The following is a 72,089-nucleotide window of genomic DNA, read 5'->3' as shown; positions in this document are numbered from 1 at the left end:
AAAAGTCTATAGACTTTCTATAGACAGTCTACACAAAGGGAATTTTATTGAACAAAAGCACATGTAACAACAGCAAAAGACTGATGTATCGAGTTTACATCATCACATGGTATGGTCTCGTTACATAATATTAATCATACAATTTTTGACGCAATGGTAACGTGGGTGAAGATGGGATTACATATTCAATACATACAACATGAGGATGATTTCCTTCCTTTTTTTTAGAATGGAACAATGTTTGTTTCCAGTTTGCCTTTCCTCTCAAAAATAAAACGGGTGTGCCATTTTCGCAGAAATCTGTCTTCTTTGTTTGTATTCATTTGAGCGTTTACTCTTTCCACACGTGTATTCTTGCTTTTCTTACTGTTGGAAATGTCGCTCTTACAGGTCGTCGTGATGCTTCGGCGAGACTTCTTCGATTCCATAGATACATCATTACAATAATTTTTATTAACCGTTGTATCCGTGTATGTCTTGTGTATTTATGGGATATGTCTACATTTAAAAGTTTCTTAGCTAGTTTCCACGTAGCTTGTGCTGCGTGACATTTGAACAGTGCATGTTCCAATGTTTCTCTTTCATTGCAGTTGGGGCACTTATCATGTGGGACTATGCCCCAGGCTGCCAGTCTTTGTCGTGTTGGTAAAATGTTCCAATTCCTGCGCCACTCAAATTCTTTAACTTCTGTTGAAGCTTTCATTTTCGCTATGTGTGCCCATGTTTCTTTCTTTGTTTGTTCGTTTTCTTCTGTTGTTAGTTCACGAATGGCGAATTCTTCGCTGAATGTTTTAACTGGTGTTTTCATGAGATCTAGTTGTGGTATTTCTTGTATTATTGTTCTTTTAACTCCCGTGACTGCTCGATAAAATGGTAATGGTTGCTCTGCGGTCGGCCCGTGGTGTGTGTCTGGAAAGAAGGTTTGCTTTAGAGTACTTAACCAGTATATCATGAGACTTCTTCCGAGATACATGTCGTTGTCCGCTATTGTTTGTATGATTTTTGTGCTGATTACACGGGATATTATGGAGATGTTCGGTAAACTTAGTCCGCCTCTGTTTTCGGGTAGCTCAAGAATGTGTCTTTTGATCGGTGGGCTTTTCTTATTCCATAAAAAGCTTGACATCATTTTGGTTAATTTGGCTACTGTCTGTTTTGGCATTGTGGCTACTTTAGCTGCGTAGAATGCGTATGCGCACGCTCTGGTCTTAATAATTTCGATACGCCCCTTAAGCGACAGATCATATCTTTTTGCTTCTGTGATTACTTTTTCAGATTTCTTTATAGCTTCCGTCCGTTTGGGGGCTATTCCGTTTGAGCTGAAAGTTATTCCAAGTACCTTGATCGTGTCTAAAAGTTGTATATGTGCTGGCAATTTTTCTGTAGGGAAACCGAAAAGAAGGGCTTTAGTTTTTGCTGAATTTAATTGGGCGCCTGATATCTGTGAATATTCAAAAATTTGGTCAAATGTGCATAAGCTGCTGGTGTCTCTGATAAATAATGCTATGTCGTCTGCGTAAGCGGCTATTTTAACCGTCTCTTGTCCTATCATGGGAAAACCTCTAATTTTCTTGGAATTAGCTACTTTTCTTAAAAGGGGATCTAAGGACAACACGAATAAAGGGGGTGATAAGGCGCATCGTTGTCTCACACCCCTTGTTATGAGGATTGCCGGTGTGAGCTCTCCGTTTATCATGATTTTGCTTTTAACATCTGTGTATAGTATCTTTATATAGTCTATAAAATCTTTGGGTATGCCGAAAGCTTCTAGAGTCTTAATGAGGTAGTCGTGTTCCACACGGTCGAAAGCCTTAGATTGATCTATTGTAACATAGAAACCTTGAAGTTGTTTGGTTTGCATATATTCAAAGACGTCTCTTGTTAATGTCAGGGCTGCGAATATGGATCTGCCTGGGACTGAAGATGTTTGGTAGGGTGAAATTAATTCCGGAAGAATTTTCGTTAGTCGTTTCGAAAGTACTGTAGAAAGAATCTTATAGTCTGTGTTTAGTAATGTTATAGGTCTCCACGCTCCGGGATCTGTGGTGTCCGCTCCTTCCTTAGGTATAAGTGTTATATGTCCTGTATTAAATGATGCTGGTTTCTCTTTGTTTTTAATGAAATTATTAAGCATGTGTAAGAGAGTGTCGGCTATTTCTTCGAAAAATTTATGATAAAAGCCGGTCATTAAACCATCTGGTCCAGGGGCTGTTGTATGTTTCATTGATTTAATTACTGTTGTTAATTCTTGTTTGGTTATGGGCGCGCATCGTTCTTCTTTGTCAATGTTATGGTTTTCTATTGAGTCGCAAAAGGCGTTGGTTTTATCTCTGTAGTTGATGGGGTTTTGGTGTTCGGTTGACAGATTCGCCTGAAATGTTCTGCTATTATTGCTTTGATTTCTTGTGCGTCTGTCGTGCTTGTGCCATCATTTCTTTTAATCTCAGTTACTAAAGTCCTGTTTGTAAGGGAGGGGTCAATGGAGCCATTCAATCGCCTGCCCTTTCGGACTCCCATCTTTAGCAAGCGTAACTGTTGTTCAAGTTAACCGCGTGGTTCTTCTACAAATATTTCATTCGATACATTAATAAAAATTACAGATTTCAAGCGTCATTCTGGAACTTGCTCTTAGATGCGTGACTTTTAATGCCAAAAGGATAGAAGAAAAGAAATCTGCAATAAATTATACTATCTTTCTTGTTTCTTTGTTTCGTGGTGCCCACTCCTGTGGCGCGCGAGGCAGTGGCGTGAGGCGAGGGAGCATGGCGTTCTTCTCCGGTGCTTGCAACGGTACCTCGATGTCCTCCCACCGCTCCGTACATAGTGGCGATCACCACGGTGTCTACCACGGCGTTGGCTACGCGAATCGCGGACGCCGTAATAGGCGCCTTTGACGGATGCTGTAGGGACGAGTTGCCGGCGCTTGTGTTTCTTGAAAGCAATCTGCGACGTGGATAAAGTGAGCGCCCGCGCGGATCTCATCTTCAAAGCGATCTTCGATGTTTGCAGAGTGCGCGTAGTTCCGTATGCTTCGCATGTACTGTGCTTTGGACGTTTCGTTCACGATGAAGTGAGCCATGCACGGAGGTCAATTGGCTCGCGGTTACGTTCGTGATTCCTAACTCCAGCGTTTTCACAGACAGTTTGCGCTGTCGCACAGAGATGTGTGTTCATGTTTACCTGTGCGCACGTGACACTGTGCTGGTTAATTTATTCAAAACACGTTGACGGGCTAGTTGGTTTGAATCCATGATAGAATGCGCAAGCGTGACTGAACAAGGACGTACTAAGGAGCAGACACACAAAGACAGCGCTGTCTCCGTGTGTCTGTTTTTTTCTACGTCCTCGTTGAGTCCTGCTTACATATTCACTCATTGTTAATTTAATTAGTAAGCGAATGCTTACAAATTTATACGGCCGATAAAGCCACTATCCTTACTTCGTACAGCTATCTAGTAATTTGCTATTGCAATTGGTGCTTCGCCTTTCGGGTGCAACTGAGAAGTTTTTTACATTACAACAGGACAAGGTAGGGGCGCTGCGGTCGCCGAGGTGAACGGACGTGTTCACATCGGCTCTGTCTTCTACTAATGATTTCGCAACGATTTCAGCCGTATTTCACCGCCAATCTTTCACCAAAGGGTCCGTGAAGTCGACAGGCATCAACGGATACCCAATTTTGAGGTGGGCCACCATTTGTCGCAGAGATATTCAACACTCTCTGCTCTGACTCCGCCGCAGCCTCGCTAGGTCTGGGCGTGTATACGCCAAACGCTAGGCCTAGCCGGCGCAACAGCTGCGCGCCGCCGACGGACGCGGTGCCACGTATAGGGACTCTTTCCAACGAAGCGGCACAACCAGAGGAACGTGACTCAAGAATGAACGTCCAAGTGATGGGGGAAGACTTTCCCACCGACGAAATTACCGAAGAAGCCGGATGGAAGACCGTCGGAGCGTGGCACTCGAGACCCCGAGACGGCGGTGCGTACTCGACGCACGACATCGATGCAAGAACGAACGCGCCTGGCACCGGCCAGGAAGATGCGCGAAACACAAGCATGTCAAAGAAAAGGTTATCAAAGCGGGACGCATGCACAGCCTACCGAAGAAGGGAATCAAAGTCCTGGTTCGACCACAAGGCGGCCTCGACATCGTTAAGGTCGGCGCCCCGAGGGTCACCACCGTAATCTTCGCGGCCGCCGACATAACGGGAGAAGAAAGTGCGGAAGACACGGTCTGTTCAACCTCACACCAGGACATCGTCGTCATCAGCACTCCGAAACGAACGAACGCGGACCGCTACGCCAGATTGCGGCAAATTCACATCCAAGGGAAACCGCGCGAAGTCAACGCGTACGAAACGACGACCGATAATACAACCAAAGGAGTGATTCGAGGCATCCCTATTGAGAACGCACCCCGAGCACTGGACGAGGACATCGTAAACCCGAGAAACCCACTGGCACTGGCGGCCAAACTCATAGGCACTACGACCATGGTTGTCATTGCGTTCGACAGACTCAAGGTGCCCAACCTCGTCAAGTACGGCGCTACACTCGTCCCTTGCACGTTGTATCGCAAGAAAATTGACATCTGTTACCAGGGCGGACGTCTTGGCAACCGCATGGACGTTTGCCCAAATCCCGCCAACCTCATTCGTAGGGGTTGCGGAGGCCGTAACTCCGACTAAGGACACCAATGCTCGCCCAAGTGTAACCTGTGCGGCGGCGCTCACATGACGGCTGACAAGGCCAGCAAACCAAGGTACAAGACTCCGTACGTGATTCGCAGACGACGATGGGAGCACCAAAACGCACGTGACCAACTGACACAGCAAGACTTCCCGCCCGTCCATCCACTCAGACCCAGATCCACGTCGCGACCGCGTGGCCGGTCCCGGTCCCTCAGCCGGCAAAGGCACAGCCGCCCTCCGACAAGATCCAGATTCAATACACCAACTCCCAGAGACAAGGTGAGCTGGGCGGACACTGTCCGGGCCACTGCGCGGGAAGGGGTCGTAAAAGTACCTGAAGTCCCAGAGCAAACTCAAAAAGCCAATAATGGCATTTTAGAGGCGCTAAGAAAAGAGAACGCGGTAATGCACGAACTAGTCCAAAAGTTAATGCAAGAAATGCGAGAAATCAGACGCGAGCTCGCCGTGGCGGAACAACACAAACTGAACGCGCAACAGCCGGTGCCGGTGAGCGTTGCTGACGTGGACGCGCCGGCCCCGAAGAAACGGGCGATGCAACAACAGCATGAGGGCGATTTGGAGAGCCAGGTGCGAGCGGAAATTACATATATCAAGAAAATGCTATACACCATGCAAAGTACCATTGAGACCCTACACGCAGCAGTCCTCGGGCTCGCAAACAGGACTCGCAAACAGGCAGATAAAAATGGGAGGACGCTTAAGCTTCGCCTTCAAGAGTGGAACGCGACAGCGTTCCCGTCGACCCGCCAAGGGGTGCAAGACAATGGGCTACAGGGCAGCGACTACGCGCCCCGCATCGGACGCGGTGAGCGTCGAGCAACGCAGCGTTCGGCGCGGCAACGAAATGTGCGCCTGAGCAAGAGACGCACGCCTGAGCCTTAGAAACAGCTCGTTTCTAAGGCAACACCGCATTCTCTAGAGGCGCTTTTGTACCGCTTTGAAGCATGGAACTCGTGGCTGAGTGGTAGCGTCTCCGTCTTACACTCCGGAGACCCTGGTTCGATTCCCACCCAGCCCATCTTGCAAGTTGTTTTATGCGAAGCATATTACTAGAGCTCAACCCAGCTCCTCCGGCGCGGCGGTGTCGCCTTCAATACCACGTGACACCGTGACGTCACGACAGAGGGGAAACGAGGCTCCAAACGCCGCTGCTAGACACTCACGAGGTGCGATGCCTCCTGGAGACAGAGCTGGTCGTTGGAATGAGAAGCGAAGGTTGCGGCGTGCTACACAGACTGTTTCTAGGTGGCTTTGCTACGGCGCAGCGACTACGCGCCCCGCATCGGACGCGTTGAGCAACGCAGCGTTCGGCGCGACAACGAAATGTGCGCCTGAGCAAGCGCCGCACGCCTGAGCCGACGCCGACGACATCGGCTTTTCTGCGACACGAGCTCCTTAACGCTATCGCGGTAAAATAAAGGCTAGTATGCTTCGCATCCTGGGCTTAACCTTAGCTAAGCCACAGCCATTTTCGTACAGACGCAGCGAAATACGCGAGACCCTGTATACATACATATATGTTTGTGTGTATGTGTGTGTATTTGGATATTTGGCCTTGCATTAAAAAAATGAGTGCACCAAAGTGCAACAGATTGAGGACAGGCAAGTCGGATGGTTAACTTTATTCACAGTGTAAAAGCACAGAGCCCCTGAAGTGATTGCATAGTCACTTTAGAAAAGTCTAGAACAGATTTAGTCTTGCCATTCTGAATGTAGCGCGTTAATCAGCGGGCTCCTGCATGTCGAGCACTTGCCCGAACATTCGAATCACTTTTACATAGACCTCGTCTTCCACGTCCGTAAAGTCACTCAAAAGTTCCGAATAGATGTTGCACTGAATTTCCTTTTCGACGCTGTCTGTTGTGCACTGGGCTTCCGCGTCACAGCGGTTGGTCGCTGAGCCTGAAACCGCACAGGACGACCCGTCAATCCCTCCGGCGTCGGCATGCGGAGATTCGCCAAGCGCTGGCTCTATCGCAGCGCCAACCTGAAGCACCAGCGAGCCAACGGCACCTTCCGAGTTGGCAATGGCCGTGTCGACTTCACGCTCGCGACCGTCACGGTGCGCATCGGGGGACGGCACTTCACGCCGCGCTAACCCGACACCGTCGCCAGTACTGTCATTGCCCGAGAATGGGACATCCACGATAACCTCTTCAGCGATCTCGGCTGCGTCATTTTCTGAGAGCACGGGCACCGCATCAACCAGACCTGCTGAGGCAAGCATGTCGGAAAGGGTACGCATCCGCGCAGGCATTGCATCAAGCGGGTCATACAATGCGTATCGGCAGCGTTTCAACAAACGAGGCACTTCCGCCGGAGGGCACTCAGTCGTTCCATGGATGCTGCTTGCGCCTGCAGCCCGTTTCTTGCGTTCCTGGAAGTCAGACGCATTCGCCCCCGACGCCTGCGGGTGAGCCGAGTCTACGTCGACTGCCATCACTTCCCGTCCAACGTTGGGAGAGTTCTCGTTTTGGCCTCTTTCCACCGTGTCGTCGGTTTCGTCCGACGTGGACGAATGCAGTTCCGTTGGGAACAGCAGAGAGTCCAGCTTGCCGGACACCTCGTCCGGCCTCACGCCAGCACCGATAACTTCTCTAAAGAATTCCTCAATTTGCTTCGCCGGCACACTCCGATTACGCGAGGATCGCAGCTTGAGAGCTAGCGAGCCCCACAGCGACCATTGGCTGCAATCGTCCTTCTTGCCACGTGTGGCTTCGTTCTGCTGCATTAGAAACACCCAAGTGGCCACGTACCGATCGTACAGTCCGCGCAGAAAGAGCCGGTCCTCGTAGGGCCACGATGAGAAGAAGTACCGTTCAATAACGCCACAGGGAGCTTCAACCTCGCAGTGTTCCATAATGACGGGTCACTTTGTTACGCCCAGAGCGACAGCGCACCTGCAGCACTCCGCCGAAAGCTTTCGGTTCCGCAGATTGCAAGTGACTAATGTACGAGAGAACGCGGAGCCCTACGGGCAAGCAAGCCAGAGTACAGTGTTACAGAAATATTTTGGTAGAGTGACCAAAGCAACGCTCTCCGCGTGGGGTGGTTCCATTTGGTTCCAATGAGCAGCCGTGGTGTGGCGCGGCTGTAGCAAAACCGAGGGCTGCTCCCTCTCCGTTAGCGCGCGGGAAGCGGTGAGCGTCTGCTGCGTGCTGTAACAGCTTTGGCTGTAATCTCATGTGAAGCCTTCTCTGCCTCATTCTTGGCACTCTGCTGCAGGTAGGCAGGTTTCTACCTCGCCTGGTTTTCATAAAAATAAAATAATGTGTGACCGATGGTGGTGGAGTCGAACCTCTGCCGTCGTGCACAGCAGCCATGTTCTCTAATCACGTCTTTTTTTATTGTTATAAACAGGCGAAACATATATATCACAGATTTGAACGGCGCTCTTGTAGATGGCAGTGACCCAGGTCAGAGCACATCAAATTTCTTTTATTCTAATATGGCAGGTACCGCGTGCACTGAAGCGTTGTTCACAAGTTTCCTCACTTAGAGAGGGAGAAACATATCTACATAAAGATCATTTTCTGCTGCACGCGCTTCTGCTACGCCTGCTATCTCTTTCTATAATTGGCTGTGTTGGGCTGCTGAGAGCGAGGTCGCGGGATCGAATCCCAGCCACGTTGGCCGCATTTCTATGGAGGCGAAATGCGAAAACACCCATGTACTTAGATTTAGGTGCACGTTAAAGAACCCCAGGTGGCCAAATTTCCGGAGTCCTCCACTACGGCGTGCCTCATAATCAGAAAGTGGTTTTGGCACGTGAAACCCCATAATTTAAAAGGACCCTGAAACACTCTTGACGATTTTCTACAAACGTACTGAGTCGTTACAGCAGGCTCTTCTGGTCATTAGTTGACACATCTAAGTGCTCTGCGTATAGCGTGTAATTTATTATAAGGTTTTAAAGGTGCACATCGCTGCCGATCGCAGCACACTGCTCGGCGGAATTTTAAGCCGCCCCTACCCATATGATGGAAATCGCCCATATGACGTCAGTGGGGCGGGCTATCCGATTGGCTGACCAGGGCGCGTGATTGATAATTTTTCCAACTTTATGGTAAACAAAGGATCTTTGTATTAGTTGGAATGTTATTTCATTTGTTTTTAAAGAACAGAAAGTAACATGAAGAGAACGCACAAGAACAATTTTTCAGTACAATTAAGCACTTCCGGCACACAACAAGCTAGTGTCGTCTGCTTGTGTTACAACGTACTCCATTTTGACGAGAGCTCCGCCGTCAGTGTCAGTCTGTCTTTTCACGAGCGCTATGGTTCGACTTTGTTGTGTCGTGGACGACAAACGTAGCGGCTGGCAATATGTCAAGCTGCGACATCGTGTCCCTCTGCAAGGCAGCATACGAGCGAACTGGCTGCTGCGCATCGGACTGCCGCTATCCGATCGGCGCCAGGATTTGCGCGTTTGTGGCCGTCACTTTATACCGGAAGATTACTAACGCAATACCGTATCGCGAGTCCGGTATTTGTGCAAACGCAAGCGCAAGGGGGCAGGGTCTGGCCGCTTGACTGTGCCGTAACGGGGTGAGCCATGAGATGAGCAGAAAGCCAAACGTGAATGGTCTGCACGGTGCAGCCACCTGGTGGCGCAGAGTTCAACCATACACAGTAGCAGCAACGAAGTGTATTCTTCTTTGCTGCTGGCGTGTATTATTCGCAGGAGTGTAATCATCAACACGTTGTTTTTATAAATGTTTAAAATGTTTTACACTTGGTAAGAGCAATATTAGCGCTTTGTTTGGCTGGTTAAGCGCTGTGCCAAGTGTCTGGACCGCGTGCAGACCGATCAGGCCGCTCACGTACGTCTACGCTAAAGTTCCTTCATCAGCTTGAGTTTATGCCTCCGGTCATTTGCCGAAATGACCAGCTTGCCTGTGGTTACCGGAATACCACAGACGTTCGGCGCCACGACCGAATGCTCGCACCGCACGCTGCTTCGGTAGCTCTCGCTTGGGGTCGACGGCCAAGCGGCTAGCGGAAAGGTCTCGCGCGGGCGGGGGCGGGCTCCAAAACAACCGGAAGTGGACGATGTGACGTTGCATCGTGACGCGGAACCAGTGAAGGCGGAGCTTAGCCCCGCTCGCTCGGAGAACGAGTTGAGGAGGAACAGCATGGCTAGGGAGGAGGGTAACTTCTAATTGCTTGTAGCTCCATTAATACGCAACGCTTCACTTAAATTGTGGTGCGAATGTTCTACTTAAGCTGTACCCTACGCGTCTACAAAATTTGTCCGAACCGTTTCAGGGGCCCTTTAACTTAATTTTTTCTTCCTAATTTCATCTTCACCGCCAAGCAACGAATGTGTATATGCAGAAGCATCACAATAGTGGGTCCACTCCGGTTTCGCATTTTCTAGAGCTAGGAAATAGTTCGTGATCTACAAATTACATACAAACCTAATAATATCAATGTTTCAACACTGCTATTGCTTTTGTGGTGTCCCACTGTGAGAAACACAACGTCTTCCAAATATGGGCATTCCTGTAAATCGAGCCCGATTCGTATGTTGCGCCAAAAGTTTGCTGCACTTGTACAAAACAAAAAGACGTGCTGCAGCAATTTTATATATGGACGGCCAGAGCACGCAGTCTGTCGACTGCGACAAAAAGAAAAACCTTATTACTTAGCCATGTTATGGCGGGTAAAACTTCGACATCTGACTTAACAGAAAAATCTTGAATCGCTGTTTTTACATACTATTTCGATAGACGCTTTAGAACGTCAGACTGAAGCTTGCTTCCAGCCGAGACCGATAGAGTATTTGACGTAGTAGTTCTGCGGAAACCGGCAAGGTGGAGAGAAGTAACGAATACAGTGAAAATCAGACATCCACCCGTACGTAGCAATTGCTACAAAGGAAAGGCATACGGGTTCCTCGAAGGAAACGCTTCATAGTTGAAGAAAAATTCCTCCTCGTCCGGGACTCGAACCCGGGACCACCGCCTTTCCGGGGCAGCCGCTCTACCCTCTGAGCTAACCAGGCGGCTAGCAGATGGCAGGGCGATGTCGAATTTGTCGACAACACGAAGCGAAACTAATCCTTTTGTAAGCAGAAACACCTTACATTTTTTTAACTCTTCCCACAATATCGCGGCTACGTTTCCGCTGTTCATTGTTTCTTTGATTAGATTCCTAATGCTGTGGCATATCTCCTTGTCATCCAGCAGAGTGTCATTCAGCTTCCACAACTGCCACTCTTCATGCACCCTTCTTTTTATTTAATTTTCTTCAACTATGGCTGTAACAAATGTGAAATCTTGGAATGCGGCGGGCTTCCCATTATGACACGCGGTCTACGATGAAATACTGCTAGACACGTAAAACCAATCAAGCCTCGAGTGACAGTCGCCAATGTGTAAAACCGGCATTATCTGCTGGCACAAGTTCTCTCACATCCTGCCAGTCATAGTCTCGACAAGCTTACGGAATTCTTCGAGGCTGGTATCAGGAGATCGCTTTTTCGAACACTCGGAAGCACGTAAAACACAATTGTGGTATGGTGCGTTGAGTGAATATTCTGCCGCAGGTCTTTTCGCAGCGGTGCGTCATTCAGAGCATGACTCAAAATAAGATTGTATAGTTCATTCCGGTAAGCCAAATCCACACTACATATATGTCCTTTCGGTCCTTGTCATATTCAAGATTGGCTAGTACCACTGAGTGTTGCTTTACCAAAGCTGCCCTCTGTCCATTGTATCCACAAGCAGGTGAAAATGAGCCATGGTTGCGAAACAAGTGGTCCATCTCTTTCAACTACATGCTTGATAAAAGTTTAATCCCCTGAATAAATGTAATGTCAACATTTTCGCAGAAGAGCACGTCTAGAAATCACTTCTTCCTCCTGCTGCGACCAAGCTCACGCAATAAATGTTGCTATCTTTAAGTAAGCGATATTGAAAAAGGAAAAACACAATTCTCCGGCCAATCATGCGTTCCTTCCAGGCGTGATATCCACAGGTCACAAGGAACGCTTGTGACGTTTATCAATGGACGGTATGCGATATCTTCTTCATGGTAGTATTTCATTTTGCTTTGGCACCGTGCTTCTCACCAATGTTGTTCTCACTGACACGCCTTGATCCTGGTCCGAAGAAGTCCAGGCATTTTCAAAGGCATATTGTTTGCGTCCTCAGGTTCTGGCTCCAAGAAATCGCATGCCTCCGGCGATTAAAAGTAACGAATAAAGGGAAAATCAGACATCCACCCCTACGTAGCAACTGCTACAAAGGAAAGCCATACGGGTTTCTCAAAAGAAAGGCTTCATAGTTGAAGAAACATTTTTCCTGGTCCGGGACTCGAACCCGGGACCACCGCCTTTCCGGGGCAGCCGCTCTACCCTCTCAGCTAACCAGGCGGCTAGCAGGTGGCAGGGCGAAGTCGAATTTGTCGACAACACGAAGCAAAGGCAAGTTTTTGACGTAGTAATTCTGCGGAAACCTGGAAGGTGGAGAGAAGTAACGAATAAAGGGAAAATCAGACATCCACGCGTACGTAGCAACTGCTACAAAGGAAAGGCATACGGGTTTCTCGAAAGAAAGGCTTCCTAGTTGAAGAAAAATTTTTCCTGGTCCGGGACTCGAACTCGGGACCACCGCCTTTCCGGGGCAGCCGCTCTACCCTCTGAGCTAACCAGGCGGCTAGCAGATAGCAGGGCGATGTCGAATTTGTCGATAACACGAAGCGAAGCTACCGATTCTATCGCAGGGACAGCTTCTTCTAACGCCACTGGCGTCTCCGAGCGTTCTGGTTCTGCTGATGGGTTGATCGCTTCAGACGCCGTCAGCGGCTTTACTGGCAGTGGATACGAAGCTTAAGCACTACGCTGGACTTTTATGCGAAGCATACTAGCCGCACAGCCACGCTCTTCCTTGCTGCGCCGCGCGCGGCCGCGTAGCTTCCATATGACGTCATAACAGCTGCAAAAGCGGAGGCTCAACTCGTGCGCTCGCTTGCGGCCGCGTAGCTACATAGCCGGGTCTCAGCTCGTGCGCTCGCCTGCATGAGTTGTTTCTTCGTCTAGCCGAACCGAATATAGCCAAGCAACAGCAGTTCACCACGCTAAACAGTGGTTCAACAACTCAAATAAAGGCTAGTATGCTTCGCATTCTGGGCTTAACCTTAGCTAAGCCACAGCCATTTTTTTTTATTCATGAAGTGCCTGCTGGGATTTATCGCTCATGGCCAACGCCGCCGACGCCGACGCCGACACCGACGCCGACGATACCGGCTTTTCTGCGGCACGAGCTCCTTAATGCTGTCGCGTTAATAATCACTCCGTTTTCACGCAACATGGACACGTACCGGCGAGCAGCGATGCGGGACCGAGCCACCATCAAGGGCACCCGGGTAACTCGCATGAGCATCAACATGGCCAACGATAATCAAGGGATTGTAACATGGCAGTGGAACTGCTGCAGCTTCGCCGGCAAAAAGACGGTTCTACAGCAACTCATCGCCCACGCAACACGTAAACCGGGCGTAATATTACTCCAAGAAACACTCACCAACGCGGCTACATTAACAGGCTACAAAATGCACGGCAGCAAAATCGAAGGGAGGGGTGTATGCACGCTTGTTAGAAAGAGTCTCTCATTCGTTGACCAAGAACTAAGCGGTGTCCAGATGGAACACGCTGTCATCGAACTGATACCCACCAAGCAGAAGAAACAAAGCATTTTCAGTGCTGAACGTATACAGCAGCGCGCCGAAACACCGCCGACGCTTCCGGGCGCCGTTTCAGAAGACGCTCAAGACTGCCGGGTTCCAGACACTGACTGCAGGGGGCGATTTCAACGTGGCAGACATGGCATTGGGTTACGGATACAGCATGGCCAAGGGAAGACAACTCAGGAAAGACGCGCAGGAACTTGACTTCATGTTACTTACAGATCCGGCGCACCCGACGAGAATCGGCAACTCCACTACCAAGGACACGGCCCCGGGCCTGACATTCGTCCGAAATTCTGGGGCGACGGCCACCACATGGAAAAACACGTTGACCGACTTGAGGAGCGACCACATGATCGTCGAAATACACATCCCGACGCCGGACAAGGCGCAGGGCAGTAGGTAAAAATTATAATGGACCAATTGGGAAGATTTTAGAAAGAAACGAGACCGACAACACTCTTCAGGAAATACGATCACGGAAATCGAAGCCTGGAGACGCTCGCCTGTCGCGGACGCCAAAGCGTCAACCAAGGCCGTCGAAGCCGAGGTGAGACTGGCAAGATGGACAGCCACCTGGCGCATCTTATAGAGGCAAAGAACTCGGTCCTGGCCATGTGGAAGGGACAGAGACTCAATCGAGACTCAGAAAATAGCAGAGATCAACCGCAACGTTGAGGAGCACTGCCGAACGCTCAACTGCCAGCAATGGGACGAGTTATGCAATGCAGTCGACGGCCAACTTACACAACAGGAAATCGTGGAACCAGCTCAGGTATCTGTTGGACGAAACGAAGACCAAGTCCAACCAGACGAACTGCCTTAAACGTCTGTTACACAGGGAGCTCGAGAAGGACGGTGAAGATGCAGTGACTGCTCGGTTACGAGCGAAGTACCTGTCGCAAACTTCGATTGCACAACACGGCCCATATAAGGCGGATCCGAACGTTGAATTGGATGAGGAATTTAACGCAGAAGAGATCATGACGGCGCTGCACAACTTCCACGGCTGATCGACGCCGGGCCCCGACGGGGTCTCGAATGGCGCCCTGAAGAATCTTGACGACCAATTCGTGAAACAGTTGACGGCATTCGTCAATGACAGCTGGCAGCGCGGCAGCCTTCCGCAACAGTGGAAAACTACGAAAACGATAATCCCGAAACCCGGAAAAGCGCTGAGCCTCAACAACCTTCGCCCCATATCGCTAACGTCGTGCGTCGGCAAGACCACAGAGCACGCACTGCTTAACCGCTGGCAAGCCTACTTAGAGCAGAAAGAGGCATACCCACCATCCGTCATAGGATTCCGCCCACACCTGTCCACGCAAGACGTAACGATACAACTGAAACACCAGGTGATTGACGGCAAGACGAGAGGCACCAGAGCAATCCTCGGCCTCGACCTCGGCGATCGCGCACTCGGCGATCTTACACCAGATATCGCGGCAAACCCAAAGTGTACGCAAGTACAACTACGTAAACAGTTTCTTGAAAGACAGGCAAGCTGTTTTAGTGGCAGGGAGCCTCTAGCTAGAAAAGCAAACGCTGGGAAGCAGCGGCACCCCGCAAGGGTCTGTCATCTCGCCCACGCTCTTCAACCTGGACATGATCGGCCTAGCAGAAAAGTTACAAGAACTAAACGACGTCCAGCACACCATATACGCCTACGACATTACCATCTGGGTGCACGAAGGCAGCGACGGTCACATCGAAACGGCACTGCAATTAGCACTCGACACAATATAGGAATACCTCGTGGGTAGGAGGTTACGGTGTTCACCGAAAAAGTCGGAACACCTACTCTAGCGCCCCACGCAGAGGGGTGGACCTCCCAGGTGTGCTGAGAATGCGGCCACGACCAGGCGAGAACATGAAGAGATCAGGCTATGCACCAGAAACGGAGCAACCATCCCGATAGTGCAAAGAATTAGGGTCCTCGGCATGATAATCGAGGCCAACGGCGTCAACGGCGAAACGATTACTAAATTAAAGCACAATACGCCTAACGCCATGAGAATCCTCAAGAGGGTCACTAGCAGAAGAAACGTAATGAGGGAGGCGAGTCTCACACGACTTAAATACTCTTTCGTCGTGTGCCATATTGCGTCAGTCGCGGCATTCCACAACTGGTACAAGGGAGAAGCAGTCAAGATCAGCATCCTCATCCGCATCGTGTACATGATAGCACTGGGTCTACCCGAGTGCACCAGCACTCACCGCTTGCTCTACCTCGGGCTTCACAACACGCTTAGCGAAATCGCCGAGGCGCAGCGCACTTCACAACTAGAAAGATCAGCGGGCACGAGAGCGAGACGCCAAATCATGGAAAGTCTGGGCATCCGTTACTACGCTCAAGGCCAGAAAGTTGCCGTTCCGGATGCGATCAGACAAACGCTAAGAATCAACCCGATTCCACGGAACGTCCACCCGGAACACAACCGGGGAAGAAGAGTGGCCAGGGCCAGAGCTCTCCTACATTCCCACGAAGACGAAACGGGGACATGGTTCGTTGACGCCACGGAATACGCAGAACGCTCGCGATTTGCGGTTGCGGTCGTCGATTCGAGAGGAAAAACGCACATGTCGGCAAGTGTAGCGTGCGAGCGCGCAGAAGAAGCAGAGGAAGCGGCGGTGACACTCACCATCACGGGTCCGATGTGCACGACGGTTCTCTGCGACTCGCGACACGTGGTCAGAAACTTCACCAAGGGATGGATCTCGCGGAGAGCGGCCCGAGTCCTGAGCAATCGACAAGTCCAGCGGGAGGTAGATTTTCAAACCAGAATCCAGTGGTTCCCGGCGCACATGGGAGAAGTATCGGATACATATCACAACCGAAACGAGACGGCACACGCCAGGGCGCGCGAGCTTGCGAGCCGCGCCGGCGACCGTCGTCTATGGGACAGCAACAAAGACCGCTTGACGAGCTACAACGAGATTACGAAGGCCCTCTGCCTGGCCCGCAGAACGTTCCCTCCACCCAGCGACAAGCTGGATAGGGTGCAGGCGGTGGCCGTCATACAACAGCAGACGCTCAAGTACCCTAACCCGGCACAATACCGCAGGCTCTACCTCGGTGCATACCCGACAAATATATGCAAGGTCAGCGACACTGATGTAGCCAGCTTAACTCACATGCTCTGGGGCTGGAACAAAAACCCACACGGTGCTAACTCCAGAACCCTTCCACCGCGGTTGGCGGCTGCCTTGCGCAGCCAAGACGGATGACACAGTATGTGACACAGGACGGATGACACAGTACGTATAAATAAAATAAATAAAACCTCAGGTGCTCTCTATGTACATGTACCGTCCTGGAGCAGTGCTTGTAAAAAATTCAATCTATCATCGCGACCAAAAAAGCGACCCGGGACTTATAGTACAACACCACTGATTACCTTCCCCCTTCAGACACAGCGATCACCAAATGGGGCGTCCGTGCCCACTGCCTCAGCGCGCGGGCAGCCAGCGGCGGAGCGTAAATAAACTGGACCGCACTCCGCAATGCCCGCATGCCTAGGGGACAAACGCAAACAACACGCGTTAAGAAAATTCCTCCGTTGTGCCTAGGCAGACTCAGATATTCAAGGATCAAAGGCCCCCAGATTTTCTCTCGCGCACCCGCTCTTACGCGCGCCTGCACAGAAACGTCAAGCGCCGTGAAAAACGCCACGCCCCGCTGTACCTACTATCAATTGTAAAAACGCGGCCCGGTGCGTTGCGGTGGCCACTGCAGTCCTGAACTGAGGACCCACTGTACGGCCTCCTTAATCTTATTCTCCAGAAAAAAGCTCTTTCTCTCTCTCTCTCCCCCTCTCTCTCTCTGGTGAAACGAAAATTCAAGAGGTTATTCAACGACATTGCCTTTCGAAATACAACGGCCGTTTGTGCTTTCAGTTGCATCTTTACGCTACGATGTGCACACGCTAGTGATACGAAAGCCGCATCTCGGTGAACGGTGACTGTTCATGACACACCAGCGTCGTTATATACACAAAAGAGAGAGAGAAAACATATTTATTGAAAAGTGCCTGCTGGGTTCGGAAGGGGAACGGAGGGGCCGGGCGGCTAGTCGCGTAAAGCTCCCCTTTCCGTCAAACACAGGCCAAGCCTTAGACCGTAGCAACATCTTTCGCCAGCCGGACAGCCCAGAGCAGTTCTTCTGGGCATTCGCTGAACAGTATAGCCTCCCACTGCTCAGGGGTCTTTATTTTGGCATTATGGTTTATGCTGCTTCTGCTATTGTTTGTAACTGACGGGCATGCCTATATATTGCGATGAAAGTCTGCACGTGGTGCATCGCAGGTCTTACAGTGTCAGGAAGTACGATTCTGGGTGTATTCGATGCATGAGTAGTGGTGTAGGGAGGCTGCTTCTTTGTAGAAGTCTCAATGTAGTTGACTGGTGTTCGTTTAATGATTTGTTAGAAGGAGGATATTTGTAGCGATCGTTTCGATAGTATTCGAGAATTTGTGCGTAAGTAGTCATTCCATCTTCCATTTGCTTATATTGGGAAACTTCTTTCTTGATCTGGTTTGTGTTCTGGGGGGCAAAGTTCTATTGGGGTCTCTTTGGGGATTTGTTGTCCGGAGATAGATGGGCGACGCAAATGACTCTCCCGGCTGGTACTTGCTCGGACAGCGTCGTGCGTAGCATTGTTCCTAATTACCCCTGCATGGCCTGGCATCCAGATCAGTCGAACAGTTCTGGTGCGGGTAGGATGTGTTCCAATGAGAATCCGGTATGCTTGAGGTCATATAAGTCCCTTGGTGTAATTAATTATTTACGGCTGCTTTGGAGTCGGTGACGACGCATGATGCAGTGGTTTATGCGTGTGCTAAACCTATTGCAGCTTCTTCGCCTTCTTAAAGGTGTTTGGTGCGTACGGAGCTAGCTGTTGCGATATACGTTTTTGAGGCCTTAACAACTGTCAAGGTCATGGCTGGTTGTGACGGATACATTGCTGCATCAACATAGGCCCCATGTTCAGCGTCTTTGGCCACTTTGCTGAACTTTTAAACTCTTGCTTTCCGTCGCTCTGCGTTACGGTTTGGGTGCATGTTCTTTTAGGGCGTGGGCGGAGGGGGGATTATGAAGGTGTTCCTGATTCTGTTATTCTGTTATGATGTTCCTGTTCCTGGATGGCATAGCTCCCTTTTCTTCAATTCGCGTCTGGCATTGTATTGTCTGCTTGTAGTAATTACTAACAATAACTATGAAACGACCAATATATCTAATGGCGGCTAGGAATGACCGCAATTGATTACAACTTGTAACGACTGCAATTGATTAGAAGTGACTAAATATACTTAATAATGATCAGTAATGAATAATACTGACTGAAATGACTTGTAATGACTACTAATGACTACGAAATGACCAATGTGTCTAAGGACGAGTAGTAACGACTACAATTGATCAGAAATGGCTAAAAATGCTTAGTAATGAACAGTAATGACTAATAATCACTGAAATAACTTGAAATGATTACTGACTATGACATGACCAACACGTCTAACGACGTCATGTAATGAGCACAATTTCTTACAAATGACTAAATATGCTTAGTAGTGTGCAGTGCTGACTAATAATGACTGAAATGACTTGTAATTACTAGTGATGACTACAAAATGACCAATATGTCTAACGACAACTTGTAACGACTACAACTCATTACAAATGAGAAGAAATGCTTAGTAATGACCAGTCATGACTAATAATGACTGAAATGACTTGTAATGAGCACTAATGACTACGAAATGACCAATATGTCAAACGACGAATTGTAACGACAACAATTGCTTACAAATGACGACAAATTCTTAGTATTGAGTAGTAATTACTAATAATGACTAATGACTTCTAATTACCCGTAATGACTCACGTGTGTGACATGCTTTTGACAATTTGGTTGTGCTTCAAGTGCGTAAACAACTTTATATATCATTGCGTTGCTACGCTTCATTGCCCTGCACTTGATGTTGCTATTTGCTAATATTTGTATGGTTCGTGTCTTTTTCTTTTCATTTTTCTGCTTTTACAGTTATTACTCCTCTTTGTTGCTAGGTATATGATCTGGTTATATGCTAATATTTGTACGCGTTGCTTGGATATGTTTTTATGTACTTTTGACCCTCCTGCTTGGGCCCTCTTTCGGGCCTGCAGTATTCTGTAAATAAATAACTAAATAAAATAGTGAATTGTGTATGACTTGGGATGACCGAAACGATATGAGGTAAAGATAAGGAAAAAAAAGGAAGAACGAAGAGAAAGAGGCGAACGATAAGAGGAGGAAGAGTAGGCTTTCACCATTCACCTCTTAAGATAGATCTTAAGACACCGTGTAATTTTTTTTTCGACTGCGAATATCACGCGCAAACACACTATATTGAAATATATACACAGGACAAAGTTTATGATATTTTTCTGAGAGGTAGCCAACTAACAATTATGTCTAATGGGTCCTAAGCCTAGAGAAGGAACGTGTTGCTGTGCAGGTATGTTCACCTCGCTTGAAATTACTTTGCATGCTTTTTTATCCTCAGGAAAAAAAACCTGCAGACTTCAATGACCCCTTCGGCAGAGTGTGTTATCAACGGCATGTGAAATGCATGTGAATGATATTTGTCCCAGTATCGCTTCGCTTTCCAGCAGGTAATGCTAACGATTCACGTAAGAAAATCTTTTATAATTATTGGATTTATTAGGGGTGAAAACATACCCACTCGAGATCATATATATATATATATATATATATATATATATATATATATATATATATATATAATTCCTTCAGTAACAGAAATGAGGCCAAGCCGAAGTCACTCGAAATCAAATTCACTAGCAGTCATGCGCAGCAGCGCGTATACTCGGAGTCACAGGGGAAAAAACAGAGAGGCTGCAGTTTCATCGGCAGGGCGAAGCAGTATTAACAAACGCGAACTATACAACAATTACACGAACGAAATTTCTTACCGTATAAATCCGTGAAAGTGCCACACCCTCAACTTTACAGCCAATATTACAAAGAAAAAAATCAACCTTGAAGCAATCGCGCTCGGTGCGCTAATTCAGATCACGCTCAACAGCGAATTTTCGCGCGCAGCGTACTTTTGCGCGGCTCTACTAGATGGTGAGAAGAGGCGATCGCTGTGGTTTACAGCAGATTTCATTCGCGTCGTTGAAAAAATTAGGTCAAATTGTCCGGTCCCATATATGGCTATTCAAAATGGCGGCAGAAAAAGTGCGGCCCTTACACGAGTCTGTACGTTAGTTATATCTGCCATATAAATTGTAATAAGCATTCACTTACTAATTAAAATAACAAGCATAGTGTAATGCACCTGTACACCTGTAAATATATCAAGGGATGACCACAAGCGCTCGCTGTCACAACGTTGGCATTATGAAGAACGCCGGCAACGGGCGCGAATGGTTCGTACAGCCGCGCGATTCACCGCGACTACGCAAATTAGATTAACCGTTTTCCTATGTTTATGTCCGCTGCAAGACGGTGTCTGTCAGCGGTATCTCCAATTAGCACTATCTCTTACACTACGAAATCTGCAACACTATAGGGGTACGGAAACACAGCCCGGGAAGGAAGACAGTGCGCATGAAGTTATCAGCCATCCCTGCTCGCCCTTTATCATTGCACCCACTAATAATTACCACAGTTAGATACGGCCCACGGTCGATGTTAGCGTCGCCCGCGCACAGTCATTCGAAGCTATACGAGAGGGCTAGAAGACCCCCCCTCTCCAAGACGCTCTCTCATTCCCAAATGGCATTTGATCACGTGAGCTCGTGGGAATACAATGTCCATCAAGTCGTCATCCTCTCCGGCTCACTGTTAAGTGCTTTTTGTCGCATCCACGATGTATGGGTCAATCATTCATATGGACTTTGGACTCCATACACAACATCACGGCATCGACGGGAAATAAAACGACAAATAAGAAAAATGCGTCGAGCTCGCTTGTACCACGGCTGCGGACGTCGCAATGGCACTGGCTACAAACACAGCGTGAGCACCAACGACAAAGCCTGCAGTGGGCACATCGCTTAGCGATACTCAGCCAGAATACTGGCGACCCTGAGGAGGAAGCTTATTTTCAACCGTATAAGCACCAGCGAAAACGTAACCCTCTATAGGTGCACGGGGAGACAGCGCGCGCGAAGGGACTGTAACCATCTAGGACCGCAAGCTTGAATACGGCACAGATCAAATAAAGCTCGCCACCCGCGTATATAGTAGAACTCTGCACGCCTGACTTTATGAAGCCCGAGCCCAGCCCGGGCCCACTTTATGAAGCCCGAGCCCAGCCCGGGCCTCTGATACCAAGCCCAGGCCCGCCCTGCGCCCGTGTTATTGAGCCCGTGCACGGCCCGGGTCCGGTCGTCCATTACTAAGCTTAGCCGAGGCCCGCGTGTGCATGAGTAGGGCCGCCCTGTAAGTAAAAAAATGCATATATATTTTTTCCTTACAGATTGTACCGTATCTGTCAGCCACACGTTCTCGGGGTCTACTCAGTTGCGGTAAATGAGCAATAAAAGGCTGAAATCGTTGTTTCTCCCGTGGAAACATCGGAGATCTGGCCCACCGCCTGTACAGTTATTTTTTCCCTCGTGCACATGCGTTTACCTTGACGGTTGCAATGTGGGCTTGTTGGTAATGCATCTTCAATGGGTGTACGGAAGCGCGATTAAAAGACCGTACAGAAGAAGACACACAGGGACACACACAGCGCTAACTTCGAACAACGTTTATTATCGAAAACCAGGTCGTACTGGTTTTCGATAACATGAGTCACATCCACGTGACTCAATCAATCAATCAGAGCGAAATCAATCAATCAGAGCGAAACATTTTTTTAAGTCATATGTTAAGCCATGCGCAAAAATTTCAGTTTTTTCAGAGAGAGCCAATGAGGGTTTGCTGATACATGGATCCCCTAGGGCATCAATCTGCTCGGCTTCTATTGTAAGTCTAGTGAGTTCGCACTTATTTCAAGCAGGAATGGTTGTTGATTCGAAGAGAGGGCATCACTTATGTTGCTTACAATGAAGGGAGAGAAACCCATCTGATACAACTTTATCGACTTTATTTTTGTGTTCGCACAGTCTATCGTTAATGCATCTGCCCGACTGTCCGACGTAATAAAAAAAATTACGGGGTTTTACGTGCCAAAACCACTTTCTGATTATGAGGCACGCCGTAGTGGAGGACTCCGGAAATTTCGACCACCTGGGGTTCTTTAACGTGCACCTAAATCTAAGCACACGGGTGTTTTCGCATTTCGCCCCCATTGAAATGCGGCCGCCATGGCCGTCCGACGTAATACTTCCCACATGATAAGGGTATACGATATATAATTGATATCCTACAATCTCTCAATTTCTTCCTATGTTTAACTTGGCAGCTGGGGCACTCTTTTTTTTTCTGGTCTTGTTTTCCTGCACAAGCTGATTAGTTTGTTAGGCGCAGAAAAAAAACCACATCTGTGTTACCTCGGCGGGCAATTTTCTTTAAGTTGTGCGACAACCAGTGGATATAACGTATCACTGTTGGTCTTTTTTTCTCGCGGTTACTATTTCCTTCCGCACGTTCAGGAGTCCCAGATTGCCGCACTTGCCTAAGTATTCCCTCTGCAACTGATGCCAGAACATGATTGGGATAACCTGCTTCATGTAGCCGCATGGTCCCTTGTCTAAAGGCTTCGTCAGTGCAATGACGGCATGATTTAGTAAGTGCGTTAGTAAAACACATTTTCGCAATTCCTCTTTGTACCAGTTTAGAATGTGCTGAATGATATGACAAAACAGTTTATTTGTCCTCGGATTGTAACACCAGCAAGTTAGATCATCCCCGAAGGTAAATTCAACATCAAGAAATTTGATCTTTTGTTCTATGGGCATTTCGACCATAATTCTAGTGGACAAAGGCACTCACGTATAATATTACTAACAGCTGAACACTCTGTGCCAAAGTTGTCTAGCTTAACATTGACAAACACTAAAAAATCATCAACAAATCTAAATGTTTTCACAACTTTTGTATCATTCATGCATGAACACAGGTCTCTGTCTAGCTTAGCTAAGTACAAGTTGCTTAAAACAGGCGCTATGCAGCATCCCATACAGACCCCTTGTTTTTGAAGATACGGAATGTCATTTCTTTGCACGAATGTTGACTTCACGTACAAGTCCAAAAGTTCTAAAGAATATTCAACGGTTGTGCTTGCTTTCGTACTAAATCTTACAGCCCCAAATTCATCTATACATGATTGAACACAACTTAACAATCCATTTTGGGGCAAAGAATAATACAGGTCCTTCACATCTGCTGAGAAGGCCTTTAGTCCCGCGTTACAGTTGGCTTCTACAAAGGCTAAAACTTCCTCGGAATTTCTCGTAATGAACGAATCTTTAATCTCCAGTAGGTCAAGTTTGCCTAATAAATAGACTGCAATAAATTTCTGCCACGTGCCTTTCTCAGATACTATTACCCTGAACGGGACGCCTTCTTTGTGCGTTTTCGCGCTAAAAAATACATCGGGACTGTCATTCTTGCTTTTTCATATTGCTTTCAATACTTTATCTAGGTTCATGTCTCGGCAGATCACGACAGCTCTGCTCTTAACTTTCGCAAGGGAAATTTCCTTGTGTTAATTGAACACTGCTGTTATTGCTTCATTAGCTTTTCTGGTGTAGCCACAATTTTAATATAATGCAAAGCCTCCTCCTTGGTCAGCAGGTGGGACGGACAGTGCATTTCCGACTAAGTACAAAACAACGAGTTTCACTGGTAACTTCGAACTTTGGAGCTTACATTTGTTCAGGACATCCACGCCTTCAGAGTTCATCCTCACGCGTTCGTATTCCGGTGCACGTCTTAAGATCTGCATCGCATTCGACTTCACGCGTCTTATATGCAAACTTAGACAGCACACATCATGTTTTCGCCAGAAATATTGGCTCTCCGTTCTTATAGAATTCGCTTTCAAGGTTCTATGGGAAACATGGTGGAAGGTTTGACACTTCGGCCATGTGTAGCACAAGCTACTGCGCGCATATAGTGCCGTAGTGGATCAGCATGTAGTTTCCCGTTGATGAAGCGATAGAACACGCATTCACGTTACAAAAATCACGCTATTTATCGCGCAACTATATTAGCGTGATGTCGGACTATACTGGCATTTTATGAGACCAAGTAGATGCAAAATGTAGACCGTGCGAAACTCGAATTTCGTGCCCCGAAAGGCATCGGTGTTGTATCAGGCCACGGGTATAGAGCTCTGTTGTTATTCTTCTTTGAAAACCGAAGTTGTACAGAAGCACAGTAAACCTGGTAACTTCACGCAAAGGTCAGGCGACTGTTCCCTTTTCAGAACATTTCTAAACCTTTCAAGCTTTTATAGAGACCCGCCGTGGTTGCTCAGTGGCTATGGTGTTGGGCTGCTGAGCACGAGGTCGCGGGATTGAATCCCGGCCACGGCGGCCGTATTTCGATGGGGACGAAATGCGAAAACACCCGTGTACTTAGATTTAGGTGCACGTTAAAGAATCCCAGGTGGTCTAAATTTCCGGAGTCCTCCACTACGGCGTGCCTCATAATCACAAAGTGGTTTTGGCACGTAAAACCCCATAACTGACCCTGTAAGTGCCCGCTGCAACGCTAGCCATTTTACTGAGGGCTGCAACCTGTGGCGCATAGTGGAGTCTATTAAGCCACAGCCTCCCTCTTTCTCTATCATCTTTCACCTCCCACTCCCTCTCCCCTGACGACGCTTCGCCGTGCTCCCTCACGGGTTGCAGAATCAAGCGTCTTTCCTTTCTTTAGATCACTATCATCATCTACGGTGTAAATCCAAGGTAAATACATGACCTCTTGTGGCAGTGCCCTGGTAGTCAGAATTTTAGGCGCAAGACGCACAAGACGGCCAAGCTAATCAAACCAGTGGACAATACCCGTAGTACAACTGTACCTGCCTCACACAGTGCCGCATACGGTTAATCCAATATCCCTTTGTTTATTTTTTCATTATACATATCATCATTATCATCATCAGCCTATTTTGTACACTGGAGGATGCAGACCTCTGACTGCGATTTCCAATTACCCTTATCATGCGCTAGCTGATTCCAACTTGCGCTTGCACATTTCCTAATTTCAGTAAAAGGATCGACATTTGGGCGAGTTGGTACTGGTTGAACATCTTGAAGGGGCAGCCCAATAAGACTAACACAGAAGGCAGGAACAGAGCCACAGCCACAGCAGTCAGCGCTGTCCTGTGTGTTTCTGCCTTCTGTGTTAGTCTTATTGCGCTGCCCCTTCAAGATGTTCCTAATTTCATCCCACAGCCAAACCAAACCAGCCTTAGGTTCAGCGAACGCGCACCTGCGACTGCTGTTTGCATTGTAACCTTGCGCACTCCTACAGGCTCTAAGCACCTTGTGCACAAAACAATTTTAAAACACCACGAACAACAACGAACGCAATTCATGTTGTTTAGCGTATTGCCATACGTTCGTTTCGTGGCCTCAGTTGCGATGCTAGCAGAAGACGCTTTACTTCTCCATAATTCTGGAATTCGCCTCTCCAGTTTAACTATAGTTTAGGGCGTACGAAGTTTTCTGCTCTTGCGCTATAAGTATTTTATGTATAGCAGTGACACCATGCGCTGCCCATCAAGCCATCTGTAAACACCTGGCACACGCGCACGAAGTATTGCGTGAACGAAAGAATACAATTATCAAACTCTGCCATTGTATTGTTACATATACAAACGAGCGCAGCGCAGGGCCTGCGGCTACGGTCGGGTTGACGGCGCCTTCTTGCAGGCCGATTCACAGGCAGCCTTGGTGAGGAAGCGGTTGGCGCCGGTCAGGCACCGGTGCGACTCTAGCACGCGCCGGGTAAGCCTGAAGCAGTGCCTCCCGCCCTCCACCGCCGACGAGGGCGCCCCTGCCGCGAAGAAGGGAAACTTGAGCTGCTCGCTCGAGCAGGGCCGAGTGCCCGGTGCGGCGCAAGGCGGATATCGTGGGTTCGTGCAGTGGGCCTTGCACTGGTCGGCCGTGGCAAACACGGCGCTGTCGTTGGCAGGGCATCCTCCGGCGGGGAAGTTCCAGGCTAGGCACACCCGGCCGTCGAACCACCACCAGCCGATGCGGACGTCCTGCCTGCGGGATACAGGAAGATAATGTGGAAATAGGCGGAAGATGGCCACCGTAAAGACAGGCCACCTGTCCGGTAGTGGGATATGGAAGTAATGCGATTAAAATGTCATAAAAAGAGACCAAATAAGGTGTGCACATAAACGAAATGGGGCCTGGGGGTAGTCTGCGACTCTCTTCAGATGCAGACAGCAGAGTAATGCGCTTAAACCTACCTGCCGGTGAAAGTCTTTACCAATATCCCCAGGACTCTTCCCTCCCACAAAATTCGATTGTCCGATCCATCTAGTGCAGTCAAAACCTCATTTGTATGCACACTGTAGCGAACAGCTGTTACAGCGGATATTGATGGTTTTATCACTGAAGCCACAGCGGTAGCGTACCCGACTATCGGATATTCCGGTACACAATGAGCAAGCGGCCCTGAATTTCCAGCCTATTCACAGTGTGCACTAAGCGTTGTTTCAGCCAGTGGCTGAATATATACTGAATATATAGGGAGACCATCGCTAACCGAAACATCTCACGAAGACCATGCAGCCGACAGCCACCAATGCCCCGCTGGCCTCCTCTGCAACAGCCGCCCGTGCCATTGTGCCTACTCTGTCAACACTGAATGCTACTAGCGACGTGAACAATTCTAAGCCGGCAGCCCTGCCTCAACCGGCTGCGTTCCTGCACTCCGCGCAGGCAACCGTGCATGTTCCAGCCACATTCAACGCTGTGAGCAACGCTGAGAGCTCCGACTCGACAGCCACGTCGCAGCCGGCGTTCGTCGCCTCAATGTCTCCTACGACCAAGCTCGGATCACTAACCATGTCGCAGCCAGCAGCGTTCACCGTCGCCGCCACGGATGCCGCCGCGTCTATGCCAACCACATTGGCGCCTATTGTAAAGAGCTGCAATCAGACATCAAAATCGCCGCTGACCGCACTTGTTGCAGCCGCTTCCACCGGATCCACCACTCCTGCCGTGCTAGACAGTGCAAACTCAATGCTCGCCGATGACATTCCCAGTGTTCCTGTCGCCCCTACCTCCTTGACCACCGTGTATTCGGCTGACGACTCGTCGGCGGAGATGGATTTCACGACGTCCCCAGACAACGACCATAATACGCCATCATTGGAAAGCGGCTGGAGCACCGTCAGTACCAGCCGTAAACCTGCCTTCGCCGCCCGCCCTCGCACCGAGCTCATTTCAGTTGGGATCCAACTTCCGCCCGGTACCCTCACTACCAAGCTGCCTCTTTGCGACTTGCTCACCGCCATCATCTCCGCCGCACATCTCTCCTACAAAACCAGCGCAGAGGTCACCCTTCAGGCCAAGCCAGCTCAGAGCTTTGTATTTCTGAAAACACGTTCCCCTCTCACCACCCAACTCCTACTCTCTTTCTCAGGCATCTTCAGCTCCACGGTAAGCCAATCACCTTCAAAACATATGCCCCAAATTCTCCCATTTCCTGCCTCGGCGTCATTCAAAACGTCGGTGGTCACTTTACTCCTGCTCAGCTCATGCATGAACTTGAATCATATACAACTGATATTCTCGCTGCTCGTATGATGGGCTGCACTGCATAAGTGCTCATAACCTTCGCTGACACCGTCATACGCCACTTCGTATATCTTAAACGCGTCGCTTTACGATGCCGCCCTCATAAGCCTAAGTCCCCCACATGCACCCGTTGTCATGCTTTGGGACACCGTGCTCACCAATGCCCTCAGCACAACGTTCCGGCCAAGTGCCGCCGCTGTGCTGCTCCTCTACCCGCAGATCCTACCGTTCACGCATGAATGCACCTGTCGGTGCATTCACTGCCAAGTAAACACACATCCCTCTCTCGACCCTACCTGCCCCCTTCCTCCTTGCTAAACAACGCGAGTGTGCCAAAGCCGCGTTTCTCCGTCGCACAGCATTGCGCAGGGCCACTCAGCCCACCCCTTCCTCCACCTCTTTCGCTAATCATGCATCTCCTTCAACTCAGGCTTCATCACCTCCAGGCTCCTACACGGCTACAGTGAAAGCGCCTTCGGTGCAAGCATCCCTTTCTTCCTCTACTATACCCTCGCCATCCCTGATTGACGAGAACCGCTCCTTCGATCTCCGGCTCACAATGCTGGAGCGTCACCTCCGCGAACAACAGCGCATCTCCCAAGATTTAAACAGCAAATCCACGTATTGACACAAAGCCTAAAGACAACCCCCTCGCCTCTTACATCCCAGCTTACCAAGCTAAATGAGCACCTTGCCACGTTCATCACCCCATCCCCTAACTTAGCCCAGGTCGCCCCATTGGCTGATCTGGTAGAAACCACCACCACCGCACACCACACTCGCTTGCTTCAGCTCGAAACTTCGATTGTCCAGATCCTCACCACCCTCCAAACTCAATCCAAGCCATTGGAATCATTCGGTTCTATGCTCGACTCCCTCCAGCAGTCACTCCCCCCGGCCAAAAAGAAGGAATGTGTCCCCGGAAACTCTTCTACCTCTAACCTATCGTAGATATGGCGTGTGGAAAGGACCTCGGGATTGTGCAGTGGAACTGTCGAAACCTTCCCCACAAAAAGACCCCCCCATCCACCAGTATCTCCTCACCCGCCCTTCCCTGCCCCATTTTCTCCTTCTCCAGAAGACGCGGCCACGACCATGCCACGAGGGGCACGCCGCTTGCGTCCATTTATGTACGCAGCGAAGTCCTCGTCGAGCCACTTGATGTCTCCTCCAGCCTCGATAAATATTTAGTTGGTGTGGTGTATTACCAACCTTCTTCGCGCATCTCACTCGCCCTTATGTCCTTCTATAATCCCCCTGTCACATCCTCATTGCCTCATTCATTGCCTTGGGCAAGTTCCTTCATTCTGTTCCCGCCACCACCCATCTCCTCCTTGGGGGCGATATTAATGCCCCTCACACGCTCTGGGGCTACCCCCAGACCCTCAAGCCCGGCCGCCTTCTCCACTGTCTTGCACAGGAATACCACCTCACCCTTCTCAATAATCCTGGCTCCCCTACTCGAGCGGGCCCTGTCTCACAGCGCTCCACGACACCCGATTCTCGCGGCTCCCTTTCTTTTCACTGGCAGGTCACAGCTGAAAGCCACTTCAGCGAGCATTTCCTCATTCATATTAGCGCCTCTCTTTTCCACATCCCTCGACCGCACTCAACTACTCACACTGACTGGCACGCATATCGCACAAATCTCCTTTCCGCCTCCTTTGAATATTACGACGACTGGACGTCGCGCATCTCCGCAGCGCTTTCGACCAGTAGCCGTCGCGTTCGCTCACGTCACCCTATCCCAGAGCCGGATCCTCACTTTCTCCGTTTATGGCGTCGGCTGAAACGTCTCCAACGCTCCTTGCGCTCCCAACCCCGCAATACCCAACTTTCCTCCCGGATTGCTGCATTGCGGACCGAGATAGTCGTCCACAGCGCGTCCCTCGAGCATTCTCGTTGGAGTGCGCTTTGTGACGGCCTCGACTCCGCATTACACTTGCGATCCACGTGGTTCCTTTTTAAATCTTTCTTAGGTACAAAGCCTGCCCTTGCTCCCACTCTAGCAAAAGCCCTCACTCAGGGGACTCCCTCCGATGTCTTTGACAAGCTCAATTCTTTGTATCTCCCACCCCCTCTCACACCTTCCTACCCAGCCTACTCGGGTGATCCAAACCCAGACCTCAACCGCCCTTTCACTCGCCGGGAGCTCGAAACTGCTCTGGCTGTTAATGCTTCTCGCTCGGCTCCCGGTGAGGACGCCATCACATACACTACACTCCACAACCTTCATTCCTCCTTCAGACCTTCAACAATGCCTGGGAGAGCGGCTGCTTGCCGAAAACTTGGACATCCTCCCTTATTTCTATGATTCCGAAGCCGGGCAAACTTCCCTCCTTTTCTAAGCTTCGCCCTATCTCCTTGACGTCGTGTGTTCGCAAGACCCTTGAGCGAATGACTTTGACTCACCTCTCTGATTTTCTTGAAACGAGAGATTTCTTCCCCCATTCCCTTATCGGCTTTGCACCGGCTGTGCACAGAAGGCGCGTCTGTGCACAGGACATGTTCCTGATTCTCCAGCGCACCTTTCTCTCGCCTAACCGCAGCCAGATCCACGCTCTTGTGACTGTTGATGCCTGCAAGGCGTTCGACGGTGTGAGCCACGACCACATCCTGTCTCAACTCTCCTCCCTGGACTGCGGAAACCGCATGTACTCTTATCTCCGCTCCTTTCTCTCTAACCGAGTGGCTCGTTTTCGAGGGGACACACATCTGTCCGACCCCCACCCGCTCACCCGTGGCAGTCCTCACGGTGCTGTTCTCTCTCCTACCCTTTTTAATCTTGCTATGACCCCTCTCACCTCCCAACTGTAGCCCAAATTCCTGACCTCCACCACATCTCTTATGCCGACGACATCACCCTCTGGTGCTCATCTGGTTCTCCCGGTCACGTACAGGGCTCCCTGCAACGTGGTCTCGGTCTCATCAACTGCTTTCTCTCCACTGCTGGCTTGTCTCCTGCTCCGGAGAAATCCGAGCTTCTCCTTCTTAACTACTCCTCATACCAGCGCTCCCACAACGCCCTAATCTCCCTCCATCTTTCCGGCACTCCCATTCAGTCCCGGCAGTCCTAGCAGTCCCATTGGGGGACTATTGTCCCCCAATGCAAAGTTCTTGGCTTTCCGTTGCATGCAGTCAAGAATGTGTAAGCCCTCCACCACGCTGTCAGGACCTGTCACTCAGTAACACACCTTCTGTGGCGCGTGGTCACTGGGTGCTCGGGCCTCCACGAGGCTCATGCGTGCCGAGTTGCCCATGCGCTCGCCCTCAACAAGTTCCTGTACTTTGTACCTGACGTTTCCTTCACCCACACTCAGCTTAACACCCTCGAGACCGCCATTGTGGGCCTCTACAAGGCAGCTCTCAACCTCCCTATCACCACCTCTACTGCTAAGCCCTTTGCCACAGGCCTCTTCCATCCTCTTCGTTCTCTTCTCTCTCTCTCCACCGCGAATCCCAGCTTGCCCGACTTTCTCTTACCCGTCAGGGTCAGTGGTTACTGGTCCAGGTGGGTATCTCTCCCATTCCCGTTTCCACCTTTACCGCTCCCAAATCCACCCCGGCTCCCAATCTTCGCATCCTCACCCTCCCGTCCAATATGTACCCTGTCCTGCATGCCGGCCGTCATCACGAGGCCACGCAGCATCATTCACCCCTCTTTACTACCCAGGGAGTAGCCTACACGGATGCCTATTTCATACCTCCTCGAGGTTTCTGCGCCTACGCTATCTACCATTCCCACCTCCCAGCAGCTGAAACTCACACGAGTGGGCCTTACCTACACCCTCCGGATGCACTCTCTCTCGAGGTCCTTGCCATTGCACGTGCCCTACAATCATTTTCCTCCCTTCCCTCGCTCCCAGAGTACACGATATACACCGACTACCAAGCCGCCACTCACCACATACAGAACCACACCCTACCCCATTCACTCCAACAACAGGTCGAACGAGCGGTCTCCGCACTGCAACCTTCCACCGTTTTCCTCCGCTGAGTCCCTGAGCATTCGGGGATTGACGGCAATGAGCTGGCCCATCAGTTCGCCCATGACGTTTTTAACCGGGCACCGTTGATCCCCTGGTGCAGGCCCTCGGAGGATTCTGGGGGACTCTCCCTGCGCCGCACTATGAAGAAAGTTTACCTCCAGCTCCGTGTCGACAAGCGCCTCTACCCTCTCCCTCATCCATTACTCACTGCGCCGGAGGCTCGCCTTCTGCCGCACATCCAAATGAATGCACTGGTTACCCCTTCCCGCCTCTTTCTCTATCGCTATCGCTCCGACCCCTCCTGTCCCAACTGCCCCTCTACTTATGCAGACCTATCCCATTGCTTATTCTACTGTCCGGCTGCTCAGCAACCAAGTTCCTATCCTCCCCCTTCGCTTTCCATCACCACCTGGCTCGACTGGCTTGGCGCTGAAGGTGAAGAAGAACAGCGTCGACTGGCCACCCAGGCGGTCGATATGCTCGGCCTGTAATTTCGGGCTGAATAAAAGTCTTCTACTACTACTACTAGGGAACTTCCAACGCAAGCGTAAAAAGTATGACGGATTATATCGGTGGCATCGAAGAAATTCCCGATAACAGTCAGCACTACGATGGAGTTTACACCGTTGTCTAGTGGGAATTCACCTGGTAGTGCAATAAGGAACGCGTTCGAATATATTATTGCGATAGCAATAATAAGGGCACCATCGCCGACTTCCTGATGTTCCGTATAAAGTACAAGGGCGATAACGCCGTTGCAGCACTCCGCATGCTGTATGCGAGAGGTGAACGTGATGATCGCCGCTCAATTTCACGAGCGCGAGTAAAGCGGGAAGGAAGAACGCCGTCTTTCGTCGCAAGCAGGAAAACGGGGTAGGTAGGGGTACGTTATACTTCGGCAGCAACTAAGCATGGCGTAGCCACGCGGCCTTTTTAAGCATGAAATGCTTTTAGCTCACGTTGTCATCGACCTTGAGGTGACCTTCAGCCAAACATCAGAGCAGTTATCCGTGCACTGAAACGAGAACATCCGGGTGTGTTGCGAGAACAAAACGAGATCACATGGGCAACCAGCCAAAACATTAAAAAATGCGGTCTCTGGCCCCCAACCCCTTCTATAGGATCGCATTACATAAGCTAGTTACTGCCGAAACAAATTACAAAAAATGTTTCTGCCGAGTTGCGAGAGATCATTCGGACAACCGGTCAAAGCTTAAGAGAATGAGGTCTGCGGTCCCTAATCCTTTGTACTGGATCGCATTCATTGCAAACGCTAATTACTGCCCAAAAAAGCTACAAAAAAGAAACGAGCGCAGCTTGCACTAGTGGGGGCACGGCTGGAGTCAACAGGGGAGCTTGTGATAACCTAGCTATTACGTGGCTTACCTAAGTTGTTTGTAGGTTTTGCGAGGTTATTCTCGCTTTTGCTAACTTGTCTCTGCGGGCTTGACGCTGGAAGTTTTCGAGCAGTCGCAGGCCGGGATCGCTTTATCGACGACGTCGAGCGCTCAGGCGCCGACTCTCGCGTTCCCTGGACTGAAACGCGGGATCGTTGAGTCGGGGTCGCCTCTTCTTAGCCCCAGCTTCGGCGCGGTGTTTTGGATCAGCTCGGCTGTGACACATCGCTTCCCGCTTGGCGGTACGACGCTCTTAGTGATAAGCAGCTTCTTCATGCGTCCGGACTTCCTTCGGTCTTTCTATGGCAGCAGCACATACGCACAGAGTAGAGGAGGCGAGAGGTGTGTCGCTGCGCCGGCTGTTCCGAGCTTTCACTCGACTGTGACGTCACGACTCCACCCTACGCGCATGGTGTGCGAAGAGGTTACGTGGCTCGGTGCTCTCGCCGGTGGTTACTAGGCAACGCGAGGTGGCGCACAGATGGGCTGCGTTTTCTTGTAACGCTCCACAGCGGAACTAAAAGCTTAAACAGCTCCGCCGTTAAAATATTGACCAGTTCTTCAAGCTGTAAATTCTAGTACGCTGAAGTTTTACTTGTCATTTCCAAGAGCGACATTCAAAAGGAAGATCAGGGCACCATACATACACTTCAATGTCATCTTTTGGCGCTGAGCGCTCTTTTGAACGCCAGCGATCCGCGAATTCCGCGGCGCGGGTTTTGCGTCGCCTCGAGAGATGGCGCCATGCCGCGTGCCTCCTTCAGGCGCTTCTACCCACCGCGGTGGCTTAGCGGTTACGGTGCTGCGCTGCTAAGCACGAGGTCGCGGCATCAAATCCCGGACGCGGCTGCCGCATATCTATGCAGGCGAATTGCAAAAACGCCCGTGTCCTGTGCAATGTAGGCATGTTAAAAACCCTCTGGTAGTAAAAGCAAATGCGGAGTCTCCCACTACGGCGTGGTTTTGGCACGTAAAATCCCAGAATTCAATTCATTCTTCTTCTAGCTATAGTCAGGTACAATTTCAAAAAAAAGGAGGCCCCGCCCAGATGACCGAAGCGCGACAACTGATTGCCTCCGCGACTACAATAGTCCAGCTAAAAAAAAAATAAGAAGAACGTGCTTCGAGAACGCGTAATTCTCGGTATAAATCAAGACTTCTGTATTTTTATGACTGGTTTGTTAGAGCTCTCGTGATTGGAATGTTATAGTGCATGCAGGATCGCGAGAGAAAAATAACCCCATGCCTTGTACAACGCTGCGCGTCGTCTGTTTTTTAGCTTCATTGGAAAGGACGAAAGGAGAACAACTCTGCATTACTTTCACGCTGGTTTACAAGTACACGGCACATCTACCCATCTTGCGAACTTAAAATGAATCAGTTGCTATTCAACAAGTACTTTAAAAAACAATACATTTATTGAAACCATCACAAACCTGGGGCGAGAAGACGATCGAGGCAGGAAAGGTACAAGAATGCTTCATTCATCGCAAAAAAAAAAGAACTCTTGGTTGTAAATAGCATAAGATTTATATTTTTTAGTGATGTGTTTTCACAAACTTATTTTCAAGAATGTGATAGTTCTTTTGTTTGCGTTCCTTTTCGCATGTATTTTTTTTTTGCAAGTTTGCAGTCTCGCCAGTTCGCGTACGTAGCGTCAGTGATGATCGCTGCTATCTTTCGTCGCCGGATGACGGCTCATAATAAAAGCAAGTGGCATGAATTGTGCATTGTAATCTCGCAATAATATCTCCGGTATAACAGACCACCACAAACAGTTCGTAAATTCACTTTAACGAGAGGTAGACGCGCACGACTGACGCGATTCGGCCCAGTTCGAAGTGCGGGACGCCATCTCCTCCATCGGTGGGATCCCCGGCTGTCCGGCTCATGACGTCAGTCTAGAGTGCGCGCCTATTGGTGTAGGCTCGTGTGCGTTCGCCTTGGAGGAGTAAACGCCCCTTTTTTCTGAAGTTGACCCGACTATAGATAGTGCGCTCTGCCTCACTGGCATCTTCCGATGCTTGTCGTGCGGCCTTAAGCCGGTTTACTACTTCTAGCTGGGCAGCGTTCATATGGACCAGTGCACAGTAGGCGTGGTGCGGTGTGGTGTAGTGGGCTGGGGTGTGTCGTTGCGAATGCGCACTGCACCCATTTTAAGATTGTGACTAGTATCATCTCCAGTCAACCTGCCTTGCCGGTTGCCATTTCATGCTTACATCTATTCTCGATTAGGGGAGAGCCAGCATTTTTTTTAATCGATCTGCTTAGGGGGAAGAGTCTAGGTGGGACGAGGGCTCGTAGCTTTGCATGTGTTGCGTTCTCGCCACTCAATTTGCGCGCAAGTGAGACACCATGGTGGTCACTTCGCTCGCTGCTGCTGCCGCGCTTCCTCACGCTGGCGTTTTGACAGAGCATGTCCACGGTCATCGAGTGTGATGTGTGAATGTTTGCCTGCGCGCGCTCGCACCATGCTTGTTAATTTAGTTAGTAAGCGAGTGTTTACATGTTTACATCGCCGATAAATCTAATATCCTTACTTATTATACCCGCCATGCTTGATCAGTGGCTATGGTGTTGGGCTGCTGAGCACGAGGCCGCGGGATCGAATCCCGGCCACGGCGGCCGCATTTCGATGGGGCCGAAATGCGAAAACAACCGTGTACTTAGATTTAGGTGCACGTTAAAGAACCCCAGGTGGTCAAAATTACCGTGGTCCCCCACTAAGGCGTGCCTCGTAATCAGAAATTGGTTTTGGCACGTAAAACCCAATAATTTAATGTTTTACTTATTATGATTGCCTATTTAATTTACTATCACAATCGATTCTTCGCCCTGCGGGCGAGACCGATTTTTATTGACACGTGTACACGCTATCTTTCTCTGGTGACTTGTTTTCATCAGTTAATAAATGTTAGCGAGACCGATTTTTATTGACACGTGTACACGTATCTTTCCCTGGTGACTTATTTTCATCAGTTAACAAATGTTAAAAGTTATCGTTCCGTGGAAGATGCGCCTGCGTGTATCTGAAGTTTCTGGAATATTATCGACGGTTCTATCCATTATATGTTGTCCCCGAACCTAGTGTAACCTAATTGCATGCGCGACGCTAATAGCGCAGTGCTTTGTGGAAGGTACGCCTCCACCAGCGATTACGATGGAACATCAGACGAGTCATGTATAACAGCCGGCGCACTGGACCCACTGATGAGATTTCGAGGATCGACGATTGCACTCCCCGCTCTCGTGTGCTTTATGTGTCACTTGCTTAAGTGCGCACAGAGGTGCGATCGCGCAAACAGCTCGCTTTTCCGTTCTCTCGCTTGCCCTCTCGTGATTCGTTGGCGCCCGCGCGTTTCGTCACGGCCGTCATTGCGCCGGGGCGGGACCACAAAATGCGCTTACGTCACACTCCTGTCAATCATTCCAAAACCGAGTGAAATCGGCCGCTATCGTGGAACGGTCGACAAGGGCATTCGTTTCGAAGAATGAATGGCCGTTGCCATAGCAGCGCTAGTAGCAGACGATGCGCCTGTCGTCTGCTCGTAATGTCGTCGCTCGCCGAGCTTGGTTGGCCCTGCCGGGGGTCCAGTTTTTTTAGATTAAAGCGCGATCCGCCACTGCAGAACGTTAGCGATGTTAATTATTGAAAACAACTGTGATCACAGTGAAATTAAATGTTGTGCCTGCGCTGTGATAAATATAACTAGTGTTCTTCTTTTTAATGTTGTTTGATCTGACCTCATTTGTCGAGAATGCTCGCCGTTTCACGTTGTGCTCAGAGAATCGCGTTCATTGTTCGGCGGTTTGACGCTCACGAGTCACGATGACAGCTCCTATTATCGCGCTTTTGGAGTCTCTCGGGCAGCCTCGGCGACGCATCTCTCGGGACGCATTTGACGAGCTTACCGAGGAAGAGTTCCGCGAGCAATTCAGGCTCTCGAAGAGCACTGTACGGTGGTTCTGCGAGCAATTGGAAGACGTTATGGGTGGCCTTCGGACCGGTGGCATCACGACGCAAGGCAAGGTGCTTTGTGCTCTCCGTTCGCGACGGGGAGCTTCCAAAGATCCATTGGCAGCGAAGAATTTGTATCCATAGGGCTGGCTTCCGTGAGCGAGACCATTCGCGCAGTTGCGGAAACAATAACCGGGATGCGCCGGCAACAGGGTTGGGTGAGCTTCCCGTTGACAACGGCCGGCAAGCCTAGTGCAAAGGCGGCCTTTACGGATCGCGGCCGCATTCCCGGTGTAGTGGCCTGGGCCGCTATTTTGTAGCGATGCCTTATGCCTTATTCTATGCTATTCTTATCATCCACCACACACGGCGGCCTGATCCCGTTGATAGTGGGGGCAGACCGTCGCTCTGACCACTGGCTTAGCGCAAAAAGCCTGAAAAAGCATAGAATCGGAAAAGGCATCGCTACAAAATACCGGCCCTGTGTCGACGGGACGCTCTTGGGTCAGCGCGCGCGATGTCCGCACAAGGTACGGATGGCCCTCTATGAACGCGACCAACAGTTCGCGTTGGTGCGGCGACACGTGCGGGTCAAGTCTTAGATTTTTGTGCGACGACATAACGATTCGCAGTCGATGAACAATGATCGCCAATTGAACTGCGCGCTCCTGCCAATTTGTTTTGGCGTGTGCGATACCACCTAGCGGACTAAACCAAAATATATGCCGCTTAAATTAGTTTTCTTCTCTCGCATCACATTTCCGACGCAGATTATATGTTGCAAAAGAAAGTGTTTTTTTCTTATATTACGTGTTTAATTATTAAAGCATCACAAACATTCTGCACGTAATATATTGTCCCCGATCGAAGCCCAAACTGGTGACGCAAACTTCCGGGGCTGGGCTCGCTCGTTTATTGGCTGTGCTCTCCCTCCCGTTCTCACAAATCTTGCGGACGGCCCACTTTGTGACGTAGCAGCCAGACCGAACGAACGGAAAAGCGAGCTGTTTGCGCGATCGCACCACAGGTTCACCCAATAAAGTGTTCGTTTCCTGATTCACAGTTTTGCTACTGTGTTCTTCACTATCCCTACGACGTGACATCTGGTCGAAGTGCTTGTGCGTTCATGTACCAGAGGCCTTCACAAAGCCGTGATCCAAGCCTGAACCGTGATGCCAATACCAACGCCGCCCCGAACCATCGCACAAACCCCAGCCTACAAAACGTGCCCCTGAAACACAGACTTCTACCCGAGAATACAAAAAAAAAAAATCAAGTCGAAGCAGCCGCGATGACAGCCAATACTGCCTCCTACACCGATCCTGTTCCAACAACCAAGTGTGCTCCCTATTTTCCACGGAGCTTCATCGGACGACCCAGAGACCTGGCTTGAGACATTCGAAAGACTGTCAAACAAGTGGAATGCTGAACACAGGCTGCGCCAAGTCTATTTTTTCACTAGAAGAAAGCGCGAGAGCTTGGTTCAAAAATCCACAGTCCTCGTTAACAGCCTGGAGCATGTCCTGCAGCGTCTTCCTAAAGACATTCACAAGCGTCGTCAGAAGAACATATACTGTAAGCACGAGTGAAGGTTTCCAAAGAGAACATCACCATCTCTTCCTAAGAAATGACCCAATGTGTCTCCACGCCGACCCGTATATGCCTGAGGAGAAAAAAATACGGTTCCTCATGCGTAGTGTAAAGCAACAACTCTTCGCCTGACTTATGTAAAACTCGCAGAAGATCGTAGCAGAAATTCTGACGAAGGCTACGACGACTGAGGAGACGCTGGAAATGCGTACTAGACAGTGCAATCGCCATTCCACTCCCGACAACACAGACCTTCAGACACCTGCGGGAGACGATAAGAGCAGTTGTGCGAGAATTGCGAAAGATGTTGCCAGCGTCGCAGCCCCAAATGAACACGTGGTCCAAGAGGACATCCAGCAGTCGCTGTGAGTTCCTGAACCACCCCAGTCTCAGCCTGAAACAGTGACCCGAGCCACCGTTACCCGCCGTCAGGTTCCCCCTTCACGCCCTAATTTCTTCGCCAGAGGCCGCCACCTCGCCAGGCCGTCGGCCCGCGCAATGCTCCAAGCCAAACGGACATTTGGCGCGTCCCCGACCACCACCGACTGCGCTAACACCGCAGAGAAGCGGGTCACGTCTACCGCCGGGTCCCATATCGAGAGATGGGATTCCAAGATTTGACGTCAACGCGCCGGTTCCGCAGCAAACGAACAACCTCGTGATACCGCCTACTACCCTGCCACCATTCAGTGGAGCACCCCGCCAACTCCGCGACCGTCCAGTTTGCCTTCACCGAGAGGCTACCTGTGGCCGCAGCGCTGACGATCCACTCGCTCAGTCTGCTGCCAGTCCGTAACAGCAACCTATGGAGAGATCACCAAGATCCTCCGCCGTCGGCGAACACGTCGAAAAGAAGATCTCGCCGACGAAGCCTCATAGCCAAGAAAACGCTCCCTAAAGAAGACCTGACGACTCAACGTTACATCGCTGCGACAACGCGACGCAGCCGCGACCCGACGCCACACCCTAACTGCAACGCAAGACAAAGAACCGCCGACTTTGAAGTGTTCTCGAAGGCCACGCAGTCACCGCTTTAGTGGACACAGAAACCGTCTACTCCGTCATGAGTGGACCCTTCGCCGCTCAGTTGAAGAAAGACTGCATGGGAAGGCCCTCGAATTGGGACAGCTGGAGGACACCTGATAACAACGAGTGTAATCTGCGCAGCAAGAATTACCGTTCATGACTGGACCTATACCCTACGACATTCGTTATCCTCAACAATGCTCACGAGAAGTAATTCTTGGCAACAAGCAACAAGGCGCAGCCATTGACCTGAAGTCCAAATCGGGAACGCTATCCGAAGACCAAGCTGAAAACAACAGAGAACATCACCGTTTTTACGGAAGATATGACCGAACTCTTGCAAGCGTGGTGAATAGCTTATATATATATATATATATATATATATATATTGTAAGAATTTTTGCGAACTTCATTTTCATTTGAACACAGACAATCAATCAGCGGATCGTGTTCGTTTTTGCGTCAGCGCCATTTTTCCTTCTTGGAATAAAGCGTCGTCTCTACAAGGGCCCCTACAAAGTCACAGTGCAGACCTCGCCGGTGAATTACTGCGTTACACCTTTTGATGCCCTAACTGACTGCCGCGGAACAGAGATCGTGGACGTTTATCGCCTGAAGCCCTTTCATATTCATCTGTACAAAGTAATCATCAATCATCGGCTCGTGTTCGTTTTTGCGTCGGCGCCATTTTTCCTACTTGAAATAAAGCGTCGTCTCGACCACAGCATTTCAACATTATATATCTATATATATATATACAGTGAAGTAGACGCGCGTATGAAGCGGTTTATATATATATATATATATATATATATATATATATATATATATATATATATATATATATATATATATATATATATATATATATATATATATATAAATGCAGAAATGAATTGACCAGTTTTGTGTACTCTTCGAGTACTCGTGTACGGCGGCTTTGCAAAGGTATTGCAACAACCGATGTGCGTCGTACCTCCTGCATCCGAGTAGCAGCGTCTTGTCGAGGCATGCCTCGAGCGGTGGCTCCATCAGCACGCAGCTCGCCTCGCATTCGCGCCACGAGGTGAACCGGTTGGGGCCGCGGTTGCAGAGCTGCGCGGGCCAATCGTCGGCGGCGGCCAGGCAGGCGTTCAGGGACGCCCGGTAGAAGAACTCGCGCCGGGGCTTGCGACAGTACGTGTAGAAGACTGCGCCGCACTCTGGCTTCGCCTGCGACAAACAGCAGCAATGAGAGGAACGGGATGGTGAGGCCTACCCATCAGACATGTCACTGTAGCTAAAGACCCGGCATCCACGCGCCATCGCCGCTTTCTTTAACTGTAGCAACCAGAGCTAAAGCCAACCAAGCCAAGGTAAAGCAGAATAAGCAAGCCAGCCAGCCACAGCCAGCCAGCCACAGCCAGCCAGCCAGCCTGCCAGCCAGGACAGAACTGATTGATTCACAGTGTTTAACGCCCCAAAGCCACATTGGTTATATGATAAATGCCGTAGTAGGGGCCTCCCGATCAATTTTGACCCCTTGAGGTTATCTAAAGTACAGTTAAATATAAGTACACGAGCCCTTTTGAAATTCCCCCCCATCGAAATGCCGCAACTACGAACGGGAATCGGACCCGCGACCTCCTGCTCAGCAAGGAATGGTGAGGCGTTTATCGCTGCTGGCGTTTAGTAACCAGCTACTCAGCAGCATCACGACGCAAATTGCAAGACAAATGAATAATTTTCGTTCATTATTTCAACTTATGCTCGTAACACTTTGCGTCGATCGCTCATCGTCGTCAGACTTACGGCTCTTCGGAACGGCAGCGCCAAGAGATCCTCGGCAGTCACCATGTCACCGCTGGCATTGCCGTATGCCGCGCCCGGCTGCTCAGTGGTCAAGTCCTCCTCGGCTGGCTCACTCGTAGCGGGCGGCGTCTTCCAGGAGGCCCCCAATGATGCCTCATTGGCCCCGGCATCATCCCGCCGTGGAGACTCGGTGAACCGAACCATGCCGGGAATCAGTGGCTCGGTGGGCGCCACTCCTGGACCGGATGATTGACATAGAGGGTATTTCACCAACATATGCGGCCCTACATTGGCGGTCGCTGAAACAAGTGTTCGCAAGCGTGCTCCTCGATGCCTTCGAGATCAGGGCAGTGTTTCAGTCTAAGGCCACCAGGTTTGCACATTGCAAATAAACGAGCGCATACACGTTCGTGCCTGCAATATAGTACATCGATGTTCGAGGCTAGAACAGCTGAAAATTCGAACAAAAGTCCCCGCACTCTCTTTCTCGAAAGAGCCGCTTTTTCCACCAGCAGTGACAATGCAATACGCGTAGAGACTGCAGCGCACAAATAGTCAGCAGTACCGTGAGGAGCGCGCAAATTCTTGTGTGTAACGCAGACAACCCAAAGTGGCCTCTAGAAATATCCCGCGTAGCGTAAAAATAAAAGTTACATAAAAGAAGAGTGTCCTCGCGGCATGGCCTCGCGACCTTTCTTGTGCTTCTATTTCGTGTACTACACAGAACCCTTCCTTTAAAAAAAATTGTACAGATCCCAGAAGGCAAATACACCTGGTACCAAAGCTTCCCTAACCACCCATACGTTCAAAACATGGCGGCTCTTCGGTGGTTTATGGGGCTTAGCACCATCTATGCGACGGCTAAACACTTCTGGCGAAAAAAAAGTGTGACGCCATTTCCGTTAAAACAGAAGTGGCGTCATTCTACAGCGTAGACTGTTATGGCTTCATGTCATAGCCGCTTCAGTTGGCGATGTTGGCCGCCGCCGCCACCGGTGTCCGTCGCAGCTCTCACTAGCCTTCTACCCACTATGGTGTATTGTCCAAGAAATGATTGGATTGTCTTAAGGAAGAAAAATGATGATTCAGGAGATGTATAAAAAAGGCTCGAATGAAAAGCATGTACGTCGTACCTTAATAAATCAAGCAGGCTAGGGGACTGTCACCGTCCCACTTCAAAGGGAAGCTAATAAATCATCATCATCATCATCACCGTCATCATCATTAGCATCATTAGCATATCGTATCTTGCCACTTGTGGCGCGATGCGAGATGTGCGCCACGTAACGTCGATGTGTGCGCACTTTGCGTTGCAATTGTGTATTTTTACGACAGGTGTCCCGACATGTAGCAGTGGCACGTAGCAGAGGCATGATGAATATAGCTAGCCTGGTTAACTCAAGCAGGCTCGGTGACTGTCAATGCCCCGTATCGAAGGAGATACCAATCATCATCATTATGATCAACAGCATCGTGTCGTGCCACGGATCAAGGGATGTGACATGTGAGCCGCGTAGTCCGCTACTTGTGCTTACTCTTAGGTACACTTTATGGAGCCTCCTCGCAAGGTACGAACCGCTGCTGAAGAAGCCAATCGTAGAGCTGCGCGCTCGGCTACAACTAGGCAACGTCGCGCTTAGCATGCCGCTGTGCAGATAGCAGCACAAGCCGTAGCCCGTTGTCGACGCCGGGCAGACAGTTGAGATCGTTCTGGAGCAAAACAACGCGAAGAGACTTCGCCGCGAAGATACTCTGCAGTGCGCGCTGCCGAAAATGCAGTACCTATGGAGCCGCTTCTCCTGCTTACGCTGCGAGACTGTGCAGTGTGTGTCGCATATGCCTGCGACTTTTTTTTTTTGTCAAAGGCGCGAAATTTGTTTTTGTGGCCTGCCATTGAAGCTGTAGTTTCAAATTACCCACAATTCGTCTCCATGAGCGCTTAGAGCTTTTAGCGCACCGTCAACCGCACGGGCGGTCCAAATCGCACCTATTCATAGAGCATGGCTTCTTTGCTAGGTCAAAGAAAGCTTTGGGTGTTGAGTGCTCATCGTACCGTTGGACGCCAAGCTCGTCGGCCAGCACGGCTGCACGAAGGCAGCGTAAGTAAACAATTATCTGGTAGTCGCAACTCACTACTTCTGATTGAGCATGCGAAGAACGATGAAACACACCTCGCAAATTCCGCGCCACCAGAATTCCGACAAAGGTTGACAAGCGAAGCCACACATCGGTGCTTAGTAGCAACTAAACTTTATGCGCGTGCCTTCAATAGCTGCATTGCATTTCGTTTGATAGCGACGTGAACACCCCCGTTTTATAGCGGCCGCTAAAAAGCAGGCATTTCTGTTAGTATTCAAATAAAAGAGAGTTGATTTACCACACATTGCTTTACCAAAGTAAAAGCTGACGCAAAGTTCCCTTTTCTTTCCTCGACACGTACAAAACATTGATTAGGAATTGTATTTTTGTTGAATGAAATGAAACAGTTCTTAAAAACATTAGCTATTAGGAACAGTAATTCTTTCTGAATGTTTGTCCTCTCCTAACGAAGTCGCGCTTCCATCATCATCATCATTATCAGCCTGGTTACGCCCACTGCAAGGCAAAGGCCTCTCCCATACTTCTCCAACTACCCGTGTCATGCACTATTTCTGGCCATGTTGTCCCTGCAAACTTCTTAATCTCATCCGCCCACCTAACTTTCTGCCGCCCTCTGCTACGCTTCCCTTCCCTTGGAATGCATTCTGTAACTCTTAATGACTCTTAATGACCATCGGTTATCTTCCCTCCTAATTGTGTGTCCTTCCCATGCCCATTTCTTTTTCTTGATTTCCACTAAGATATTATTACCTCGCGTTTGTTCCCTCACCCAATCTGCTCTTTTCTTATTCCTTAAAGTTACACCCATCATTCTTTTTTCCATAGCTCGTTGCGTCGTCCTCAATTTAAGTAGAACCCTTTTCGTAAGCCTCCAGGTTTCTGCCCCGTACGTGAGTACTGGTAAGACACAGCTGTTATAAACTTTTCTCTTGAGGGATAATGGCAACCTGCTCTTCATGATCTGAGAATGCCTGCCAAACGCACCCCAGCCCATTCTTGTTCTTCTGATTATTTCAATCTCATGATCCGGGTCCGCAGTCACTACCTGTTTTAAGTAGATGTATTCCCTTACCACTTCCAGTGCCTCACTACCTATCGTAAACTGCTGTTCTCTTCCGAGAGTGTTAAACATTAGTTTTCTGCAGATTAATTTTTAGACCCACCCTTCGGCTTTGCCTCTCCAGATCAGTGAGCGTGCATTGCAGTTGGTCCCCTGAGTTACTAAGCAAGGCAATATCATCAGCGAATCGCAAGTTACTAAGGTATTTTCCATTAACTCTTGTCCCCAATTCTCCCCAATCCAGGTCTCTGAATACGTACCTCCTGTAAACACGCTGTGAATAGCATTGGAGAGATCGTATCTCCCTGCCTGACGCCTTTCTTTATTGGGATTTTGTTGCTTTCTTTATGAAGGACTACGGTGGCTGTGGAGCCGCTATAGATATCTTTCGGTATTTTTACATACGGCTCGTCTACACCCGGATTCCGAAGCGCTTCCATCGCTGCTCCCATAACCACCCTTGCTGATGTCGGTGATCATTGGTTCTGGACCGCTTTTCGCCCGAAGCTTCGCGATCTATTCGGATCGACCTTGGATCCCACGCACTGGGAAAATCGATGTCGAGCGCAGCGCTTTGCATGTAGCTGGTTATCCCAGCCGTCGTTTGGAGTTCCACAATATGTTACATGATTCTGTAAGGCAAGCAGTTGATCTTGTGTGCGACGACAGCCGCAAGGTGACGACATTGCCGATAATATTACGATGAGTGTGCGAATGTTTTATTACTGCGCAGAAACATTACAACCTCTCCCGACACACTTTAGGCCGATCCCTAAAGGCGGTACTATTTCACAAAGCATATTTAAGCTCTAGCTGCCACTAGGGAAAGATGAGAGAGTCGGCAAATATTCACGCATTCCATCCCTATTCACGCGCCGTTCATTAGTTAACCTACTTTAGTTCCTCATACCATAGAATAAAGCACAAACGTCTATGTATCATAAAGACTGCCATATTGTAAACAAAAAGCATGGTGCACATAACAACAGCCGACTTATGCGCAATAATCTGGACTGCATACATCTCAAGTACAATGTTTCACCACCACTTCGCGCTACATACCCTGTTTCGTGACTTTCTGGGTCAGTTCAAAATAACAATTCTGAATTCAATCGCGAGACAAATGCTCGATCCTATGCCTGTAAATCATGGACTTTTCATCTCAAGTAACATCTCATGACATGTTCTAGGTGTTTGTTGGCCGCTTTAAATTACCGTCCCATTCCCCCTGACGTCATGAATTTCTGCAAGTTATGCATCGCATCCTTTTCTCGTTTATCAATAAATATTAAGCAAATAGCGTTCGAAAGTGTGAAATGGCTCAACGACACAACTTCCGCGGTACATAATGGCAGGCGTGTCACAAACACAAGGAGAACGAGGACAACTACACGCCCCCCCCCCCCACCCCCTTTTCCGAGTTGCCTTTCCCGTTCTTACAAGGCCTGTCTGAACAATGTCTGATCTTAGTAATTTCAGGGAAAACTACAGGGCAGATGTTGCAACACTGTGTGCCCTGGAAGGAGGATCTGTCTTGTCTTGAGCATTCAGGCGGCATGATCTTGATTTTTGTCTACTGTTGTGCAGTACCTGTCGCATTGGGTGTACTGTCTTCCGATGTCGGCGCGATTCTACCGTGGGAAACAAATACAGAGCAAATTTAACAACCATAATAAACAAAGTTCTGTGCTAAGCGTGGTGATTGTCAGGCATAATCAATTCGGCAGATTCGAAGAAACCTTGTAGATGACGCCATGGGTATGAAGCGGATATCAATGTGGTGCAACCGATTCAAAGAAGGACAAACATCTGTAGATAGTGAGCCACGCTTTGGGGGTACTCATAAAGCCATCGCGATATGGTTTATGATTATTAAGCACGAACATTGGTAATCATTGATTGTCGGTTAATTGTGAGATAAATTGCGCAGTTATAGGGCATTGGAACAAATATGCTTTGAATGCCATTTGAAAGACGATTTGGGTACGCAGCGAATGTCTTCAATGCCTGTGCCCAAATTATAAGACCTGGCAGCGGCACCAAGATAACCACCTTTGTTCATGCAACTTCAGCTCGTGTATTTCGATATTTATAGACCATTACAGTATTCTGGTGATTTGTAAGCCCCTTACTCTCTGCCCCGTACGGATTTCAGTTCTTTTTCCCAAAAAATTAAGGAACCTCCGAAGAATACGCTTTCACATCCGAGAGGGCATCAGAAACGCGACCGCTCCCAAACAATGCTTCCCGAAGAGGGGTTCCGAGACTGTTTCGAGAGGTTATAGAAGAGTAACTAGAATCGGGTGTGTCAAGCAGGTGGGAACTGCTTCACGGTGATCAGACCAGGTGACGCTCATATCTTTTTTGCAAGGAACATGGTCTGATGCTTTTCAGATAGGCCTCGCATAGCCGTGTTTTGCGCGCCTGCCTTTCCGCACCATGAAAAGCTCCCAACTTGTTCAGCTTCGTGTCGCTTCCATGTTGCAACTTCATGTAACTTTCAATGCGCAAAAGCAGCTTAAGAGGTGAAAATAAATGAAACGTGGAAGACAGACAGAAACATCTCATACCTAATTATTAACTTCTCAGGATAGTTTTCAAATCCGGACGTCGTCATTTCAAATTGACACCGCATTTGAGGCGGTCAGGCCTTTCGTTGTTGATAGTTAGTTTGTGTGAGTATAATAGCGTAACCCCGCAACGTTCCTTAGGTTCATCTTTCCGGGCTAGGACTACCCAGTGGCACTGCTTTCCACAAGTAACATCCCACAAGTAACGCCGGAAGAAGTAAAGAAAGCCTTGGGAGCTATGCAAAGGCGGAAGGCAGCTGGGGAGGATCAGGTAACAACAGATTTGTTGAAGGATGGTGGGCAGATTGTTCTAGAAAAACTGGCCACCCTGTATACGCAATGACTCATGACATCGAGCGTACAGGAATCCTGGAGGAACGCCAACATAATCCTAATCCATAAGAAAGGGGACGCCAAGGACTTTAAAAATTATAGACCGATCAGCTTACTGTCTGTTGCCTACAAAGTATTTACTAAGGTAATCGCAAATAAAATCAGGAACACCTTAGACTTCTGTCAACCAAAGGACCAGGCAGGATTCCGTAAAGGCTACTGAACAATAGACCATATTCGCACTATCAATCAGGTGATAGAGAATTGTGCGGAATATAATTAACCCTTATATATAGCTTTCATTGATTACGAGAAAGCGTTTGATTCAGTCGAAACCTCAGCAGTCATGGAGGCATTACGAAATCAGGGTGTAGACAAGCCGTATGTAAAAATACTGAAAGATATCTAGAGCGGCTCCACAGCCACCGTAGTCCTCCATAAAGAAAGCAACAAAATCCCAATAAAGAAAGGAGTCAGGCAGGGAGATTCGATCTCTCCAGTGCTATTCACAGCATGTTTACAGGAGGTCTTCAGAGACCTGGATTGGAAAGAATTGGGGATAAGAGTTAATGGAAAATACCTTAGTAACTTGCTATTCGCTGATGATATTGCCTTGCTTAGTAACTCAGGGGACCAATTACAATGCATGCTCACTCATCTGGACAGGCAATAGAGAAGGGTGGGTCTAAAAATTGATGCGCAGAAAACTAAAGTAATGTTTAACAGTCTCGGAAGAGGACAGCAGTGTACGATAGGTAGTGAGGCACTGGAAGTGGTAAGGGAATAGATCTACTTAGGGCAGGTAGTGACGGCGGATCGGGATCATGAGACGGAAATAATCAGAAGAATAAGAATGGGGCTGGGGTGCGTTTAGCAGGCATTCTCAGATCATGAACAGCAGGTTGCCATTATCCCTCAAGAGAAAAGTGTTTAACAGCTGTGTCTTACCAGTACTCACATACGGGGCAGAAACCTGGAGGCTTACGAAAAGGGTTCTACTTAAATTGAGGACGACGCAACGAGCTATGGAAAGAAGAATGATGGGTGTGACGTTAAGGGACGGATCAGAAAAGAGCAGATTAGGTGAGAGAACAAACGTGAGTTAGTGACGTCTTAGTTGAAGTCAAGAAAAAGAAATGGGCATGGGCAGGGCGTGTAATGAGGAGGGAAGATAACCGATAGTCATTGAAGGGCTACGGACTGGATTCCAAGGGAAGGGAAGCGTAGCAGGGGGCGGCAGAAAGTTAGGTGGGCGGATGAGATTCATAAGTTTGCAGGGACAACATGGCCACAAGTATCACATGACCGGGGTTGTTGGAGAAGTATGGGAGAGGCTTTTGACCTGCAGTGGGCGCAGCCACGCTGTTGGTGATGGTGATGACATACATGACATGCTTGTCGTGATATGAATGCCATGAATTGCATATCATGTAATTCTTGTCATGTCATGGCCGCATGTCTCGTCACACATATGCTGAAATATATACAGGTAAAGAAACGATAACGATGTCATCAACTGATTCATTCATGTAATTTATGAGATGCGTATCATGTCATTCATATGATGCCGTTCATGTCAATTCAGTCCTGTCATGGATTTCCTGATACATAACTTGTTAAAGGATAGACCTGACATAAATGACAATCATGTCATGACATGAATGAAACGACATGCATGTCAATCATATCATGTCAATGCATGAAAACAACTCATGCCGGCCTACTGGACCAAGTTGTCTGCTAACTTTGGTCGATGTCTATGTGCTCCTGCTCGTGATGCCGTGACGGTCAATGCATCATTGCAGCTTCGTAACCTGACTCTTGCCTCTGGTTCTCGCGTGCTACCTCGGCTCGAGCCAGATGGCTTGCATGGCATCTTGGCAGCCGAACACCGGTTTGTGGCTTCATCCGGTCAAACAGCGATTGGAAAGTTTGGAAAGTAAGTTTCGCACCGAACACCGGACACCGAACACCGAACACCGAATTTCCGAACACCGGACAGCATCGCACTGCCTCCTCGTTCCACCCGAAACGCAAACCTTTTTTCGCCCCTTTTTCGTCTTGCCAGGCTGCTTATTCAAACATCAAGAACTGCTCTTTCCTGGCGCTCATAGTGTCTGAGTATGACGACGCTGCACTGAATTTCACTATGGCAGCATCGTCCCGGCTCGGCCAGGGCGAGCAGTGCATGCACCCCGCCACTCATTCGTATGGCTATAAAAGGGCACGGGCTTCAGGTTGTGCTACAGCTTCACCGTCAAGTCACTTGTTTGTGTCCTCCTAGTGATACCACGTGCTGCATTCCACGGTCATTTACTTTCTGCGTTTCTTACCTATCTCACATCTCCGTGCCGTTAGTACACACGCAGATCATGCAATCGTCGTTACCGTCGTCGTTGTCGTCTTGCTGCTGCCGTCACACACCCACACTCTCGCGTTAATTCGTGTTCACTGTATTCGCGTCACACACAAAAATACTGGGTTTACGCGAACATGTTTGGTCAAGCTGTTAACGCTTCGAGCAGCCCAAAGCAATGCTGCATAGCCAGCTGCCTGCGAAATTATTCGCATAACGTCCATTCCGACAGTGCGTGGGATGTACGCAATTTTGCTGGAAGTGGTAAACTTGCTAATTTACAAGACCACGAGAAGGACGAGGTTTATGCAAATTCATGTGCTTCACATTGTTACCAAATTAGGCTGAATCGCAATACTTTTATCTGCTGTAGGCACTAGCATCAGAGTTCCTCCAAGTAACTTTCGTGGGAAACTATGATATGTAGCCAGTGTTGGCTTGGCCACACCAGTAATAAAGCTATCCCCATTTGTAGAGAAGAGCTACTTTACTCTTATTCCAGATGGGGCTTGGTGCCGAGCTACATGAAGTAGCTTAGAAGCCGTCAGAGAAAAACTGGCGCTCGCTGTGCGTATCAAGGCCGCGCGTCAACACCGTTCAACGCCTCTGGCTGGTTCTTTCCCGCCGTTCCGCGAGCGACCGCCAACCAATCTCCAAACCAAACCCGTGGCCTCCGAGACTACAACGGCGCAAGGGCAACCGGTGCGATCTCGGAGGCCACGCGAAGCCTCGGCTTCTAGCCACCCTTGACTGCAGATAGCAATGGCTGTCTGCTCGTTGACTCGTTAACACGGCGAGACGAAGCACGAAAGACAGGCTTGATTCGGACAACGACGCTGCGTATTCGAAAAACCACTTTCTTACGGCGGCTACACGAGCGTCGGCTTCGGGCCTCAAATGCCACTGACCTGCGCCGGCGGCGCCATCACGTAGGCGGTGGCCGGCGACGCTCGCTGCGGTCGAGCGGCGGTCCACGATGCTGGCCGTGGTGGCGGCAGCCGACGCCACCAGCAGTACGGACAGCAGGGCGGCGCCCGCAATGAGGAGCCTCTCGCCGCCCATCCACTTGCGCCAGCGGCTGTCGTGCTCGGAGGGCGGCGCGTCCGTCGCCGTGGCCACGTCGCGACGCGTGCTCTCGGCGGGGGCGCCGGTGGACTTGGGAGCCACGGCGCCTTTGCTGCTTTCGCACCCCGCACGTGCGGGCCTGTTACCCGAGCAGCCCGCGTACGGATGCGCCATACACATTGATCTGGCACTACGACTCGTAAAACATTAAAAAGAAAGACTTTCCACTTACGGCTATAGCTTCGTTGTTATGGCTCAAATTTTGCAGCAAGATTGCATTTCTCGGTCCACATATTTTAATAAAATTGCAGTAAGGTATGCGTCCGGGCTATAGTTGCTGTTGATCCGAAAGAGGCGAAACACGAAGACAAGCGCCGAGTTCCAGCTTCGCCGTCCTTTGTCTACGTTCGCGGTGTCACACATCACGGTTTAATAAAACACTTGGCATCGTCGTTTGTCTTCGTTTGTTAGCACTTTCAGTTGCTATATTAAATGGCGGAACCAGTACACCTCTGCGCGGCAGCTTAGTTCGACGTCTATGTGCGCATGAGGCAATGGTTCCTATTTTTTTGTTTTTCTGTTACGAACCAGGTCACAGAGATTCCACTTGTTTAGTTGAACGATTCAGACGACAAATGAAACAGGAGGAGAGGGGAGAGGAAGCGTTCTTTTGACAAAGTTTGATAGAAAATAAAAAGAAACAAGCAAAAAGTTTTGTTAAAGTAAAAATGCAGGTCGCTGTATAGTCATTTCCATAGCAAACAATCATTTGCGCCAGGATGAACAAATCCCGTGCTGGGACCGTATATTGTGTAAGTACTTTCGCGTATTTCGGTAAACAATCACACGATTTCATTACTGCTCGGCAATAATTTCACAACTGCAACATGAGCGCTAAAGTAAATAAATAGAAAGTTCATAAACTAATTTTTGATTTAACCACTTAGCCATTGACTTGGCCATTGACTTGGCCATGTCAATTTCTCAGGTAGGTCATTTCCGCCTCACCCATAAATTAACCTGAAAAGGTGTAACCACGTTATCTGACACAGGTTATCTTTTTCTTTAATTTGTTCGTACTAAAAAAAATTTGTGGAAAAACGCTCGGCAATCGGTGTAAACGTGAGCGAATTGCCGAACGCTACTAGAAATACTCGCTTTATAATTGAAGGAATGATGAACTCGAATGAGTATATATGTTGAATTGAGGATATTTATAGGTAGCGTTTCTTGTTTCATTTCAAAGTTTCATAGAAAGCAGAGCCGTTAATCACTACATGCACACCTGCACCCATTTGGTTTGACAATACACGCGTTTTCAAGAGCTATAGTTGTTGGCATTCGGCGACGAATCTGCCGGCAATTCGGTTGCGCAAGAGCACGCACGTCCACGCTCCCTGAGTCAGCGCCCTCGTATCGGCGGTGAAACCACCGACCACAAAAACAGGTGCAAGAGCCAAAGAAAGCTATTCGCTTTAAAAAAGAAAGGTGGTGTACAAACAAGACGCAATAAGGTGCGACGTCTAGCGAGCACGGCGGCTGTTTCAGCAACGAAATGGAAACACGAGGTCTCCCCACACGTACAGAACGGGTGCGGTGTCGCTGCTGCTCGAACTGCTGGTGGTCGAGCTACTGCTGGTGCTGCTCGTGGTGGCATAGCTGCTCGAGCCGCTGTCTGCACCGTGCGAGCACCTCGAGCGTCGCCAGTGCCACGGGATGAGCGGGAAAGAGCCCGCGGTGAAACAGGTCGGCGACCCGGAAGTCCACTGCGTCGTCTCAGCGGGGTGCTGCGCCTGCCGTAAAGTGACACGTTTCCTCTCAATCTGAGGCTCTTCCGACGAGGCGGTTTCCCGGTGAAATGGTTAGTTCGGCAAAACGCCGCCCAATTACGTGACGACCGAGTGCTAAACATGGAAGGGCAGGGAGTGTACTTCTCTACCACACCTATTGCGAGCAGTGACTAGTGCGAATCAGTGTAGCCCCTTTTATTTACACTGCGGAAGAAATTTACTTGCGACACCATAAAACTTACGATCGTATGTCTGTGCCCAATAGTTTGCCACTCAAATAAGTGAAGTGTGTTGTCCTGCTGTCCTCTACAAGTGCACCTTTCTAAAGGGTTCAAATGTAAGAAACGCGCCTCATGGATTCAGCTCATGCATGCAGTTTTCTTGTGCGTTTAAGAGTTATGGCTATTTATCCAGTCACATTTTAGCTATGTAGCAATGGAGGCATTTTGAGGAACCTATAGTGTGCTAGTACACTATACCTATATACCGTCGCAGCTCACTGACGACAAGAGCGGCACGAAATACAACAAGGGCTCAGTTCAGCCATCTTTAGCTCCTCGACCACACGCTCGAGGTCATCGCCTTCGTCGTCAGCGTTGTAGAGTACACAAAGAGACGCGGCATTCGCCCCCCTCAGGAGGGAGCATCGTCTCAATTCTCGGCAGTGAGCACCCGGTTTCCAGCAAATCAGAAAGTAAACATATTCAGAAAAAAAAATTAGAGGACGCTTAAGCTTCGCCTTCAAGAGTGGAACGCGACAGCGTTCCCATCGACCCGCCAAGCAGGGGCGTAGCCAGGGGGGGGGGGGGCTTATGGGGCTTCAGCCCCCCCCCCCGAAATTTTTTCGTGCTGTCCATGCACCGCCGACCAAAGCGACCCCCGGCGCCGGAAATCACTCTGGATTTTGTCTAGAATGTCTTTTTGACGCTCGAAAAGACATTTAAGCGCGAAGATTGCAAACTCGGGCTAGATTTCGTGGCAACGCCCATACACCAGGAGTCACATAACGCCAAGCAGTCCTATCCGAGCACAACGTTTCAAGGGCGCTTTGATGGTGAGCGGGCTCGCCGCGGCATCTCACTGAGGCTACAGAATCTATGGAGCGCATGGATATCAATTGCGAAACTTTATGGGTATATATCTCATAAGCTCTTGATGTGAGAGGTGCATTGACATTTCCACAAAGTTGTGCTTTAGATTTTCAATTGCGGAACTTTGTGGGTTTAATGTTGTCATAAACATTTGACGCCAAAGGTCTATTGACTTTTCTTAAGTCTTACATCAGAACATACAACGAGACAAGCCAAATCAACACACTAGCAGACGAGTTCAAAAAGCAGGCAGCGAGGTCCAATGAGACGAAGCGTTGGGGTGGTTCATTTGTGCCGTCATGTCACATAAAAAAATATCAACATATTTTTAACCTACGCCAGAACATCCATGTCAAGACACTAAAGCCAGCCAAAGTAACTACGTTCTTATTTTTTCTACTTTGACTTTTATTCGCGAGGACACATTGAGCCTCTTCAATTTTTTTTTTGTTCTCGCTACCCTACCCGCGGGCTGCCAGAGCCAGCAAGAGCGCATACGTTTTTCTCGTATGGCCCGGACCACCGTGCGGTGCACTTCGGTGCGCGTTCGGTTTGCTCTGGCCGAGTGGATTTTCACCGGACAGAGTTTTGGACGCTTTCTGGCTAGCAGACGAGAAAAAAAAAAACAATGGTCGCTCGCCGCCATCACTGTGGGGACTCGAACGATTGCACCGCATTCCTTGAGCGGAACCTTTACGGAAAATCTTGTTTCGCCGCTGTAGGATACTGAGCAGTATGCGTATGGTTCTCAGTGGACCAAGCGTCTCATGTTTTCTTCGATATTCCTTCCCTAGCCCCATTAAGTGCCCGAAGTAGGCATTAGATTCTGGCCAACATACTTTCCTATGCGCTCTTTTTTTTTCATTTCGGTGCCTCCGCCTCACAGAAAAAAAAAAATACACTGTTGCGGCGCAGCGAATTGTCGCATGGTGAAAGTTCGATTTTGATACTTCTTTTGCGGAAAGTAATGGGCGACGGGACGCTTCAGTTGCCGGATACGTTTATTATATTATTGCGAAAGCAATTATATGGACACTCCAGGCGCATTCCTGCCATCGCCCTCATGTTTCGTATAAAGTCCAAGGGTTATAACATCGTGACCACGCGCTGCATGCTGTATGTGCGAGTGAAAGCGTTGGAGGGGAGGTGGAATGGGTGAGCCGACGATGGTGGCTCAGTCTTGTGTGCGCAAAGAAGAAAAGCGGGGAGCAAGCGCGCCCCCTTCCGTCGCGCGCAATACATCGGGGGGAGTGGATGGAATGGGGGCGGAATCTAGGATTCTGGGAATCTATGATTGTGCAACATGTTTATTTGCCTTGTTTGACGCATTATATACAGTTACTTCTTCTTTCATACATAGACTCATTGGAGACTTATGCGCATACTTAAATATCTTGTTGCGAGGTTTTGTGTATACATGCAGTGAACTTTGTTTCCAGTGACACTTTTTTGTCCTTTATCAAGCCGTATTTTCGCATTTGCATATTCCATTGTATCTTTGCATTTCTAATGTACGAAGGCGAGTCAAATGAAAGTGAGCCTACCCTAACCGCGCAATAAAGGTTCGGTTCATTATCTGCGAGGCATGCGCGTAGGAGAACGGCATGTCTCATTTACAAAAGTGACACGCAGGTGTGAAGATAAATGTTCTTTAATGCTCTCATACACTGGGTTGAATATGGTTGCGTCACATAATGGACACTTCAAAAGTTGAACAGCTCGGTGTCGCGAAGTTTTTGACAGCTGAAGGTGTTTCCAAAACAGAAATTAATCGCCACATGACTGCCGTGTACGTTGAACACTGCATTTCATTGACCACTGTGACGCGTTGGAGCAAACGGTTCAAAGGACGTTGCAAAGACATTCCAAGACTGGGCCGAAACCATCGTGCAGAACTCCTGCTTTTTATACGTGCTCTCTGTCGCGACTATAACTTCGGTGCAATTACTCACGATACACAAGGGACAGCTATTCCTGCGTAATACATTGGAACAAACGGCAGCGTCATTGAGATTTTTCACTGGCCATTGCATATATACAAGACTGTAAGCATGGTTCTTGAATGACAAAGTTTCATTGGCATATTTGTCTTCAACTTGTTCACTTCATTGCCTTTTAACTTTCATATCAGCGGCATGCACTGCTTTCCTGGTTCCGAACTGATATAGTTCTAAAGTTCGTGCGATATTTTCTTTACCTAATAAATAGACAAAAAACATGGAAGCATTGACATAGTTATGTTGGGCACAATTTTTGGCACATACGAGTATAATATTTTATGAAAAAATACATATTTTACTTTTATTTACAGAGCGTAGCTTTCAAGAATTCGTTTGAAGCATCTTTGGCAATGACAATGCAGTTATTATTCATGTATTTGATTCCTCGATAAATTGTTTAAGAGGAAGCTTTAGCTCGGGCCCAATCCGACGCGGCCTGTTCAAATACTTGTAAAACGCAGAAACGCTTTTCTGAGATAATCCTGCTAACCGCTTTTATTGAAATTGGTTGCATTTGAGAGAGAAAGTTATATCCTAGTGTCTGTTGGAAACAGAACTTCGATTTAGGGCCTGAATTTTGTTTAAAATATTTTGGAAAATTCGAAAGTTTGAAAAAATAGAAGCACGACGTTTACAAACTAATAGCTATGCATGAAGAACAGATATTGTGGTTCTGTAAACGGCATATATTATAACAGTCAAAGCGGACAAGTTTGCTGTGTCAATTTGTATCTTACGTGAATTGGTTACGTTATGCACAAGGGTTCTGCAAAAGCCGTATTTCCACAATATTAAAATTTTTTGAGATTCATGTGTAACATATCTATTTTGTCCGCTATAGATGTACTATTAGATGCAATTCCCAGAGTTGTGACATCATTTTTCATTGTTGAGTCACGGAGTTTTAAACTTGATAGTTTCGTTTCCCGAAAATTTTCAATTTTGGCCAATTTTTAATAAATAATTGACCACCTAAATGAAAAATTCGAAGCAAGTAGTCACTAGAATTAAACTTTTTCTGTTAAATGCAACAAACCTCCTCAAATTTGGTCAAGTGGTTGCAGGGAAAAACGAATTCGCCTTCTACATGTACTTAAATAGGAGCACCCGAGCTAAAGCTTCCTCTTAAGGAGGAGGCTGAGCTGCAACGTGCAGCTATATATATATATATATATATATATATATATATATATATATATATATATATATATATATATATATATATATTCGGCCAGTGGCGTAGCCCCCCCCCGAACAAAATTTCTGGCTACGCCACTGCCGCCAAGGGGTGTAAGACAATGCGCTACGGCGCAGGGATCACTTACGAGGCGCCCCGCATCGGACTTTGCGGCCACCTATCACACGGAGAGCGTCGAGCAACGCAGCGTTCGGCGCGGCAACGAAACGTGCGCCTGAGCAAACGGTATGAACCAAAGAACTCGGTGTCTCGGAGGGGGAAACGATCTACGCCAGCCAAACGTCGTGATCGGCACGGGCAGAGAGATAGATAGATAGTAATCTAAAGAAAGGAACGGCGCTTGATTCTGCAACCCGCGTGGGAGCACGGCGAAGCGTCGTCAGGGGAGAGGGAGTCGGGGCAACGACGCGCCTGGCACCGGTCCGCGCACAGCGCGCCACCTGTCGGGGCAGCGCCGTACATTGAGAGGAGGGGGTCTTCTGTGTTTGCCGCAAGATGGCTCTGCGTGTGCGGTAAGCGCAGAAGAAATGTAGCGGAAACGTACTTCGCTACTCGTGTAAATGCGACTTCTGTAAGTTACATGCTCATAATTACCGATATACACCGCAGTATAACTTTCTACGGCACGTTTTTAAGGCAACACCGCGTTCACTAGAGGCGCGTTTGTACCGCTTTCAAGCATCGAACTCGTGGCTGAGTGGTGTCTCCGTCTCACACTCCGGAGACCCTGGTTCGATTCCCACCTAGCCCATCTTGGAAGTTGCTTTTTATTTATGAAGTGCCTGCCGTGATTTATCGCTCACGGTCAACGCCGCGGACGCCGATGCCGACACCGACGCCGACGACACCGGCTTTTCTGCGACACGAGCTCCTTAACGCTATCGCGTTAAAATATGGTTTGTGCCTACCACGAGCACAGTCTCAGGCAGGTCCTGACGGCGCCTCGAACAGGATGGGCTGTCAGGAACGACTTCATAGTCAACGTCGCTAAGCCCGCTCGCCAAGCTCGCCATCGAGACGCTGAAAACTGCGTACTCTGATTAATCTCTACGGATCAGCATGACGACACGAGCCAGCCCGAGCTTGCGCTTCGACGCGCATGAAATGTCTCAGGCTGTCTGCGCGCGTTGGCTTTATGCACGGAACTGAATCAGCAGCGGACGCTTTTTCGCGGGCCTTGCGGCTACACTCGCCGACCTAACCTCAGTTCTCTGAGAAATGCCTGAGAAGTTATCTGCCATGCCAAACGTGCGAAAGGCTTGTCAACAATGTCGGACGATTGCTGCAATCAATAGTGTTTGCGCAATGTCATTTTTTAACAGCTTTTGTGAAACATCCGTTAACGATCAAAACACACTCGCAGAAACTTCATAACTGTTGCCATTATACACCAAGGCGTATTTTCTGCACACGAAGCGTCAGCAGCAGGGAATGCTTAGCTGCAATCCGTCAGTGAATCCCAGCAATTTGTCAAAACGCGTTGGAAGATACATTTTCGATACATACAAATAACATTTTCGGTGTTCAAACCGGTATGAGGCTTATTCTAATGCATATCACACAGGGAGAAGAGCCACACGAGAAACTGTTTAGGCACCGCATTACCTTAAGCGTGATTCCGACCGGAATGTCTAAACATACGGACAGGTGAACCGTAACAAAGTTTTAGTGTACGCAAGACTTGTTCTAATGGCGGGCCATTGTCTTCTGAGCAGTGTCCCGTGGCTACAGCGTTTAGCAAAAGTAGGTCATGATTCACGAGCTTGGCTGGGTGTACCCAGCAGACAAAAAGCGAGTACCAGAGCACGGATGAACTCGGAGCACCGACTGCGCGGAGACGTGACGGCTGCGGTACCAGCACGTGCATGTTTTGACCACTTGGGGCAGTGGTTATCTCTTGACTCCAGTTTCGAGGCACATCCTGCGCGTGTGGCTGCAAGTGATGCTTGTGACGCAAATGACTCAGACTACGAAGCACCTTTTCTCAGAATTACCACAATGACCGGCGGCCGTTTGAGCGCATGCGCCACTTTCTCGTCTATTCCCATGCTTGTAACTACCTGCTAAATTTAGCGGATGTTCCAGACACGTCTTTCGAAACTGCCGCACTACACTAACTGGTAACCTGTGCGTGAACTTCAGGTCAAGGGGCAGTTTTCATATAGTGGGCACCGTACAGCGGGTGAGGCGTTGTAATTGTCAACTCCGCGATTATCGGTCAACCGACTACATTTCATAGTCGGCCAGGGACGGAACGACGCCACACTAGCTCGATCGCAGGCGACGATGCCAGGAAGCATGTCAAATAAAGACGACCGGGCCGAGTGCACTAGAAGCAGAAGTGTAGCCAGAGAGAGGTCTGGGTGGGAGACAGCAACCAACATGTGACCCTGCCCCCCCCCCCCCCGTAGAAAAAAAAATATATTGTTTACCGAGGATATATACCTTGCCTAAAACTACAGACGACATCATCCGCCTGCGCCGTCCTCCTCCCCGGTCGGTCAAGTGCGAGCCTTTTCCTCCCTAGCCCATTCGGTAAAAAAAATTTCTGGCTGCGCAACTGATTAGTAGTAGTTCGAAGTAGCAGTACTGGTACTAGTAATAGCACTAGCAGCATGTACCAAGTGTATGGTATAAAGGCAAATAAATATCCGCTTACACACTGTCCTCCTTGCCCCTGGTGCAAGACTCCATGCGCCCGCTGCGATGTCATTCCCATTTGCTGGCCTTCCGGGACAGGAGGCAGCGGCGGTGTCGCGTTGACAGGCTGCCGCGGAGGCGGCGGGAGCAGCGTCGGCCGCAGCTGCCCATCTGACTGGCAGCCTCGGTGCCACACGGCGTGCAGCCGCGGGTGCCTTTCGCAAGGCGGCGCCTTGCACTGTGCGGAGGACGGCAGGTTTGAGTTGACGCTGTACGTGAGCTGTCCGAGAGACACATCTTGAGCGGGGCAGGTGGGAGCCCCAGCTCGAGCGAAGCCGGCGCTCGGCGTGTCGTCTGCCGTGTACGTGGCGCCGGTCGCGGTGCTGCGGGAGCCTTTGTCATCGTGCGTTGCGGTGGTCGTGGTGTCCTCGGAAACCCAGCGTCTCATCGTAGTGGGCTCCGCGATCCTTGTCTTGTCTCCGTGATCCTGCTACGTGGTCGCCTTGTGCGCGTGGCAAGCGAGAGAGCGTGCCGCGCGGCGCGTGTGTTTCTTCGATTGCTTCCTCTTCCAGCTAGCTGGTTGCACGTACCCACAATGGTACATTGGCCGCAAAGAGGAAAGGGCAGTATAACGAGAAAAAGAAAAGAGAAACAGTCGTAGTACTAGTACTAGCAGGAACAGCGCGATTTTAAAGATAAAACGTAAACAACCTTTAGATGAATATTTACTTACCAATAGAGGAAGAACAAGCGTCGTTGAGCGGTTGGTCCACTATAAGAAAAAGCGAAATTCAAAGCGGAAAACAGAAGACATACGGCCGAACCATTATTGCGCGGTTAGGGTAGGTTCACTTTCATTTGACTCGCCCTCGTACATTAGAAATGCAAAGATACAATGGGATATGCAAATGCGAAAATACGGCTTGATAAAGGACAAAAAAAGTGTCACTGGAAACAAAGTTCACTGCATGTATACACAGAACCTCGCAACAAGATATTGAAGCATACGTATAAGTCTCCAATGAGTCTATGTATGTAAGAAGTAACTGTATATAATGCGTCAAACAAGGCAAATAAACATATTGCACAATCATAGATTCACAGAATCCTAGATTCCGCCCCCATTCCATCCATTCCCCCCGATGTATTGCGCCCGACGGAAGGCGGCGCACTTGCCCCCGCTTTTCTCCTTTGCGCACACAAGACTGAGCCACCATCGTCGGCTCACCCATTCCACCTCCCCTCCTACGCTTTCACTCGCACATACAGCATGCAGCGCGTGGTCACGATGTTATCACCCTTGGACTTTATACGAAACATGAGGGCGATGGCAGGAATGCGCCTGGAGTGTCCATATAATTGCTTTCGCAATAATATAATAAACGTATCCGGCAACTGAAGCGTCCCGTCGCCCATTACTTTCCGCAAAAGAAGTATCAAAATCGAACTTTCACCATGCGACAATTCGCTGCGCCGCAACAATGTATTTTTTTTTCTGTGAGGCGGAGGCACCAAAACGAATAAAAAAACGCATAGGAAAGTATGTTGGCCAGAATCTAATGCCTACTTCGGGCACCTAATGGGGCTACGGAAGGAATACCGAAGAAAACATGAGAGGCTTGGTCCACTGAGAACCATACGCATACTGCCCAGTATCCTACAGCGGCGAAACAAGACTTTCCGGAAAGGTTCCGCTCAAGGAATGCGGTGTAATCCTTCGAGTCCCCACAGTGATGGCGGCGAGCGACCATTGTTTTTTTTTTCTCGTCTGCTAGCCAGAAAGCGTCCAAAACCCTGTCCGGTGAAAATCCACTCGGCCAGAGCGAACCGAACGCGCACCGAAGTGCACCGCATGGTGGTCGGGGCCATACGAGAAAAACGTTTGCGCTCTGGCTGGCTCTGGCAGCCCGCGGGTAGGGTAGCGAGAACAAAAGAAAAATTGAAGAGGCTCAATGTGTCCTCCCGAATAAAAGTCAAAGTAGAAAAAATAAATAAGAACGTAGTTACTTTGGCTGGCTTTAGTGTCTTGACATGGATGTTCTGGCGTAGGTTAAAAAAATCTTGATATTTTTTTATGTGACATGACGGCACAAATGAACCACCCCAACGCTTCGTCTCATTGGACCTCGCTGCCTGCTTTGTCAACTCGTCTGCTAGCGTGTTGATTTGGCTTGTCTCATTCTATGTTCCGATGTAAGACTTTAGAAAAGTCAATAGACCTTTGGCGTCAAATGTTTATAACAGCATTAGACCCACAAAGTTCCGCAATTGAAAATCTAAAGCACAACTTTGGAAATGTCAATGCACCTTTCACATCAACAGCTTATGAGATTTATACCCATAAAGTTTCGCAATTGATATCCATGCGCTCCATAGATTCCGTGGCCTCAGTGAGATGCCGCGGCGAGCCCGCTCACCATCAAAGCGCCCTTGAAACTTTGTGCTCGGATGGGACTGCTTGGCGTTATGTGACTCCCGGTGTATGGGCGTTGCCACGAAATCCAGCCCGAGTTTGCAATCTTCGCGGTTAAATGTCTTTTCGAGCGTCAAAAAGACATTCTAGACAAAATCCAGAGTGATTTCCGGCGCCGGGGGTCGCTTTGGTCGGCGGTGCATGGACAGCACGAAACAATTTCGGGGGGGGGGGGGCTGAAGCCCCATAAGCCCCCCCCCCCCCCCTGGCTACGCCCCTGCCGGCCACGGCGGCCGCATTTCGATGGGGGCGAAATGCGAAAACACCCGTGTGCTTAGATTTAGGTGCACGTTAAAGAACCACAGGTGGTCAAACTTTCCGGAGTCCTCCACTACGGCGTGCCTCATAATCAGAAAGTGGTTTTGGCACGTAAAACCCCAAATATTATTATTATTAGTTCCATAATTTAGTTACTAATTTGTTTTTTTACAGCCACAGAATCATCTTCATAAACTTAACCCTTCTTACAGCCCAATTCTTCGTTAACCTCGAAATACGATTGCAGAAACCAAGATCGGTAACTGGTATCGGAACCCAACATTCACTTATGGCGAAAAGCAAGAGCGGGTGGCGCTATCCCATTGGGAACAGCTAACCAACAAGCTTTTTGGCCCGGTTCATTATCTGCGAGGCATGCGCGCAGGAGAACGGCATGTCTCATTTACAAAAGTGACACGCAGGTGTGAAGATAAATGTTCTTTGATGTTCTCATACACTGGGTTGAATATGGTTGCGTCACATAATGGACACTTCAAAAGTTGAACAGCTCGGTGTCGCGAATTTTTTGACAGCTGAAGGTGTTTCCAAAACTGAAATTAATCACCATATGACTGCCGTGTACGTTGAACACTGCATTTCATTGACCACTGTGAAACGTTGAAGCAAACGGTTCAAAGGACGTTGCAAAGACATTGCAAGACCGGGCGAAAACCATCGTGCAATCACCCCCCACACAATTTCAAAGGTTCATGAGCTGCTGAAACAAGAACGGAGGATAAGCATCGATGAACTGGCAGACCGTCTGAACATCAGTCACGGTTCGGTTCACGCCATAATTCATGAGCTTCTCGGTTATCGGCTCTTTGGTGCGCAACGGATCCCCAAGATTGTCATCCATCGCGAGAAGACGGAGAAGTTTCGCGCTGCCTTGACTCATCTGATCGGGTATTACAATGAGCATGACGACTTCTTGTTTGCAACTGTGATCGGGGACGAACCTTGGTGCCACTACTACGAGCCTGAAACACGACGGCAAAGCTTACAGTGGAAACATTCGAATTTACCACGCCCAAAGAACGTAAAGGCCATCATTTCCGCTGGAAAGGTGTTGTTGACTTTTTTTTTCGATCGACAGGGTCCATTACTGATAGAATTTGCTAAATCTTGAGAGGCTATCAATTGTTTCTGATATTGTGAAACGCCAGAACGGCAGCGTGTCGCAATCAAGAACGAACAACGTGGAAAATTGACGAATGGGGTCATCTTGTTCCACGACAATGCCTGTCCCCACGTTGCTTATGTGGTTAATACAAAACGGGCAAAGTTCAAGTGGGAAACGCTGCAACATCCGCCATAGAGCTCAGACCTGTCACCTTGCGACTTCTACATTTTGAGGCAACCGAAAAAACAGCTCAAGGGAACCAGATACAGACTTTTTGAAGCACCAACCCAAGGAGTTTTATAAGACGGGAATCACGCAACTCGTTAGTCAATAGGACAAATGTCTAAATTCTCACGAAGACTACTTTTAAATAAAGTACCCCGTTGTTGGCTCATTCATTTTACTTGCCCGAATATATCTTGCAGAACTCCTGCTTTTTATACGTGCTCTCTGTCGCGACTATAACTTCGGTGCAATTACTCACGATACACGACAAGGGACAGCTACTCCTGCGTAATACATTAGAACAAACGACAGCGTCATTGAGATTTTTCACTGGCCATTGCATATATACAAGAATGTAAGCACGGTTCTTCAATGACAAAGTTTCATTAACATATTTGTCCTCAACTTGTTCAGTTCATTGCCTTTTAATTTTTCATATCAGCGGCATGCACTGCTTTCCTGCTTTCGAGCTGATATAGTTCTAAAGTTCGTCTGATATTTTCTTTACTTAATAAATAGGCAAAAAACATGGAAGCATTGACGTCAGTTATGTTGGGCACAATTTTTGGCACATACGAGTATAATATTTTATGAAAAAATACATATTTTACTTGTATTTACAGTGCGTAGCTTTCAAGAATTTGTTTGCAGCATCTTTGGCAATGACAATGCAGTTATTATTCATGTATTTGATCCCTCGATAAATTGTTTAAGAGGAAGCTTTAGCTCGGGCCCAATCCGACGCGGCGTATTCAAATACTTGTAAAACGCAGAAACGCTTTTCTGAGATAATCCTCCTAATCGCTTTTATTGAAATTGGTTGCATTTGAGAGAGAAAGTTAAATCCTAGTGTCTGTTGGAAACAGAACTTTGATTTAGGGCCTGAATTTTGTTTAACATATTTTGGAAAATTCGAAAGTTTGAAAAAATAGAAGCACGACGTTTACAAACTAATAGCTATGCATGAAGAACAGATATTGTGGTTCTGTAAACGGCATTTATTATAACAGTCAAAGCGGACAAGTTTGCTGTGTCAATTTGTATCTTACGTGAATTGGTTACTTTGTGTACAAGGGTTCTGCAAAAGCCGTATTTCCACAATACCAAATTTTTTTGAGATTCATGTGTAACCCATCTGATTTGTCCGCTGTAGATGTACTATTAGATGCAATTCACAGAATTGTGATATCATTTTACATTGTTGAGTCACGAAGTTTTCAACTTGATAGTTTCGTTTTCTGAAAATGTTCAATTTTGGCCAATTTTTAATAAATAATTGACCACCTAAATGAAAAATTCGAAGCCAGTAGTCACTAGAATTAAACTTTTTCTTTTAAATGCAACAAACCTCCTCAAATTTGGTGAAGTGGTTGGAGGGAAAAACAAATTCCCCTTCTACATGTACTTAAATAGGAGCACCCGAGCTAAAGCTTTCTCCTAAGGAGGAGGCTGAGCTGCAACGTGCAGCTATATATATATATATATATATATATATATATATATATATATATATATATATATATATATATATATATATATATATATATATATATATATATATATATATATATATATATATATATATATATATATATATACATATATATAGCAAAAAAATTCGCGATTACAGTAAAGCCAACTACAGCAAAATCAACGCCGAACTCGAAACCTTCTACACTGACACATTCCTACCATCCTTCGACAGTCGTCCCATCGAAGACAACTGGGTACTTTGCCGAGACAAATTGTGTGCGCTAGCAAATCAGTACGTCCCGCTAATAACAGTCAAAAACGATAAATCAAACCCCTGGTTTACAAAATCCCTCGGGAATCTTAGAAACAAAAAGAAACGTTTATACCGCACAGCTAAACGACATAGCACGCCTTCCGCGTGGAAGGCATACCAAGATTTTATGATAACTTACTGTTCCGCAGTAGAATCTGCTAAGCATAAATATTTTTCTAGTGATCTACCTTCCCTTCTGAAATCTAACTCTAAGAAGTTTTGGAAACTTGTATCCCCCGAACACGATCCGCAACAGATATCTTTGCTAGACGACAATCATGTTTCACTTTCAGACAGTCATTGCACCTCGGCATTTAACACATTCTTTTCATCTGTTTTCACCCGGGAAGACCACTTTGACGTTCCATACGTGCCCGATTTTGATTTCCCATATATGGAACCGATCGAAATAACTGCAGAGGGCATAGTACTTCTAATTAAAAACCTTAAATTATCCACTTCAGCCGGAATTGACAATATTAACTCTAAAATTCTTAAGAACACTGTCTCCGTTTCTGCTAACATTTTATACCACCTTTTCAGGCAATCCTTAGCGACAGGTCAACTTTCCTCCGATTGGAAAATTGGTAAAATAGTGCCTGTGTTCAAAGCCGGTGATAAACATACGCCCGAAAGCTACCGTCCAATTTCTTTAACTTGCATCTGCAGCAAACTTCTCGAACACATAATCGCTTCTCATGTTTACCGACAGTTAGAATCTAACAATTTCTTTTTTAACAACCAACACGGATTCAGGAAAGGTTTCTCTTGCGAAACCCAGCTTCTAGAATTAAGTACAGAACTACACTTCAACATGAACAATAACCTCCAGACTGACTGTATTTTTCTTGATTTCTCGAAAGCCTTTGACCGGGTCGCCCATTGCCGTCTGATTTCTAAATTATCTGCCCTTCGATTAGACTCGCTAACCTTATCTTGGCTCCGTAACTTCCTTTCACTCCGCCAGCAGTTCACGGTTATTAACCATTTCCAATCCTCCCTTTCTCACGTAACTTCGGGCGTACCACAGGGGTGCGTTCTCGGCCCCCTATTGTTTTTAATCTACATAAACGACTTGCCAGAAAACATTTCTTCCTGCATGCGAATCTTCGCTGACGATTGCATCATGTATCGTCCAATAACCTGTGCCGATGACCACTTAACGCTGCAAAACGACCTTTACCGCATTAACAACTGGTGTAAAAAATGGCTTATGTCGCTGAATACAGAAAAATGCAAAATAATCTCCTTCACACGCAAGCAAAACATTTCCTACTACTACTACACCATTAACAACTACCAACTGTCGCAGGCATCATCTTATAAGTACCTTGGTATTCATTTCACACCCAACCTCTCCTGGTCTCACCATATTACCACCATTAGCGCAAAAGCTTCAAAATCTTTAGGATATTTACGTCGAAATTTACATAACTGTCCCACTCACGTTCGTCATTTAGCTTATCAGACTTTCTTTCGCCCACAGCTTGAATACGCCGCATCTATCTGGTCCCCGTACCAAAATTATTTAATTAACATGCTTGAAGCAGTTCAGAATAGGGCTGCCCGTTTCATTTCACGCAATTATGACAACCATAACAGCATAACGCAAATTAAGCTCAATCTTTCACTTGAACCCCTTAGTGCTCGTCGCGACATTGCCCTTTTATGCCTTTTTCACAAATACGCATGCAGCAACAGACCATTCCCATTTCACCTTGATGCTCCTTCCATCACATCACGTCGGTTGCATAATCACTTAAGTTTCACGCGATTATATGGGTCAACTCACACCTTCAACGTATCTGCTCTTCCACGCGCCATACGTTTGTGGAATGATCTTCCAGACAACATTGCATCCGAACCAGACCACGATAATTTCCGTGAACTCCTGCACTCTTTCTTTTCGCAATAAAAACTTGCCACTAGTATTTCCAGTTTTATTTACTTCCGGTGCCATGTTCTGTATACTACCCATGTATTTATTTATTTGTTATTTTGACAGCTTTAAGACCAAAGACATCCGTCATTTTTTTTGTACCACTGCACGTGTTTTTTTTTTTCTTCTGTATCCCACTTTGTGCCCGACTGCATTCCTTATATTGATAAATGTTTTTACTGTGCACGCCATTAGTTCCTGCGTTTTTATCATGCCCTACCATTGTGCGTATTTTAAACCCCTGCCAACTGCTCATGCGCCTAGATTCCGCATATTTGTCAGTCTGTCTTTGGTTGTAGTTTCTTTTCTTGTTACTGTTCTCATTGTTATCGGTATACTTTATAGTTCTTGTATCCAGTTTTTTCATATGTATAATGCCAGCCAATATTTTTTTTTCTCTCTCTTCGTGTTATCCTTTTTCCCGCCCGACCTTGTACTTGCCGCCATACCACATTATCATCGATTCCTCTCTTTTATGTTCACCTGCAAATTTGAGCCGTACGTTGTACACCGACAAGTTACTTTGTACTTTCTTTATTACCCCCCTTACTCAATGCCCTGTAAAGGGGCCTGTAAGGTATGTTCAGTCAGTCAGTCAGGAACTTTATTGAAGTCCTGAGGAGTTTCAATCCGTTGGAGATCCCACGCGGGGAACTCCTCCGGCAGAAACCGTAGGCGACACCCAAGTCGGGACGGGAACGTGGTGACGCTCCGCCAGTTCTTGGGCCCTCTGGACGGCCTTGAGTTGGAGTTTGAGGTCCGGGCTTTTGAGGGCTTCTTCCCATTCGGGCTCACTGGAGAGAGGGCCCTTTGGTAACGCGGTACATTGCCATAGCATGTGCGAGAGTGAGCAATAAAGTTCTGGGCAGTCTGGGCAATTTGCCGGGATTTCTGAGTTATAGTGACTTAGAAGGCCTCGTGTCGGATACGAGTCCGTTTGTAGCATTCGAAAAGCGGCCGCCTGCGCGCGTTCGAGTTTGGCGTGTGGGGGCGGGAATTTGGTTCTGCCTTTCCGATAGTGGGAGGTGATCTCTTGGTAAGTGAGCAGCGGGTCATTAAACTGAATGTCCAGCCCCTCGTAGGCCGTGGGACCGTCGCGGCGGGCAAGTTCTCGCGCACGGTCGTGGGCCGTTTCATTGAGGTTAGCTTTTTGCGGGTGAATGTCTTTCCCCATGTGAGCGGGGAACCAGGAGAGGCACCGTTTGCTCTCCTTTGAGCTCGCTAGTAGTATACGCGCTGCTTCTTTAGATACGTTGCCGCATTCGTAGGCCCGAATTGCGGCACGCGAGTCCGTGAAGACATAAGTAAATGTGGGGTCTGCCATGGCAATGGCTATGGCTATTTGTTCCGCTTTAGCGCTGGTGCTCGTTTTAACCGATGCGGATGATCGTAGCGTTCCGTTGCCGTCCACGACCGCTATTGCGAAAGTGGATGTGCTGCCGTACTGGGCCGCGTCCACAAATGCGGTGGCTTCACGATCCGCGTCGATGCGGTCGAGAATCGCGCGGGCGCGGGCCCGGCGCCTACCCACGTTGTGTTGTGGGTGGACGTTTCTGGGAAACGGTGAGACTTTGTATTTGTCTCTAATTTCGCTCGGTAGGGTAACCGCGTGCTCGATATAGGGAGACGGGGAGACATTGGCGTCATTTAGGATTAGCCTACCGGCTTTGGACGAGGATAGGCGGAGTATTTGCGCCATAGTCTGAGCCTCGATCACTTCGTCGATGTTGTTGTGCATACCTAGCTGGTCAACCTTTGCTGTACTTGCTCTTTGTGGAATTCCCAAGACCTGTTTGATGCTTTTGCGCATGAGTGTGTTTAGCTTCGTCTTTTCTAGTTTCGTCCAGTTGTGGGCAGAGGCGACGTAATTAATGTGACTCATAAGGAACGCGTGGTATACGCGCAGAAGGTTATCTTCGCGGAGACCCTTCCTGCGCCCCGAGACTCTGTGGATGAGTCTGATCATGTTTTCGGTTTTGGCGGTTAAGTGTTTGATCGTGAGTCCGTGGCATCCGGTGGATTCGATTAGGAGCCCAAGAATGCGTATGTGGTTGACTCGCGGAATCTGTTGTCCGTCTCTTGTGTGTAGTGCGAGCGGAAGTTCGTCTAGAGGTGTTAGGTGGCGGACTCCTTGGCAAGACTTGCGAAATAGTAATAGTTCCGATTTCTTTGAGGATAGTTTCATTCCTGTGTTTAGAAGGTACTCTTCCGTGGCATCAAGGGCAGACTGTAATGCCTGCTCCATGTCTCCCAGGGAGCCTCCCGGGCTCCAGATGGTAATGTCATCTGCGTATAGTGCGCAGTTTACGTTTGGGATGTGTCGTAGTTTGTTTGCAAGTCCCTTCATCACTATGTTAAATAGTAATGGAGAGATGACTGAGCCATGTGGTGTTCCGACGGAGCCCAGCGCGTAGGGGTCCGACTTAAGGTGCGAGACTCGCAGTCGGGCTTCTCTGTCTTTTAGGAAGGAGCGTACGTACTCCTGAAATCTCTGGCCGAGGCCGAGGCCTGCCACAGACTCCAGTACGAAGCGGTGCGAGACGGTATCGAATGCTTTCGTGAGATCGAGGGCGAGGATGCCTCGAACGTCTCTTGTTTTAACGTCGAAGATCTGTCTCTTTAGGAGTAACATCACGTCTTGGGTGGATAGGTGGGGTCGAAACCCTACCATGTTGTGTGGTAGGAGTTCGTGTTCTTCAATGTAGCGTGACACTCGGTTTTGAATTACGTGCTCGGCTACTTTACCCACGCATGACGTAAGAGAGATGGGTCGTAAGTTGTCGAGGTTAAGTGGTTTGCCGGGTTTTGGTATGAGGACCACCGTGGCAGTGCGCCATTGCGTTGGTACCTCTCCTGTTTCCCACACGTGGTTGATGTCTTTCGTCAGTAATGTAACGGCTTGGTCGTCTAGGTTACGCAACAGTCGGTTGGTTACACCGTCGGGTCCTGAAGCAGACCTGCTGTTTAGATTGTGTAGCGCCTCTCGGACTTCTGCTTCCGTGAAGGCAGCGTCTAGTTCGGGAGTGGTTTCGCACTTTATGATCGGGTAATCATTGGGGTGAGCGACGCCTAGCGGAAGATACCGTTTGGCAATTTCTTCCAAGAAGGACTCTTCCGTTCCCCCTTTCCCTTTATGTGAGTGTAGAAGTCGGTCTAGCGCGTTGATTATCCTTCGTTTGGCTGTCGTCTAACATGCGTTTCAGGAGGTTCCACTTACCTCCTGTCCGCATGCGGCCGTCTACTGCCGAACAGAGTTCGTGCCATTGGAGTCTTGTGAGCTCCGTACAGTATTCGTCTATGTCTCGGTTGAGGATCGCGATGCGTTTGCGCATCGGTATGCGCAGGTATGTTCAATAAATATATATATATATATATATATATATATATATATATATATATATATATATATATATATATATATATATATATATATATATATATATATATATATATATATATATATATATATAGGGCCAGTGGCGTAGCTCCCCCCCCCCGAACAAAATTTCTGGCTACGCCACTGGTGGCCGGGACACACATGGAGAGAATACGGATAACTACAGTTATACGTATAACTACAGTTACTGTGGGAATTGATGTTATGCAATGTGTTTTACAGATAACTGGTTATTTAACACCGTATGGGGTATCGCAAGGTGTTACGAGATGGACAAATGTACAGGCTAGGGCGCGACATATATTTGTACACATCACGCGAGCGTTAATGTGACGACAGCAGCAGGATAACGACAACGATATTACGATGGTGATGGCGACGGCATGACGACATATGTTTTGTACACCGGTAAAGGAACGTTACAAGCTATTCCGTTAGGACCTGGGCTGAACCGGAAAATGAGAATGCACCCTAACACAGCGTCTCAAAGCGTTAGCTGCCATGAGCAAGGAATGGGAGAAAATGACGCGCTGTGCTGCCTTACAGAAACTGGGGCGCTTGCACACGTGATCTCGCATGTGCTTTAAGCGTCATAAACAGTGGCGTAGCTAAGTCGTCTGGCACCCGGGGCCCCTTGGCTCTTCTGTCTCACCCCCCCCCCCCGGGTGTAGTCGAGGAAGGCGAGGATATCGACAATTTTTGGGTGTCTTCGGACGTATATGACACCCCCCGCCCCTTCTGGCCCTGTGCACCCGGGGCCCACGGCCCCCCGGCCCCCCCTGTTGCTACGCCACTGGTCATA

At 48.6% G+C, this 72,089-nt stretch overlaps 1 protein-coding gene across 2 annotated transcripts; it reads right to left on the bottom strand.

Annotated features, from left to right (window-relative positions):
- Positions 1 to 26,152: 26,152 nt before the first annotated feature.
- LOC139059898 (uncharacterized) lies at positions 26,153 to 60,638 on the bottom strand. Of its 2 annotated transcripts, none has more exons than XM_070538448.1 (6): positions 60,106 to 60,638; positions 52,952 to 53,160; positions 51,211 to 51,506; positions 41,884 to 42,119; positions 41,069 to 41,304; positions 26,153 to 26,587 (listed from the first exon to the last, which is right to left on the bottom strand). In XM_070538448.1, the coding sequence occupies exons 1-6, from the start codon at positions 60,532 to 60,534 to the stop codon at positions 26,218 to 26,220; spliced, it is 1,776 nt and encodes a 591-aa protein (XP_070394549.1). In that variant the 5' UTR covers positions 60,535 to 60,638; the 3' UTR covers positions 26,153 to 26,217. The 2 variants fall into 2 exon arrangements, with proteins under 2 accessions (XP_070394549.1, XP_070394550.1); XM_070538449.1 differs by having other exon boundaries at positions 51,211 to 51,479; positions 60,106 to 60,637.
- Positions 60,639 to 72,089: the final 11,451 nt, after the last annotated feature.

This window comes from Dermacentor albipictus, chromosome 5, assembly GCF_038994185.2.
Source record: "Dermacentor albipictus isolate Rhodes 1998 colony chromosome 5, USDA_Dalb.pri_finalv2, whole genome shotgun sequence".
NCBI classification, from domain to species: domain Eukaryota; kingdom Metazoa; phylum Arthropoda; class Arachnida; order Ixodida; family Ixodidae; genus Dermacentor; species Dermacentor albipictus.
This window is presented reverse-complemented; position numbering and strand designations above follow the sequence as displayed.

Coding starts and splice junctions, on each gene's coding strand:
- LOC139059898 (XM_070538448.1), bottom strand. CDS start 60,534: ATGAGACGCTGGGTTTCCGAGGACACCACGACCACCGCAACGCACGAT. Junction 51,507..52,951: donor AGCGACACCGCACCCGTTCT/GTACGTGTGGGG, acceptor CTCGGGTAACAG/GCCCGCACGTGCGGGGTGCG. Junction 26,588..41,068: donor CTGCTACTCGGATGCAGGAG/GTACGACGCACA, acceptor TGTATCCCGCAG/GCAGGACGTCCGCATCGGCT.